General features: G+C 43.2%; 2 non-coding genes and 1 pseudogene across 2 annotated transcripts; 2 read left to right on the top strand and 1 right to left on the bottom strand.

Moving 5' to 3' along the window:
- The first annotated feature begins 18,315 nt into the window (after positions 1-18,315).
- Positions 18,316-18,433, top strand: LOC126238434 (5S ribosomal RNA; annotated as a pseudogene).
- Positions 18,434-63,108: 44,675 nt separating this feature from the next.
- Trnas-cga (transfer RNA serine (anticodon CGA)) lies at positions 63,109-63,182 on the bottom strand. Its single transcript has one exon. It is a non-coding gene; the product is annotated as a tRNA-Ser (tRNA).
- A 68-nt stretch (positions 63,183-63,250) lies between these two features.
- Positions 63,251-63,324, top strand: Trnas-cga (transfer RNA serine (anticodon CGA)). Its single transcript has one exon. It is a non-coding gene; the product is annotated as a tRNA-Ser (tRNA).
- The last annotated feature ends 8,765 nt before the right edge of the window (positions 63,325-72,089 follow it).

Below are 72,089 nucleotides of genomic sequence, written 5' to 3'. Positions count from 1 at the left end.
TGTGAAGTGTGAAATACAAGAAGATAGAAAAAGTCCGTAGCACTTGAAACACGTATTAGCCGTATCACTGGTTAGAGTTTGGTTTTGGTCACTATTTTCTTTGTTCTTTTCAGTTCATTTCAAATACCAATGTCATTTAAATACAAAACCCACTAAATTTGTGCTAATTAACACACATCTAATTCTCATTTTTGAAGAAAATGCACATCTCATTATTTATTATTAGCTGTTGCACACAAAAATCCAATTTTGACTGCAAACACAGGTTCTTAATTACGATCTTTTATTGTTTTCAAAGACTGTTTATACTCAAAAAACAACACATGAGAATTTGTCTTCGAACTTAATGTATTTTACGCTGCAAGAAAATACTTGCCGAACAGGCACTATTTTTATGAAAATTGGCATCGAACTGGAATGATAGCCAACTTAGCAGTTGAGCATTCAACCACACAGCCACAAAGGCTGTATATATATTGTGGCTCAATCGTATCAGTAAGACCAAAGAAACAGGAAGACATTCACTATTTCTTTCGTTTCAGCACAGCTACGCTATATTCATTCTTACTATGGCACTCATACCACACTGAGCATGCCAAATAAAGCATAAATTATTAAAACACTTTCATCTATGTAAGTTATACGTAGTGGTAAAAAATATGAGTATACCGTAATGGCACTGTAAAAGTGGCCATATGCAGTTCACACATACACTTGCATTTAACTTTCAACCAGTAACTATATGTTCGGACTGCGAGTAATTAATGTATTGCAATAGATCACTATCAGCAATGGCTCATGATTTTAGCTTAGGACAGGAACAGATTTTAGTGTGGGATAGAATTACACATTCTCATAAGAATCAGAGCTAAAGTTAATATAAAGAACTATATTCTCAAGTGTAATATGTATGAAGTTGCTGAGTAGTCAACACACTGTACTTACTGAAGCATACTGGCACGTGGCTGTTCTTTTAGTGGCATGGGGATATCCTACACACAGGTAATCCTTTTGATATTATTTACTTACAGACGCTCAGCTTTCCACTAGACGCCCGCTCATAGATATAGTCCTTGCTACTGTAGTGTGCCTGTCTCGCAACCGACAGTTGTTTGAGAGGCGCTGCAATGGCCTATTGAGCACTTGCAAAATAAGTGTTGGTTTCAAAGCTTTTATAATAAAAAACGTTTAACTGATGTACTTCCATGACAAATAATTTCAGATGTATAAATATTAAACAAAATTTTAATATGATAATTTACGAATAATTAAACTTACATCTTTACATAAACGCCCAATCGTTGATTCCACTCAGTCGTCGAGTAGAGCATGTGCATCTACATCCAACTGCATACACCGTAGCCACCTTACGGTGTGTGGCGGAGGATACTTTGTGTATGAGTGTCACTTCCCCCTTTTCCTGTTTCAGTAGCGTAAGGCTCGGGGGAAAAATTATTGTTGGTAAGACTCCGTGTCAGTTCGAATCTCTCTATTTTCGTCTTGATGGACTTTCTGCGAGATATGCGTAGGATGAAGGTTGGCTCTTCTAGCAACGTACTCTCTCGGAACTTTAACAGTAGAACATACCGTGATGGAGAACGCTCCTTTTGCAGAATCTGCCGCAGGAGTTGGTTGAGCTTCCACGATTACTAACGAACCTGTAACGAAACATCCTGCTCCCCCATGGCTCTTCTTTGTTTCCTCTACCAGTCCTGTACGGTACAGATCCCATACTGATGAACAATGTTCAAGTATTCTTCGAATGAATGTTTCATAAACTATTTCCTTTGATGATTAACTATGTCTTCTTCCAATGAGTCTCAATCCGACGTGTGCCTTACTCGCCATTAATTTTGTGTGTTCGTTCCACTTCAAATGTCTGTGTACGCATATTCGTACGTCGTTTATGGAAGTAAGTGCTTCAACAGATTGTTCTGCAATTGTGCACTCATAGAATAAATGGTCCTCGTGTCTATGTATTCTCAACACGTCACTTTCTTTTTTATAGTGAGTGTCAGCAGCCGATGCTCTGCGGTCTTCCTGCAGTTCGCTACAATTTTCTAGCGTTGCGTCTTCCCTGGATACCACAGCACCATCCGCGAAAAGTCTCATGGAACGTCGGACGTCATCTACTAGGTCATTTGCATATGGTCAGTCAAGTTGATACAGAAAAAAATATATTGGAAAAAATAAGACCCACCTGTATAGCTTCAGCTTACGTGTTTAACTTCAGCATTACTAAGTCTCCGGATGTGAAACGTATGCGGTATGTAAGGGTTGGCTTTGGGGAGAGGTTTTGGCTGCTAATTAGGCACCACTAAAGATTTTTCGAAACATCTAAACACCACTTTCTTTGGAATGGAAATGACAAGTAATATTCCAGAATCACAACGTGGCTCCGAAGAGCAGGATGAGCAAAAAGAACCTTTTTGTTATGATGACGACGAACGAGTCGTCGCCAATATTAACTGGTGGGCAGTGCCAAGTAGAAACATATAAATCACAGCAGGTTTGTCAGCAACGTCGATAAATGCTGGCTGCATGGTCTGGATCTGCAACGACTAAAATAATTAGAAGTCGTTGGTAAAAAATAATATATAATGTACTTAACTGGTTGTTTAGGATTCTTCTTGGCTGCATACATATAATTATAAACAGATAGCTATTGAGGCCTCACTTAGGCCATACGTTACTAAGCTCCTTGGTAGAGGTTGCCTCCTATCAGCTGAAGGCTATGCTACTTTGGTACTTGACGTCTCGAGCAAGAGTGGACGAGCTAATCACAGGCATGACAGAAGAACACTTTTTACGTCAGATATCACCCCTTTCTTGACAGCTCGTCGTCTTATCGTGTTTGGCGGAGATTTTAACTGTGTGGTAGCCGATGCTGATCAGGTCCCAACGCCTATGAGGTGTGAAGCACTCGCTTCACTCCTTCAGGCGGCTGACCTTAATGATACGTTGCGCCACTTTCATCCCGCCTACACACAATTTACTCACATCTACCCCACTGGAGCAAGCCGTATTGACCGTGTTTATGTCTCTGCTGATTTGCTTCGTGCCCTTTGTGCCGTCCAAGTCATTCCTGTGGCCTTTAGTGACCACTGTGCGTACTCTTGCTCCTTGCATATCACGGGCCCAACCCCTGTTCCTCGGGGCACCTATTGGAAGATGAATACACTACATCTCCCAACGCCCGAACTACGCACTCATGTCACGAAAACGTGGCGGGATTGCATCGCTACTGCATCGAAGTACCCTACCACTGTAGTTTGGTGGCTCCGCTGTGCGAAGCCGCGGCTGCGACGTGTTACCCAGCAACATAGTCACGAAGTCGCACACTGGAAGCGTAGCACATTAGACTTCTATCAACAATGTCTAAACGATGCACTAACCCTTCCTGCTGACAGGTATGACCAGCTACGCATGCGCCTCAACAAAATTAAAGCGACAATCCTTCGCTTCTCTCGGGAGAAGGCCGAGGGGATGGTGGTGCGGTGCCGCTCCACATCCCTGATTGAGGGCGAGAGGCCATCCAGCTATCACCCTGCCTCTGAAAGGAATCAGGCATAGAAGAACACCATTCTACGCCTTAAAACAGACGATGGTACGCGCCTCACAGACCATCGTGAAGTTCTCAAACACCTAAGAGACCATTATACGCACCTCTTCCAGGATGTTGCGGTAGACGTCGCCGCCCAACGAGCACTAATCGGTGGGGTCCCAACTTCATTGGATCGTCGAGACCGCGACTGTTTAACCGAGCCACTCACACTCGCTGACCTCACATCTGTCCTCCGTGCCTGTCCGGGACAAAAATCACCTGGCCCCGACGGTCTCCCTTATGAATTCTACCAACAATTCTGGGACCTGTTAGGAGACCGCTTCTGCAAAATATGCGAGGAGATTTTTTCTGGTTGCGAACTACTCGCCGAATTTCTAACTGGACGTATTGCCCTTATTCCAAAGGTCACAGGTCACTGTCGAGCTAAAGACCTGCGTCCTATCACCGTTCTTAACACTGATTATAAGTTGGTGGCACGAAGCGTGGCCTCTCGTCTTAAACAGGTAATGAATAAGGTACTTTGCCCCACTCAATCATGTGGCGTTTCGAATCGAACCATCTTCACCGCCGCTTCTATATACCGTGATGCTGTCTTACTCACCGCCGACACTCGAACCCCGGCTGCAATTCTTTCCCTAGATTTCGCCGGTGCCTTTGACAGGGTCTCCCACCCTTACTTGCTGGCCGTTATGTCGCGGATGGGTTTTTGGGAGCGCTTCATAAGAATCATCCGGCACTTCTTGGATGGAGCAAATTCCACAATCGTTGTGAACGGCTGCCGATCACGACCAATTCCCATCAGACGATCAGTTCGACAAGGGTGTCCCTGGTCAATGTATTTGTTCGCTTTAGCGCTGGACCCCATGCTGCGTGACATCGGACGGATGGTCGATGGTGTCGCTCTCCCAGGCGTCACCTTCCGCAGTGCGGCATACGCGGATGATGTCGGTGTGTTCGTCGCAAACGCTAGGGACATCGATTCAGTTCGCCGAGTTCTCAACGTTTATGAACGAGCATCCGGTGCCATGTTAAATTCCAACAAAACGGTGCTGATCCCGCTAGGACCACGATCATTGACCATCGAACGCCCATGGTACCGAGTTGTGGGGGAACAACGTATCTTGGGCCTTGAGGTGACTGCCTGTCCGCAGCGCATGTTAACACTCACGTGGAGGCGGCTTCTCACGCGCATCAGAGGACTTTGCATGAGTCACGCTGATCGACGACTCGACCTCCATCAACGAATCCAACTGATTAATACTTACATCCTATCACGGGCATGGTATGTAGCACAACTCCTTACGCTACCGAAACAAACCGGCAGAGCCATCTCACAAACAGTATATTGGCTCTTGTGGCGGCATGCACTGTTCAAAGTTGATGCGCAGACTTGTACACTGCCAAAGGTCGATGGTGGCCTTGGACTCATTGACTTTCCCCGCAAATGTGCGGCCCTCCTGATTCACCGTATCGCCACCTTGCGTGAAACTGACCCAGATGGGACAACAGCGGTTCTTTTCGACCGTTATCGCCCACGATCGGCGCGTGCACCAGTATGTTTGACACATATTCCGTTCCGGATGACGACAGTCAAGGACTATTACCTCAATCAAAGTTACGTCCTGACAGTGGCCATTGACAAGGCACGCACGTCGAAGCGCCTTTACCAGGCCCTTCGAGGCCAGCCCACACCACATAAATTAGAGGACAGACGACCGTCGGTCATCTGGCACCAAGCTTGGGCTAATATCAACAACCCAGCCCTTCCCACGGAAGTTTCGTAAACAATTTAATACCCACTAATCATCGCCCGGCGGCCATCCGCCTACGGCCCTCGGCTGCTTGCGGCCGATGTGGTGACGTAGACACCAGAGAGCACCGTCTCTTATGCCCTCACGTCACAGAAGTGTGGGACCTTGCACGTGTGCTATTAGCGCTGATCGGTGGGACGACACCAGACAATGTGTCAATCGACTGGTTCCTTACCCCTCATATTCAGACCAACCCCCGAACGCGACTTAACGCAATGGTGTGGCTCTTGGGCCACACCATTTTCACGATCTATGACCTTTCCCTCACCGATGCTGTCTCTTTCATGGACTACCTGTGGAGCCAGCATCGCCTGGCGGAATCTGACCGGAAATATGCCACTACATTTGCAAGATTTCTGAAAGTTGCAATGGTTCATGGTTATCAAAAGGTGTTCCGGGTTGACTAAGGCACCTCGTCCAGGAATTGCCTGAGTTTACCCCTGGAGCTATGTCACTCGGACTTTCAAACTACCCTTGACTTGCCTATACCCAAGATTTGACATTGGCCTTCTGGGCATCACTAGACTAGACTATTCTATGATACTAATGATATGACAATTGGTAACATGGGAATTGTGTGAACTTTGCATGGAAAATTATTGAGAAATTAGAAAACACGTAATCTATCTTAGAGGATTATTACTTCGTTAATTCTATGGGCGATGGGATTATCCAGCCGGCCGAAGTGGCCGTGCGGTTAAAGGCGCTGCAGTCTGGAACCGCAAGACCGCTACGGTCGCAGGTTCGAATCCTGCCTCGGGCATGGATGTTTGTGATGTCCTTAGGTTAGTTAGGTTTAACTAGTTCTAAGTTCTAGGGGACTAATGACCTCCGCAGTTGAGTCCCATAGTGCTCAGAGCCATTTGATGGGATTATCTCGCCAGTTTCGTTTTCATTTGTATGTGCTGCCGTCCCTGTTTTTTTATTTTGCCTTCATTTCTGTCTTTATTTCTTTCTCCCTTTTTAGTTTCTAAACTCATCACTTGCTTCACACCTGCAGAGAGAGGTGTATTTCTGAGTAGTGTGTCGTCCCCCCCCCCCCCCTGAGGCATAGCAGAGTATGCCTCTGCCTTTATTTTTGGGTTATGGCAATAAGTCTTGCTACTAACAGCACCATGCACCATGCTTTACGTGCTGCGTCAACACTAGAGGATGGCGGCAATTTTGGAGAGGAAAAGGTAGGGCTATAGGGGAGGAAGGAGGCCTATTAAAAAAAAAAAAAAAAAAGGTGCGCCAGAAACTTGATACAAGCCGCGGAGCGGCGCTAGTGGCGCTGGTCGCTACTCGAGGGCCCAACGATACTACTACGGACCACGGTTGATATCTGCAAATGCTAACAAGTGTGGTATCGAACATTGATACGACACTTTTCGTGACTTCAGAAATAAGTCTCAAGGTACTGAGCTTGAGACTGAAACGATGTTTGTTGAAAATGCTAGATTAGCTTATAAAGTTTTTATGAATATACTTCCACAGCCGGCCGGTGTGGCAGTGCGGTTCTAGGCGCTTCAGTCTGGAACCACGTGACCGCTACGGTCGCAGGTTCGAATCCTGCCTCGGGCATGGATGTGTGTGATGTCCTTAGGTTAGTTAGGTTTAAGTAGTTCTAAGTTCTAGGGGACTAATGACCACAGATGTTAAGTCCCATAGTGCTCAGAGCCATTTGAACCACTAAACACTTCCACAGGTTATATTCCATTAGGAATCGTTGTGCTCGACAATTGTGAAAATGTTGTAATCTTGGATATTAATATGTATTTTATAGGAGTTCTAGCTACATTCCAGCACTTTCTGCTTCTTATTCGTTTTATCACTGATGACGGCATTACTATAACTGAGATCTAGCTAGAATTGCAATAAAACACAGGTTTATAGGCGACTGATAGCCGCGTTTCCCACTAATTGTAACTTCCAAATGTGCGCCGTCTGTGTTCCTTAGAATGTCTATCAATTTCTCGTCACGTCTGTGCCAGCATCTCTTCCGTCATTGGCCCTACAACATCTCATATTCGTGCACTAAGAGTTTCCACTTTAGGAACGGGCGAACTAAACACTTTTCTTAACCTTAAGCTCACAAAAAGAGACAAGAGGAGCTATGCTTGCTGAAAGTAGTGCCTGATGTTTGCTATGATGCCGATCTATTTGTCCTGGCTAGCTTCACCCCAGAACTAGCGAACAGATAATCCACAGTGTGGGATGCTACATCTTGCTGAAATACTATCCGCAGTTGAAATTCCTTTAACCGAGTACTCATTCCTTATATATTTGTTTCATTTCATTTATTTATTTAACATAGCCTGATTAGGGCCACTAGGCCCTCTCTTACATCGGGCAACTATATCACACGTATAATACCTTCCTTACGTTATAGTCACCTAATGAGTAACAACTTTAATGTGACAACTAGTATCAAAATTATCTGAGTGTCTGAAGTGGCACTGTAACTAAATCATACCAACTATAAACAAATAAAGTTAATAGTAGCAGCGGACGTGCTACTGCAGTTGCGGCCACTAATAATGATAACAGTAATAATAAAAATATTGAAGATCATAGTGAGAGTTATAACGATAACGATATTGGCGGATATAAGAAGAACTTGCACATGTAGAAAATACGAACTTTTTTATATAGCGATTTCAGTGGAAAAGAAACTTAAGGATACTACATCGGCTGTGAATACTGTGAAATGAGTACGATTAGGCTGGAAAGAGGTACGTACAAGGGTAAGGAGTTCGCACAGGGACAATGGTATTCCTTAGTGTTGCTTTAGTAGGTAATTAACAGTCTTCTTCAGCTGGAGAAGTTATCCAGTTTTATAATACACTCCTGGAAACTGAAATAAGAACACCGTGAATTCATTGTCCCAGGAAGGGGAAACTTTATTGACACATTCCTGGGGTCAGATACATCACATGATCACATTGACAGAACCACAGGCACATAGACACAGGCAACAGAGCATGCACAATGTCGGCACTAGTACAGTGTATATCCACCTTTCGCAGCAATGCAGGCTGCTATTCTCCCATGGAGACGATCGTAGAGATGCTGGATGTAGTCCTGTGGAACGGCTTGCCATGCCATTTCCACCTGGCGCCTCAGTTGGACCAGCGTTCGTGCTGGACGTGCAGACCGCGTGAGACGACGCTTCATCCAGTCCCAAACATGCTCAATGGGGGACAGATCCGGAGATCTTGCTGGCCAGGGTAGTTGACGTACACCTTCTAGAGCACGTTGGGTGGCACGGGATACATGCGGACGTGCATTGTCCTGTTGGAACAGCAAGTTCCCTTGCCGGTCTAGGAATGGTAGAACGATGGGTTCGATGACGGTTTGGATGTACCGTGCACTATTCAGTGTCCCCTCGACGATCACCAGTGGTGTACGGCCAGTGTAGGAGATCGCTCCCCACACCATGATGCCGGGTGTTGGCCCTGTGTGCCTCGGTCGTATGCAGTCCTGATTGTGGCGCTCACCTGCACGGCGCCAAACGCGCATACGACCATCATTGGCACCAAGGCAGAAGCGACTCTCATCGCTGAAGACGACACGTCTCCATTCGTCCCTCCATTCACGCCTGTCGCGACACCACTGGAGGCGGGCTGCACGATGTTGGGGCGTGAGCGGAAGACGGCCTAACGGTGTGCGGGACCGTAGCCCAGCTTCATGGAGACGGTTGCGAATGGTCCTCGCCGATACCCCAGGAGCAACAGTGTCCCTAATTTGCTGGGAAGTGGCGGTGCGGTCCCCTACGGCACTGCGTAGGATCCTACGGTCTTGGCGTGCATCCGTGCGTCGCTGCGGTCCGGTCCCAGGTCGACGGGCACGTGCACCTTCCGCCGACCACTGGCGACAACATCGATGTACTGTGGAGACCTCACGCCCCACGTGTTGAGCAATTCGGCGGTACGTCCACCCGGCCTCCCGCATGCCCACTATACGCCCTCGCTCAAAGTCCGTCAACTGCACATACGGTTCACGTCCACGCTGTCGCGGCATGCTACCAGTGTTAAAGACTGCGATGGAGCTCCGTATGCCACGGCAAACTGGCTGACACTGACGGCGGCGGTGCACAAATGCTGCGCAGCTAGCGCCATTCGACGGCCAACACCGCGGTTCCTGGTGTGTCCGCTGTGCCGTGCGTGTGATCATTGCTTGTACAGCCCTCTCGCAGTGTCCGGAGCAAGTATGGTGGGTCTGATACACCGGTGTCAATGTGTTCTTTTTTCCATTTCCAGGAGTGTATAATGCCTTAGATCATTCCAGAACCGGCTTCTTGCCACTGAGAAGGACTTCGAGAAAGTGGCTGAACGTTGGATTGTGACAGAAAGAATGTTTCTGTAATGGGAGAGGGAGCTTCTATCATGTTGTTCGAAAAGATCGTTAAGGTTGAGGGGAGGTACGATGGACAATATTCACTGATAAGACAGCGGACAAGTTAGAACTTAAGGAAATCTCTGCTGTTGTCTGCACGGAGTCAGGATAGCTGTGCCTACGATAGTGCCATATGATAAAATAGACGATCATCACAAATATAACGGACACAGGCGTTCAAAAGCAGTTTCATGCACCGTGAATTATACTGAGCAAGACTTTGCAGGATTACAAGAACGTAGATTACGTTCCTAGTACCTAATTTATGAGGTCGCGTAGAAATGCTAAGCATTTGCATATCCAAGTATATAGCACATTTCTTGTCAGTTCCATGTTTGTCACAGGCCGCTTTCATGGAGTTGAAATTTTGAAAGCCAGGAAACACAGTACCACGATGATATGGGAGAATGCAGTATTCCACAAATCGAAAATACTGTGAGATCCTGTCTTGAATTGATACTAATTTTAATAACAACAACCTCAGGTGAACTGAGATACGTTTACTATGTCAAGACCGGTTTTGTTCCGCGAACAGTATCACATGACCCGCAGTTACGAAAAAAAAAGTTAAAGCTACAGGAACTTACACACAGAGGCGACAACAGTCATGGGACACTTCTTAATATCGTGTCGGAATTCTGTTTGCCCGGCGTAGTGCAGCAACTCGACGTGGCATGGACCAACAAATCGTCGGAAGTCACATGCATAACTATTAAGAGCAATGCTGCGTTACAGCCGTCCATAATGGCGAAAGTGTTGCCGGTACAGGATTTTGTTCTTGAACTGACCTCCGGATTATGTCCCACATACTGGGGATAGGATTCGTGTCAGGCGAACTAGATGGCCAAATTAATCTTTCGAACTGTACAGGATATTCTTCGAATCAATCGCGAACAGCTGTGGCCCGGTGACGTGATGCATTGACACCCGTGAAAATTCCTGCGACGCTTGGGGGAAGAACTCCAAGAAAAGCTCCAAATGACCTCCAAGTAGCCGAACACAGCTGTTTTCAGGCAATGATCTGTTCAGCTGGACCAAAGGACCCAGTCCATTACATGTAAACACAGCCCACACTCTGATGGAGCTACCACCTGCTTGCACTGTGCCTTTCGACAACTTGGGTCCATCGCTTCTTGGGGTCTCCTCCTCACTCGAACCCTACCGTACCTCTCACCAGCTGAAATCGGGACTCAAATGACCAGGCCACGGTTTTATAGTCGTCTAGTATCCAACCGGTATGGTCATGTCTCCACGAGAGGCACTGCGGGCGATGTTGTAGTATTAGAAAAGATACTCACGTCGGTCATCTGCTGCCATTGCCCAATAACGCCAAATTTCGCCGCAATACCCAAACGGATACGTTCGTCGTACATCCCTCATTGATTTCTGCGGTTGTTTCTCGCAGTGTTGCTTATCTATGAGCACGGACAACTTGCCGCAAACGCCGCTGCTCTTGATCGTTAAGTGAAGACCTTCATCCACTGTGTTGTGCTTGGGGAGAGGTAATAACTGAAATCTGGTATTCTCGGCAAACTCTTGACACTCGCACTGGGGCGTATCGCTTCCAGTCGGGTGTGCAGCGGCAGTCCTCACTCGGGGAAGTGACGCGTCTCTCATAGCCTCTCCTTCCCAAGTGGCTCTTTCCGCCTTCCCGTGGTGCCAGATGCTAAGCTCGGCATTCTGCCTTGCGACAAAAGGGAGAGCTGCGACCCACCCCGATGCGAAAGCGAAGGGTGCGTGGCACAGGGGGAGCTGTGTCAAGGGACCGAACACCAGTCCCTCTCTGCTCGCAGGGTACAGACCATCAGGTGCTCTGCATGCCGGAGACCTCGTTTGTCGGCGTGGGATCGCGGAGCGACTCGGCAAGGGTGCTTCGCCGCGCCCCTGGGTAACCGGGGCGTGTTCTGCCAAACCCAGGAGGTGGTGGCATCGCCTGGGCTAGGTTAGATGGGTCCAGACCGCTGAACGACTGGGTGACCGACCCACCACCTGGGTAGGAGTGGGTCCTTGGCCGAGAGGTGGAAGCTCGGGCTAGTAAGCGGCGAAGGGCGAGAGGTGCATCCGCCTCTCCGGAGTGCGGGGTGCCCTTGCCGAGAAGCGTCGGGTGAAATCGATGATGACGGAGCCACCGAAGGGGACCAGTGCGCTGGCAGCGGCGCGCTGAACCCTGAAGTTCGAAGAGTGCCCTTGGTCTTGGGGCGAGGCCGGTGGGCGAGCTGCAACACTCCCCCCCCCCCAATGCCAGAGGAGCCGGTCCGGGGCAAGAGACGGGCTCCCAATCCTTTTTTCGCTTGTCGACAATATGGCTGAGACAGAGACAAGCGATTCATGTGCGCCTTCGAGGGCTTCTTTGCTTACTGTTCCCTCCCCATCAGGGGGCACGGGGCAGACCGAGGAAAGCATTAGTGAGAGGCATACCAGGATTTCACAATACCTGGAAGCCAATGTGAAAAACGGCAAGATAAGCCAAGCTGCGATCTTGACTTTGAAAAATGAACTTGTCTCCTGGGCTATTGCTCATGCGAAGCTCGAGGGGCGGGTCGAAGAACTACAGAAGGAGAATGAAAGGCTGCGCAAGCAGCCAACAAAATCATGGGCTAATGTAGTCGCTCAAACTGCACCCAAGAGCCAAACTACAAGGGATACCATTGTTAAGGTGTCACAAAGACCGGACACTGCTGTCTTTTTGAGGCCATTGCCCGGTCAAGACACTAAAAAAATACAAGAAATCTTCACAACAATGATTAATCCTGCTATAGACAAAATAAAAGTAAACAAAGTGAAAGCCACAAAGAACGTAGTAATAGTCGATGTGGCAACAGAAGATGACAGGAATAAAGTATTGAATAATCAGAAACTGTGCAAAGCTGTAAAATGTGAACCCCCAAAAAAGATAAATCCACTTGTAATTATGTATGACATACCAGTCACTTTTGATAATAACGAACTACATGAAACAATCCGAAACCAGAACTTTGACGATGTAAGTGTAGACGATTTCAAGAATGAATTCAAACTTAAATTCAAAACGGGGCCAAGAGACAAAGACGTTGTGCAACATGTGGCGGAAGTCTCTGGCCAGATGTGGAAGAAACTTACCTCAATGGGTAAGATCTACATTGGCTTCCACACCATTAATGTGCGGGACTTTTTGGTGGTACCTCGCTGCCATAATTGCGGAGATCTTGATCACGTACATAAATACTGTGAAAGGAAGTCGGCTTGCTCCAGGTGTGGAGACGAAAATCACATCCGAAAAAAACTGTACAAGGTCTGCAATATGCATCCCTTGCACAAGGAGAGGCAAAAAGACCTGCAATGCCTCTGGTCGCAACTGCCCAACGTACAGGATGCACGAACAGAGGTTAATATCAAGAACTGACTATCGCTGACTCTACTACGGCACCCAGGATGCCTAAAAGAAAATCCCCATGCAAGAGGAGAAGGGACGCGGCAAGGGCAGCTCAGTTCAAACAGTTCCTTGCAACACTTGCAGAAGGAAGAGATGGCAGGAGGGGAATGAAAGATGCGTGTGTCCAAACGGACCCACAAGAACAAGCGGCAGCCCCCTCTCCCTATTGCTGGGGATCGCGAACGTCAGGAAATCAGGCAACTCGAGACGGGCGTCCTGTAGCGGTGGGCCGACCAGCATTCGTTCAAGGGAGCCCTGTACTGGAACCGCCGGTGCAGGTCAATACAATTACGAGCTCTAATACAGCATCAACAAATAACACCAATGTCAGAACTGACTCGAGACAACCAACAGTTGTGAGAACAGTGGTTGATCCGGTCAGAATATACCCCAATCTCGAACATTCTCTACAATTATCCCGCCTGGAGGAGCCGGGTGTCCTGACCACCGCACTGCGACATCTAGTGCGGGTAGGACATAGGTACGGGTGTAAAGTCACCTTCTCGGCCATGGAGGCTGTTGACAGGGTACAACTAAAGACCATGAATCTTCCCACCGACTTCGGCGCCCTGCGTGACCTAGTAAAAAAGGTGTTTGAGAAAAGAAATGAAACCTTCAACTTAAACGAAATATACAATCAGTCTGTCCTATCCAATGGGAGAATAGCTTGCGACTGGACAAAAACCTTCCCAGAATCATATGTACACACATATTTCCCATGACTACAGAAATACAGATAGGACAGCTAAACACTCATAACAGTAGGCTGGTCATGTAGGAGCTTCGGAGGGTGGTGGAGGAGAGGAGCCTTGATGTGCTCTGTTTGCAGGAGCCATACTCTCTTGCGGGGAATGTAGCCTTCACTGCCATGAGTTGGCAAGTAGTAAGTTTCGGGGACGACCCGAAAGCCACCATCATAACAACTAACAAGGCACTACGGGTAACAGTGCTCTCGCATCTTTCGGACGACCATTGCAATGTCATTGAACTTCAGTCACCAATTGGCGTCATATACCTAATAAATATGTTCTTTCAGTACGGTACAGATATTGACGTGTACCTCGACCAACTCACGCAGGTGGTGAGGGGCAGAAAGGCAGTTGTGTTGGCGGACGTGAACGCCAAATCCTCCTGTGGCACAGTGGCACTCGAGATGAAAGAGGAGGCAAGCTGGAAGAGACTACCATGTCTCTACAACTTCTCATTGCCAATAGACCAGGAAACCCCCCCCCCCCCACACCTACACAGGAGGGGGAGGAGATGGAACCAACATCGACATCACGATGATGACAGCCAACATCGCTGCCAATGTACAAAATTGGATCGTTACTGACGGAGACACAACCAGCGGTCACAATTTGATCACATTTACAATCTCAGAACGAGAGTGCCACTGGGACATAGGGTGGGAAGTACAACTAAACTCTAATAGGACCAACTGGGAGCGCCTTGCAAGAGAGTTTGACCCTCCGACATGGCCAGATGATGACGATGATATCAATAAACACGCCGAAGATCTGGTGGGCGCTCTTACCAGGGCGGTAAAGGCCGCTGTACCAACCAGGAGGAGAGCCGTGGCGGCTTCTCCATCACCATGGTCTGTGGAGCTAGGGCAGATGCGTCAGTCTGAGGGCGACGAGGTACTACCAGCGAAGTGTCGTCTGGGAAGAAAAACAAAGATGGCTACAAACATACAGGGAAGCCAAAGAGCAGTTTCAGAAGGAACTGCGAGCAGTCAGGTTGGAAAGTTGGAAAAAACACGTACACAGCCAATTGGCTATGGATCCCTGGGGCACTCCTTACAAAATAGTAAGGGAAAAAATCAGGTCGCCAATGGTGCTCTCCACTATCAGGGACGGAAACTGGATGACTGGGTCTTGGCAGGAAACTGCTGAGGTCCTCCTCCACTCACTCCTCCCTGATGATAATGTGGAAGAGGACACCGAAGAACAACGCCTAATTAGGCAAGCTATGCAGGCAGACTACCAGAATAACATCATGGTGTACCCTTTCTCAGAAGAGGAAGTGGCAGCACACATTAAATCACTAAAGAAAGGAAAGGCCCCGGGACCAGACGGCATAATCGCGGAGGTGGTGCAATACCTCGCTCCTCAACTGGTGACACCTTTAGCAAGAATTTAAAATGAGGCCCTGCGCCTCAGAACATTCCCCACAATCTGGAAACAGGCCAACGTCGTCATTATCAAAAAAGGGCAGGACGAAGACCCTACAGAAGCAATGTCCTATAGACCTATCTGTCTGTTTGACCTGTTAGGCAAATTGCTGGAGAGGTTACTAGCTGATAGACTGACAACACACCGAGTGCTGTGCGGGATGAGTGACAGACAATTCGGTTTTCGGCAGGGGCGATCTGCGTGTGACGCAATTGCCCTCGCGTCCGAGGTCTGTGGGTCATCAAGGCTCTGTCCTGGGGCCACTCTTTTGGGATATAAACATGGAGCCTCTCCTGGAGAGCTTGGCGAACAGCGTGGATGTGCTAGAGGCGATAGCTTACGCTGACGACCTCCTTCTGCTGGTTGGCGGCCGAAGTCGCGAAGATCTCGAACCCAAAATCGAAAGAGCATTAGCAATTCTCACACAGTGGTGCCAAAAACACGAGAATGACTATTGCGCCTAACAAGTCGACATATCTATTACTGAAAGGCCAATTGGCCAGGAATCCAACGGTGAGAATCGAGGGCTCACCGGTGATTCGGCGTCGTGAGGCCTGGTATCTAGGAGTAATAATTGATGAAAGGTGGAACTTTGCCAAACATATTGAAACAGCCACACAAAAATCACTAGAAGCCCTAAATAGTTTAATCATGATAGGACACAGCAGATTTCATCTTCCGCCAGAACTCATAAAGCTGTACCATAACACCATTCTTGTCTCCATTGTGGGTTACGGATCCGGAGTGTGGGCACGCAGGCTCACGAGGGTCGTGCCTGCCGTGTCTGTGAGGTGGGTGCAACGCAACATGCTTCTACGCTCCACTGGAGCATACAGAACATCTCCGGGAGGGGCACTACTAACACTCATGGGGGTTTGTCCCCTGGACATTAAAATCCGGGAACAAGCAGCTTGGTATTGGGTGAAAAGGGGAGATGTAGAAAGGACTGAGAGCATCTTGGGAGTGCGGGTGGGAGACAAGTTTGCAATCAAGAGAAGAGGAGAAGAGCTATGGCAAGAACTCTGGGACGCAGAGGCAACAGGCCGAAGGACTTACCAGCTGATCCCAAACATCAAAGAACGCCTCCAACTTTCGCACTTCCAACCGAGTAAGGGGCTGTTGCACTTCCTCACAGGTCATGGACCGTATCCGGCATATCTTTGCCGTATCGGGAAAAGGGCTACCCCCTCGTGTGACTGTGGAGCCGAACGGGGTACTCCGAACCACGTGATCTATGAGTGCCCTGTCTTCGATGATCTAGCCGGTGATCTAAGAAACCAGCTACGTAACAACAACACATATGAACTAATCAGAGACCCTACGACATTCAATATAATAAACCGCCTTGCCAGCGAGGTATCAGCAAAGGTCCTGCGGGAATATCTAAGGGAAAATGTATGAACTATCAGACATGACAAGACTTAAGGCGACCCATCCCATTCCGCCGGGGCGTGGACTGGCCAATCGCCGTGATGGTAGGAATCCGCCACGCTCTGGAACAGGGGGAGGGAGCGCTAACACCCAAATATGACAATTGCGCACAGATAGTGACTTAGTAGTTACCTAACCTTTACGTAGGTAGTAGAAAGAATACCTCAAACAGAACCTGCAGCGATCTTCTAAAAGGCCAGCCCAGTGCCAGGGGCGTACTCACTGGGATTAGCTCAGTGGGCAGGGCCATATAGTAGGTTTATATGCAATAACTGGCACGCCTGTAACGCTGCAGGAAGTAGCCCCTAGATTAGTTAATTAAGTCTAGACACCAGATCTTACCCATTAAGTAACTAACTTATCATTTCCTGTAGCAAGTAAGCTTACTAATACTAGAAATAGAAGTAAAAATGCTGCTAATACTAACAAAATGTAATGTAGATTGAAGACCCACTAATGTATAAGGTGGTGGGTTGTGATGTATGAAATAATTGGATAGAATAAAGAAATTTAATTTTAAAGAAAAAAAAACTCTTGACACTGTGGATCTCCGAATATTGATTTCACTAACAATATCCGAAATGAAATATCCCATGGGTCTATCTATAACTATTATTCCGTGTTACGCCGGCCGTGATGGCCGAGCGGTTCTAGGAGCTTCAGTCCGGCACCGCGCTGCTGCTACAGTCGCAGGTTCGAATCCTGCCTCGGGCATAGATATGTGTGATGTCCTTACGTTAGTTAGGTTTAAGTAGTTTCTAAGTCTAGGGAACTGATGACCTCAGATGTTTAGTCCCATAGAGCTTAGAGCCATTTGAACCATTTATTCCGTGTTAAAAATCTGCCAATGCCCGTCGTGTGGCCATAACCAAGTCGGAAGTCTTTTCACGTGCGTCACCTGCTCCGCCAATGATCTGCCTTTTATACCTCGTGTACGTGGTACTACCGCCATCTGTATATGTGCACATCGCTATCCCATGACTTCGGTTACCTTAGTGTACGTGATGATTGATTTGAAACCCACGCTGGGAACACTGTTCGTAACAAATTCTTTCACCGACGTCATGGCCCAAGAAGTGTAATAGTCTCAACGTTATGGTGAAGACACTTAATGAAACATGACACACACACACACACACACACACCGAACGAGCGTCAGTTAGGAGCACAGCCAGCAGTGACTACTGGGACATGAGATGACGTGCTGCTCAAAAATCCAAGGAGTGAAACCATCAGCAATGTTAACTACTTTTCTTTCTCGAGTGCGATGCTTACGAACAAATGTCAGAGTGGCAAACCTGGCTCGGCCGTGATGTTAGGAATTTAAATGTTTCGAATGTTTCTACGATCAATATAACCTAGAAGATACAGTGTATCTTCCTGAAGAATAAACATAAGAATAAAACATAACAATTTATATAAAAGTTCATACATAAATGACACACAGGAAAATGAAAATTTAAAATACATAATAGAATAAATGTGTGACAGTATGAAATCCAGCTGTAATTTTAGAATTAATATATCGCCCTTGTATCCCCTAGTGGCAACGGCCTTGCCGCAGTGGATACACCGGTTCCCGTCAGATCACCAAAGTTAAGCGCTGTCGGGCGTGGCCGGCACTTGGATGGGTCACCATCCGGGCCGCCATGTGCTGTTGCCATTTTTCGGGGTGCACTCAGCCTCGTGATGCTAATTGAGGAGCTACTCGACCGAATAGTAGCGGCTGCGGTCAAAGAAAACCATCGTAACGACCGGGAGTGCGGTGTGCTGACCACACGCCCCTCCTATCCGCATTCTCAACTGAGGATGACACGGCGGTCGGATGGTCCCGATGGGCCACTTGTGGCCTGATGACGGAGTGCTGAGTGAGTGCCTTGTATCCCCTAACTTGAGAAAAAAACGCTCGTGTAGTAACCTTCTACGCCCATGGGTAAATTAATGAAAATATAAAATAAATAAATAAAAGCGCAAGACGGCATCTAAACTACGCCTGAGAAAATGTTGAGTATCTATGGCGCCAGCCACTGTGTCACCATTTCTGCTGAACTTATAGAGCGCTAGAAGGCATATAAGTTACTCGAAGACTTTGATCATAGTTTTCTCAGAACCGGTCCAGTGTCTACGGGCAAGCCGTGAAACGTGTTCGCTTATTTCGATTCCCCTTCCACTGAGTGAAGGCTCACGGAAATTAGATTATGGCACTTGCCATATTCTCCTCGTTAGCCTAGTGAGTGTTGTTGAACAAGGCAAAAATCAAAGAATTTGCATCTCTGTGCAGGATGAGTACGTACGCAATCGACGCCGCCGTCGTCACAAGGCCCTCGAGCGCAATCTTCGGTACTTCTCGCAAACGGCACCGCCGTGGCGCCAGTTCGCGAAGTATCAGCTGCCCGAGATTCCATTGTCAATGCTGCCGTGTACGGAGACCGCCACCACTGTCGCCGTCTACAGTTTGAAGTCCTTGGCGACGATGTTGGAGGACGACGATAGCAAGTCCCTTCGGGATACTCCAGATCCAGAGGAGTCGCCAGTCATCAGCTCCAAGTTCACCTCTGCTACAACATCGTGGTATTCATTATCGTCTGCGGAGGAAAAGCCACAGTAATATATCTCACTGACACTTTTAGCCGGGATTACTGTTGTAAAGGAAGAAATATTTCAAACCATGTATCGGCTGAAAAATCTATAAAATCTGAATATTACTGATTTTATACTTACTAATTCTGTTTTACTTTACGTTTGTAGCTGACACAGGTTTCTCTCTAGACCAGTTTTTCTCGAACTTTTTTAATTCATGGCGCTCTTTGCAACGAAAGTCAGCAACAATACTCGATTCTCTGTCTAGCACGCACACAGGTTCTCTTCACCAGTGAGTTGATTATATGCTCGCAGTCCTTTCGTAGTCCGTGTTTTGGCACATTTTGAGGTTGATTTTCAGCTACTCACCTGTATGCATTGTCCGGTTAATGTGTTAATTTTTCAGTACCGGTATCGGTAAGTTTATGATTAAAAGGAAAAGTGTTGAAAATGACTCTGTGACACAAACAAATAATAGTAACAAAAGTGAGAACGAACCGTTTCCAAACGTAATTCTCGTGAAAGCAGTGCACTGTACCGTAAAATTTCGTAAATACCAAGAGCATTATTTAAACTTTGGATTTACGTTCAGTGCACTTGATACTGTACGTTACCAGAATGAGACGTCCGCGGAGAGAAAGTAAGCAATGAATCCATGGTCTCTGGAACCTTGACCATACATCTGAATAGCAAACATGTTCACTTACTTGGGAACGATTAGAACTATGATAGTCGATCAATTTCATCAGCAGAAAAGCAAGCCAAAGCGGATAGCAACAGTTTAAAAAATGACGGAAATAAAGTTGGCGAAATATTAGCGAAAAACTACATCCACACTCTGCTGCACATGACAGAACTTCCCTTGTACCTAAGGAAATAGTGAAATCGATATTAGGTGATGACGCTGAGAAGGAATTATCTTTGGTTCCATTGCCGAACGATGCTATTTCCCTTCCAATTGACGACATGTCTACAGGTATGCAAGGTAATGTCCATGAAAAACTAAGCGACGGTTGTGTATCTTCACCGCAGCTCGACGAGTCAACTGATATAAGTAGCAAATTCAAATTACTGAGTAACACAAAATTTTTTCATGAGGATTCGTTTGTTGAACAATTTCTATCATGTACTGAATAGCCCTCAACGTCAAATGGTCCAGGTGTCAATATCTCTGCATCCAGCATCTTGGAACAAAGCAGGCTGTTCTGGAAATGTTGTCTTTCTGTTTGCACTAACAACGAACCAATAATGACTGTAAGATTCAATCCATTTGTAGCAAGTTTTAAACAAGATCTCCTGGCCGTAGGTTCAACAAATTGCTTCATACGTCGTGAGGCTCTGGTGGGGTAGACTGTTTCTACCAAACCTAAAATTATTTTGGATTTAGTCATTAAGATGCTAGGACTCATAAGACGAGACTCCTCAAACGATTGTGCTACGTCGAAAAATGTTAGCACATCAGAAAGGGGTAAAGAAAGTGTTGGTATAATAAATGGTTCAAATGGCTCTGAGCACTATGCGACTTATCTTCAGAGGTCATCAGTCCCCTAGAACTTAGAATTACTTAAACCTAACTAAACTAAGGACATCACGCACATCCATGCCCGAGGCAGGATTCGAACCTGCGACCGTAGCGGTCACGCGGTTCCAGACTGAAGCGCCTAGAACCGCACGGCCACACCGGCCGGCGTTGGTATAATAATCAATACGAAAACTGGAATGTAGTCAACATTATATTGAAAGCATAGTCAAAGCTTTATCGCAATGTGTGCTGCGAATAAACTAGCCATAGGTTCTGTTGAAGTTGTCGTACTTCCCACTTGAATATAAATTCTATGCGAACGTCAGCTGAATCAGTTTTTCAACAACTTGGGTGTACAGTCTGAATTCATTGTGTGTTGACTGTAAAGAACACAAGAGATTAATCATGAGCATGTGTCTTTAGACTGACATTCAGTTCAGACTCTGGCGTTCAACCAACTTAACAAAAGGAAGGAAGAAGGAATGAATATTAGGGTTTAATGTCCCGTCGACATCGAGATCATTAGAGATGGAGCACAAGCTCGGATTGTGTCAGGGAGCGGTAAGGAAATTGGACCTGCATTTCAAAGTATCCATCCTAGCATTTGCCTGGAGCGGTTTAGGGAAATCACGGAAAATCTATATCTGGATAACCGAACCTGCGTTTGAACCGTCGTCCTTCTGAATGCGAGTTCAGGGCGCTAACAACTGCGCCACCTCGCTCTATACCAACTACACAAAATGCTGTTTCAAAAAGATTGAAATTATTGCAGGATATCATGTTCGAGTTGTTGATGTTCCTGAGAGTCGTCTACGGTGCATAAGTCTCTTTGCTGTACTTGGTGACGTCAAACGCAGCTCTATCAACGAAAAAGGCTCATAAGCTTCATGGAATACCTCAGACAAATAAATAGAACAACCAAAATTCAACGTGCTTCGTAAAAAATCTTCATAGTCTACATAAAAAAATAGTTCTAAACCTTTCTACTCCACTTCATCTAAACACAGAGCTATGTACGTGTGTTAATTTATACATCAAAATAGTGCATTGTCTTCCTTTTAATCAAATGTTATTTTATCGAAATACTTGCCAATAAAATAGTGGAAAATCTCGAACCCTCTTAGTAACCAAGACAGATACTATCACAGCCAACACTGATCTTAATAGAGATAATTAACATACCTGTAGTTTCCCCAGATGATACAGAGATTTAACATTTAATGATGAGATGAAAAAACTCATACATATAGTTAATGGAGATAAAATTGAAGTGTGATGGTACACTTGAATTCGATAGCAGGTAACTAAAGAAAAGGAAAAGTAGTAGAGGAACACGGACTGGGGGAAAGGAATGTGTGTGTGTGTGTGTGTGTGTGTGTGTGTGTGCGTGCGTGCGTGCGTGCGTGTGTGTGTGTGTGTGTGTGTGTGTGTGTGTGTGTGTGTGTGTGTGTGTGTTTGACGACTCTAGTGGGCAGGACATGTTGCTGGAATGCAGGACAACCGATGGCGGAAAACAGTACTCAACACCAAGCCAACCGACAGAAGGCCCTTAGGAAGACCTAGAACTCGGTGGAGCGACAGCGTATCCAAAGACCTTCAGAGAGTGGCATTGCTGGAAGGATGGCAGAAAGGAGCTAAAGACAGGCAGAAGTTGAGGCAATCTCTCAGCCAGTCGCTGTGGCCCAGCGGTTCTAGGCGCTTCAGTCCAGAACCGCGCTGCTGCTACGGTCGCAGGTTCGAATCCGGCCTCGGGCATGGATGTGTGTCGTGTCCTTAGGTTGGTTAGGGTTCAGTAGTTCTAAGTCTAGGGGACTGATGACCTCAGATGTTGAGTCCCATAGTGCTTGGAGCCATTTGAACCATGTCCGAAAACGTACCGTTTCCGTTCTACGACAGTTTCAATGCAGATGATTATCTCATCCACACCCCCGTGAGGAATGTACTTAGGCGTGACCCAGTACAATTGTTGCAATCCATTTGAAAAGAATACTGACTCGTTCCGTTATTACTCACGCATTTGCATTGCACCTTATACCTTATGGTTTACATCAGTCGACAACAACAAGAAACCAGCATCTACGGCACCAGCCGCAAGGTACCGATGCATTACGACAGTGGCTCAATGTGGGGACTAAAAACATTGTTACACACACTGTAGCCCCGAAGCATGTTCTGGTACACTCTCTCCATCCCACCTGGTGTCTCTTCAATGTCTTGTGCAGCGGCCAGAACTCGTGCCAGCAGATCTTCCTCTGTCTCTACTGGTGTCTCATAAATTAGTCCCTTCATACGACCCCACAAGAAGTAGTCCTTAGGGGTTAAACCCGGCGATCGTGGCGGCCACGCAGTTGGACCACCACTGCCTATCCATCTTTCACCATACCGTCTGTTGAGATATCTCCGGACAGCCAGTGAAAAGTGGGGTGCTCAATCACGCTGAAACCACATTTCCTGACGCACATTCAATGGCACAGCTTCCAAGAACGGATCCAGTACGTGTCGTAGGAAGACTAAGTATGAGGGACCCGTGAGCTTGGACGGAAGGAGGTATGGTCCAGTCACATGACCGCCCAGAATACCTGCCCACACGTTAATTCCAAACCTGTCTTGAAATGCCTGAACATGAGTGGCCTGCGTGTTTTCGTCCGCCCATACATGGCTATTTCGAGCATTCAGAACACAATCCCTTGTGAACCGACATCCATCTGTGAAGAGAACTCGACGTGAAAAAGGGGCCCGTCGATGCAGCGGTGCAGGAACCATGTGCAGAAGGCGACGCGTTGTGGAAAGTCTGTCGGACCCACAGCGTGTACCCTTTGTAAGTGGAACGGATGTAATTGTTGCTCACGCAGGTCGTCCAAGACGGTACTGTGACTAAAAGCCGGTGCACGCGCAATTGTTCGCGAACTCGTTGACGGCCTATCTTCAATGCGATGCACTACACCTGCTTCAAATTCGGGAGTGCGTCGTCGCCGTGGAGCGCCACAGTCCTGCCTCCTCACGGTGAAGGTACCCGATTCTCGTAGCCGTTGTGTAACTTGGGCAAACAGTTTGTGCTATGGAGTGTGACGGTGTGAAAAACGTTCGTGATACAGCCGACTAGCAGCTCTTCCTTTTCCTCCAGCCTTGCCATACACAAGAAGCATGTCTGTGTATTCCGCAATATGTTTCCTCTATCGGTGATGCACAGGTATTGTCTCGGTCTCACAGCAAAGCGGACAATAAGTGACATCTGGGGATCATTTGACGTAGTGCATGTCATCGTGACTACCCTACTGCGTACCAGGACAGGGAACTCTGAGACGTTGCTCTTGCCCTAAGCAGTCGTTGACGAGGTACACATCTCAACTAAAAAAGGCGTAGAACGGAAACGATACGATTCCGGATATGAGTTCCTATTCCAATCGTTTTGTACTCACTACCCTCTACATGTTCTAGAAGTCTGTAACGGGAATTTACGACCAACCTGTACTTAAAGTACCGCAAGCAGTAGCCGAGAACGACAGTAAATGTTGCGTATTGTGGCCAATATTTTGTTAAAGATATCTCGACCTGAGAACGTGTAGCAATGATGTCTATCAAGCAGTTTAGATGTTACTAAGTTCATTCACAAAAGTAATAATTTATAACCAGCAAATAAGCTAACTGTATGATACGTAATCTGAACTAAACAAGAGTAAAGATTTTTAGTAATTTCAGTGCTGTTATTTAAAAGACTCTTTGCTAGTTGCAGATTGTTTATCGATTTTAACGCTGCTGTTGTTCGAGGTGACACTTTTCTTCAAGCAAAATGAACAGTTTCCTCACACAATACCATACCTGAACAACACTAATGTGTTTTCCTGTCAAAATATTTCATAAACGTTGTTACGAAACAACCAGATTTCATACATCATCAAATAAGAATTAATATGTAACATGATGTTTGCACTCATAGAAGTTCATGCATTCACAGTCTAAACGGAATTTATTGCCTCAGAGTGGGTCCTCGGCTACCAATACACAATTATTATCGCAATTATGACCAACAACATATATGTGTATATAGAAAATCAATTTAAAACTGCCGCTGTAATATTTCACTAACATGGCGGCTAACTATACAGGGTGGTCCATTGATAGTGACCGGGCCAAATATCTCACGAAAAAACTAAAAAGAACGAAACTCGTCTAGCTTGAAGGGGAAAAGCAGATCGCGCTATGGTTGGCCCGCTAGATGGCGCTGCCATAGGTCAAACGGATATCAAATGCTTTTTTTAAATAGGAACCCCCATTTTTTATTACATATTCGTGTAGTACGTAAAGAAATATGAATGTTTTAGTTGGACTACTTTTTTCGCTTTGTGATAGATGGCGCTGTAGTCGTCACAAAAGTATAAGTACGTGGTATCACGTAACATTCCGCCAGTGCGGACGGTTTTTGCTTCGCGATACATTACCCGTGTTAAAATGGACCGTCTACCAATTGCGGGAAAGGTCGATATCGTATCGATGTATGGCTATTGTGATCAAAATGCCCAACGGGCGTGTGCTATGTATGCTGCTCGGTGTCCTGGGCGACATCATCCAAGCGTCTGGACCGTTCGCCGGATAGTAACGTTATTTAAGGAAACAGGAAGTGTTGAGCCACATGTGAAACGTTAACCACGACCTGCAACAAATGATGATGCCCAAGTAGGTATTTTAGCCGCTGTCGCGGCTAATCCGCACATTAGTAGCAGACAAATTGCGCGAGAATCGGGAATCTCAAAAACGTCGGTGTTGATAATGCTACATCAACATCGATTGCACCCATACCATATTCCTATGCACCAGGAATTGTGTGGCGACGACTTTGAACGTCGTGTACAGTTCTGCCACTGGGCACTAGAGAAATTACGGGACGGTGACAGATTTTTTGCACGCGTTGTAATTAGCGACGAAGTGTCATTCACCAACAGCGGTAACGTAAACCGGCATAATATGCACTATTGGGTAACGGAAAATCCACGAGGGCTGCGACAAGTGGAACAACAGCGACCTTGGCGCATTAATGTATGGTGCGGCATTATGGAAGGATGGATAATTGGCCCCCATTTTATCGATAGCCATCTAAATGGTGCAATGTATGCTGATTTCCTACGTAACGTCCTACCGATGTTACTACAAGATGTTACTACAAGATGTTTCACTGCATGACAGAATGGCGATGAACTTCCAACATGATGGATGCCAGACACATAGCTCGCTTGTGGTTGAAGCGGTATTGAATAGCATATTTCATGACAGTTGGATTGTTCGTCGAAGCACCATAACATGGCCCGCACGTTCACCGGATCTGACGTCCCCGGATTTCTTTCTGGGGGAAAGTTGAAAGATATTTGCTATCGTGATCCACCGACAACGCCTGACAACATGCGCCAGTGCATTGTCAATGCATGTGCGGACATTACGGAAGGCGAACTACTCGCTGTTGAGAGGAATGTCATTACACGTATTGCCAAATGCAATGAGATTGACGGACATCAATTTGAACATTTATTGTATTAATGTGGTATTTATAGGTAATCACGCTGTAACAGCTAGCGTTCTCAGAAATGATAAGTTCACAAAGGTACATGTATCACACTGGAACAACCGAGATAAAATGTTCAAACGCGCCTACGTTCTGGATTTTAAGTTAAAAAAACCTACCTGTTACCATATGTTCGTCTATAATTGTGAGCCATGGGTTTGTGACTATTACAGCGCCATCTATCACAGAGCGAAAAAGGTGGTCCAACTAAAACATTCATATTTACGTACTACACGAATATGTAATAAAAAATGGGAGTTCCTATTTAAAAAACGCAGCTGATATCCTTTTGACCTATAGCAGCGCCATCTAGCGGGCCAACCATAGCGCCATCTGGTTTCGCCCTTCAAGCTAGACAAGTTTCGTTCTGTGTAGTTATTTCTCTTGACGCTTATTTCCTGAGATCTTTTGCCCGGTCACGATCAATGGACCACCCTGTATATTGAAACTGTTTCAAGCGAGCGAGAAACAGAATTTGTAGAGAGATGTTAAACACAAAACACCATGCCGTGCATGAGGTAAGTACTCAGTTCTCACCTTATTATGAAGAAACACTTCGTAATCAGAATTATCAGTTGTTGCGCTACGAAAGCACAGTGAACAGTATAAGTAATCTCAGTTTTTTTTAGCTGAGTTGTGTTTTATTTTTGTGGACAATACAAGCCAGAAATTCCCCTTCATGTCAGGCAACTTTCATAGTGTACTTCAGAATTGAGCTTCAGTTAAAATTTTTTCGCTGCGTACACGATTAGTTATATTAGGCAATTAATTACATTAGTCTCCATTGTTTAAAATTCAGTGTTTCACTGATTTTCAGTATTTTTTTTTCACGCCACTGTTCACATGTGCAAGACAGGACCAACCAACAGTCAGTATTGCTCAGCAGTTTAATACATACCTAAAGTACACGTTACACGCTGAGGAAGTTTTTAAAAAACGAATATTCACTATTGTCATTTGTAGAGGAGTTTTACAGAAAGCTTAGAAGAGTAGCACAGAGACATGGCGATCATTGACAGTAATGGTGGTGGACCATAACTCCGAAGGTCTGAGGTTTATGACCAATGTTTTAGGAACTTCTTGTCTTCCCTTGTTGCATACTGCATCCTCTGTAAATATTGGAATCTTAAATATATAGTGTGTTCCTGTGTGCGTCAATGTATGCGTGCATGTTTGTAAGTGAATGTGGGGGACGGGGGAGTGGTGGGGTTGGTGTAACTTCAGTTTCTAAAGAACTGCAATGAAAAGGTTTGTATCTCAAACCGTGTATTTGCAGTATCTTTGACTGTCGATAATTCAGCTACAGCTATTCTATAAGGATGGAAATATTTGAACACCAATTACCTACTTTTCTCACAGTACCTTAAAATCGAGCTTTTGCTGTGTACCAGGTTGTTAATATGCCTTTTGTGATTAGAACATCAACGTATAAAAATTATTAATAACAATGAGTGAACAAAGACATGGGAGCAGTCTAATTTTACGTCCTGCTGGTACAAAGACTCGGGTCAGAAAAAAAGAATATTGGATGTGAAAAGTATCGTATTGATAAAAGGGAGATGTTAGGTGTTAGATTCGCATCAGCGGTATATTAATTACGGTATTTGTTTCGGATCATCTGCTATCAGTTATTTAGCAAAAATACATTCACTCAAATTAAAAAATAGTAATGGATCCTATAATGCCCCTAATGACGACTGAATCATACAAAGTGTTATTATAGGAGTCTTCAAATAGTCCACTGATCTTTTTATTAGAGAATGAGTCGCAATTTTTATACAGTCGTACGAATATTGACAAGAATCGTAGTAATATTTATGGGTTTTTTATTGTTCCAAATGCGTCAAAGTATTTGAGAAAGGTTCGAAAAATACAGTAAATTCAAATCTAATCAAATACACGCTTAATAGTTATATTCATTTCACATCATATATTCTGCAGGCAAACCTACTAATTTACGCAAATAAATAAACCATTATGTGGCAAGTGCGTATTCACATAGTGTACCTAGCTGAATAACTAAATGACAGAATATTCAGTCACATTTGTTCAGTCACAACATACTTGTAATATTACCATAAATATAATCATACGGTGGGGCTAATGCGCTTTGATACAAGAATCTTATTCAGATTTGCGATCTGTGTACTGAGGTACCATTACATCACTCCGAGAATAGCTTCAAATTTTTGTTTTAAAATTTTTTATATTTGCTTAGGCGACATGGTGACAACATTCAAATTCTCTAATTTGGCAATCGTCGGATTGGTTGACTAATGTGTATTTGTGCTGGACTGTCCCACATCCTGACATTCGTCCACGTCCCAGGAAACCAGCAATACAGTGGACAGGACGCCTCAGTCCGGACACTAGCCGTTTTTCCATTATTATTGCATGTGTCTGAGGATGGAGGAAGCTGATCAAGCGATCGATCGTGAACATCAAGTTTTTCGTCAGCTGAGTGATGGGTAGTGACACTGTGGCACTGAAACGGTACAGTAGTTTCCACTCTAAAAGCAGCAGGTTTCGCTGCTCGCTCGCACCGGGAAATACAAACGGAGGCGGCGCCGCCGCCAATTTTATTGCACGGCGCGGCCGGCCGCGGGTGCAACAGAACCCATGTGGACGGGTAGAAAGAAATGTGTCAGGCTTCATAATATGTATTTGTATGTGTCGTGTATTATGCATTTCTTGTACGTGAATGTGAAACTGCACATAAACTTTCCTAATCCTCCTCACACCTTTCCCTAAAGCGTGGCCAAATCTTAGTTGGGAAGTATTTCTGTAGCATAGTAGTGCCAACCTTACTCCTGGGTAGGGGATCGGAGAGACAGCACAGGCAGGGCAAAGTGAAAGACGTTCCAGTGTCACCAGGTTTGGGGTGGAGAGGTTGGTCACGGCAAAGTGGTTCGACCATCCCCTCCACTGGGGCCCAGTAAGACCTCTGCGTGCCCGCCATATTCGGGGACTGTTACAGAAGACGGGTAAGTGAGCAGACGTGCCCTCAGTGCGTCTGTCTCAATGTTCAAGCATGAATATTTGTACTAATTCTTTTATTTCCAGCTTTGGATTGTGTAAGGAAATGAATGTTCTCGTTTAATTTCGGAAATTTGGCCCCCTGTGTTAATGTATCTGGTCCCCAGTTTGCCCGTTATCCTCCTCACATAGTGGATGTCCCATGTAAAATATTGGGAGACTTTGGTGGTATACATTTGGCCAACTAAATTCCATCTTTCCCGTAGAAATGTGAGTGCAGATTAGTATATAATATACCCGAGCTATAGGTTGTGAAATTGTAATATCTGTAAACTGGAACAATTGCTGCAATCACTGTAAAGTCGAGTGATAATGTTTAAAATAAATAGGTAATCAATTGTCACTAATCTTTAACATACCTTAAAAATCACAAATGAGTTAAAGGAATTCATTTAAAATAAAGGATACAGAATGCAGGGACCCACACATCAGCGTGTGAGCCCTCCAGCCCCTTGCCTTGTATCGTACAGAAAGGACACGCTCTCTAGCTGGCGCTCTCAAGTTCCCCTCCCCAGTTATCCGTTGCGCAATTTTCATTCAGGTCTTGACGACATCAATTTTCATCAGGGGTCCCTAGGCAAGGAGGTTTGACGGTAATCTTTCAGCACAACTTCTAGGAGGTAAATCCGCAAAGTAATATACGTGAGGTATACGAGATAGTACATCCATTTTTAGACTTATAGAACATGCCGTTCTTTCTGTAAAAAGGTTTGTCATTAGTTCATGGTTTCGTATGAGCGGGGGTACGTGAAAGAAAAATAATATGTGGATCCCCATCAATACGATTTAATTCTCTTGATATTCAGCGAAAAGAATATGCTAAATGCTGAAAGTGGGTTCTATTTAGTTTTATTTAACAACTGTCGTTTAAGACGTAGGAAAGGACCATGTAGGAACAGAAACTTTCTCGTACCTGTCTCAGTTTACTACACTCAAAAGTTGGCGGTATGTGGCCTGTTTTATGACAGCACCATCTGCTATTTACATTCAACATTACTAGCCCACGTAGCATCCGCTTCGCAATACGGTGCCAGCACTCTACCTAATTCGAATTCGGCAACGAAATCCGGGTTATGCATTTTATCCAGCCTTCTTCGTAAAGTGGAACATTGGAACTTGGTGAGTATGTCAAATGTTCCAGACTTCGAGAGATAGAGATTGAGTGCCTTGAATATCTGAAGCAGTTGAAGCACTGGTACTCACTGTCTACACGTCCCTATTGTAACGTGTTACCACATACAGAGTCAAAATAGCTCTAGCTTTGTACTCGGTGGTTGTAATTAAAGTGCAACAACTTACGGAGGTCCAGTTTGGGTAGTAATTATCGCACGGCTGCGAAACTCGGTAGGTATATTAGTGCAGCACTGTGGATCTGATTTTTGCTGTAAAAAAGTTAGTTCCAATTTTGGTCACCAGGCGCAAACTTGAAATTTTGCCTCCATCACTTGTTTGACCTCTCCTCTCCACACACTGGACTAGCATTCGGGAGGACGACGGTTCAATCCCGTCTCCGGCCATCCTGATTTAGGTTTTCCGTGATTTCCCTAAATCGCTTCAGGCAAATGCCGGGATGGTTCCTTTGAAAGCGCACGGCCGATTTCCTTCCTCATCCTTCCCTCACCCGAGCTTGCGCTCCGTCTCTAATGACCTCGTTGTCGACGGGACGTTAAACACTAATCTCCTCCTCCTCCTCCTCCTCCTCTCCTCTCCACATACCGTCCTTTTGACCTTTCCTCCCCACATCCCTTCCTAAGAGATCTCATCCTTGACAACAAAATGTTAGAAACATTCTTCTCGTAGAGTCTGTAACACCTCACAGGTTCTCTACCTTCCACAGACGATCATATAATGATCCATATGTAATTTATATAGGAAGGTTGGATAGAAACATAGGCCTCCTGCATCCTGTGGCTGTAGGGAAAATTTTGCAAGTTTTCTTACCTGAACTCAAAAAGGCTATAATTCTGTCTGGAAAACCAAAGTGAAGGTTGCATTTAAAACTCCATAAAAGGGCTGTTTCTTGGTAAACAGCGAAGTATTAAAATCTGAAAATACAGAAGCTTGCAGTCGTTCTTTCATTGTTTACAAACAGGAAGGAACAAGGAGAGTCGACAGAAAGCTCGAAGAAGCAGAGATTTTCGAAGTCGGGCAACTTATAGAGGCTTTAGAAAGTTTACTAAGCAATGTGTAGTGGTTGGTAAATAACAAATTGTGAAACTGCAGAAGTGCTTGTTGTATGCAACTTGTAGATTGTACCTGGCACAGTGTCTATTCACGGAACTAGTTCTCTTTTATATCCTCACGTGCCAGCTTTCAGATAGTGCTTTAAAAGCCTCCTACAAGGGCACATCAGCAAACAATGTGGGTCTCAGATGAGATGCAACAAATGTATTGAGCGTCATTCTACAGAAACCTGCATCTCACCTGTTTCTATTTGCGGTAAACACCCGTCCACGGATCGATCGTGTCCTGATATCATAGACGGCGAGGAGCTCACGAACTAGCTACGTTTAATAACGTAGTCTTCTGGGATAGGCTGAACATTACTCGTATGCCAACCTTCGATTCCGTCACGGGGAGACAACAACTTTTGTTTCCTGGCCTTACGGTTTCCTTTCATACAAAGAACAGCGCGCCAGATCTCCAAAACAAAGAACTTTCCTTTCGTGTGGACGAGCCTCTTCAGACAAACGGCCCCCCGACCTCACCGGAAAAAATCGGAAGTACACGAACGCCCTAATGTACATGAATGGTCTCAGCACCGAAACCTGCTACACGTCACGCAATACACAATCACTCCTAAAAGTAAGGAAGGAAGGAAGAAAGGAAGATTGGGTTCAACGTCCAGTCGGTCGCTCCTAAATGTCCGAATGTCTATGTGCCTGGTGCTAAAAACCTCGCAAGCACCGAAACTACGACAGCCTCTATTTCACAATGAACTAATCGATGAGCTAGTAAATGTTATAGACATTGTCATTCAAAGTAAGCGACGAAACAGTGCTATTAACGGTAGCGATATCAGGCTTCGCGCTTCTGATATCTTTGATTCTCTCCAAGCCTAAATTATGAAGCCTAGAAAAGTATTGCAGTGGAATGCAAGATCAACTAACTTCAATAGAGAAAGATTACAAACAGAATTATTCACCATTCAGACTGATATAGTCCTGATACGCGAAACATGGTTCAAGTTTCAACAACTATTCGATTTGAAAATTATTTCTTAATAAGGGTTGAACCTCTCGTTAGGAATGGTGGGGTCGATATATTATAAAAACTAGGGTGCCAAATCTCGTCCATGTGCAAGAAACAATGAAACTGCTGTGCTAATACAATCTGCTCATAAAGCCTTTACAGTAGTCTCTTTGTACAAGACCCGCCCCTACAGAATCGTGGAGGAAGACTTGAGGCTTCTAATAAGCCAGCTTCGGCCTCCATTTATAATAGGTGGGACCTGAGTTCCCATCACGTTGTATAGGGAGGAGACATGAGTGACAGGAATGGCAGGTCTTTGTTGAGTGCTGTTGATGTCAGTCACCTAGTGATGTGATCGCCGTAAGCATAGTGACAACAGTGCATCCCAATTCAAGTTATACAATATAGCACTGAAGATGGTCACTCAGTGACAGAAAATCGATTTTGCAATAGTATAAAAAAAAAATACGACCAATGCTGTCTCTTTTTTCAAGTACACCTAGTGATAGTTAAAATGGAACTCCCACTATTCCTTTCTGGAAAGTTCTGCAATAGATATGACGCTTTGTACCCCTTGTTGTACCGAACTTCCTAACTGCAACGTTAACACTGGCTCACTGGGATCATATCATCTCTCAGCTGAATTCTTCATTAACATAAAAGTTGATACTAAACAAAAAATTTTATGCTAATAATAAGTGGTAAATGACAGATGCGAACTGGGATACATATAGAGACACGGTTCGAAGAAACCTCGAAACTGTAGAGAGCAGCCTACAGGAAAACGAAGAATATCAAATTTTATTAAAAGTTATAGAACCCGCCACGGATATCAGTATTCCTAAGAAAAAAGCGTTTACTATTATGGAGCAACATTCCCCCCCCTTGGTGGAATCCCGTATGCTCTAGAGAAGTTGTAAAAAGCCGACTTACTCTGAAAACCTGTCGCAAGAATCCTAACTTTGGTAACTACTTGGCAATGGGAAAAGGAAATGCGCTTGTAGAAATATTCATGAAAGAAACAAAAAAAGGAAAACATGATTAAATTTTGTGTTTCACTCAATAAAGCAACCACTATGTCTAATATTTGCTATAAAACAAAGGGCCCTAGAAACAGTCTCCTGCGATCCTCTCTTCCTACTACAGATTTAGCGATACTCTTGCTCCTCCAACGGTCCCATTCCCACATTATACAACTCCAGCCGAAGGTGACTGTCATCGTGTTTTGCTTCGTTCTTCTCTAAAGAAGAACTAAACGATGCTATTGAAAGGTCATGTGACAGCTGTCCCGTTACTTAATTCATACATTTTTCTACGCTTGAGAATCTGCCCATGGAAGCAAAAGACTTGCTATTGTTCATTTTTAATCAGTATTTAATGAAACAATGCCTACTGGAAATTAGGAAGACACAGGTTATAATTCCAGTTCTCAGAAATGGGGAACATCCAAGTATCTCCTCTAACTATGCACCTAACGCGTTTTCATCTTGTGTAGCAAAAACGCTGGCAAAAATGTCAAAACGTGGTTCCAATTGCGGATTGAAAACTGTAATTTAATGCCTCTGAGTTAATACGGGTTTAGAAAAGGCAAAGGGACTCTACACAACCTGTATCCACTAGCAATGGACATCATGTCAGCCTTTCATACGAAAAAGAAAAACTCTTGATGTCAGGGGAGCCTATGATCATGTGCAGAGACCGAGTCTCTTGAACAAGCTGACGTATCTTGATATTCCTTCGAGGATGATATATGGCATCAGTAGTTTAGGCGCTCACAGAACACTCTATATCATATGTAAAGGAAACATGCTTCGTCCATTTGTTGTTTCTCAGGGCCTGGCCCAGGGTATACGTATAAGCCCCGTCTTGTATGCCCTGTGTACTTACGATTTAGTGAGAAAAATCACTCTCCCGAAAAAAATTCTGCAATACGTAGACGATTTTTGTATTTGTTCAACTGCAAGCAACTGCATTCTGGTTTAAAGGGATTTCCTCACTGCTATAGAAGACATCAATGAATGACTGTCTGTAGACTGGTTAGATATTTCTACCGAAAAATCGGTAGTGGTACCTTTTTATATACTGAATGGCCAAATAAACTGGTATAAGCATGCGTATTCAAATACAGAGATATGTAGACAGGCAAAATATGGCACTGCGGTGGGCAAAGCCCATATCAAACAACAAGTGTCTGGCGCAGTTGTTAGACCGGTTACTGCTGCTACAGTAGCAGGTTACCAAGATTTAAGTGAGTTTGAACGTCGTGTTACAGACTGCGCACGAGGGTTGCGACACAGCATCTCCGAGACAGCGATGAAGCGGAGATTTTCCAGCACTATCATTTGACTAGAGTACCGTGAATATCAGGAATCCGATAGAACATTAAATGTCCGAAATCGGTCCGGCCGGAGAAAGATCCTGCAAGAACGAGACCAACGACGACTGAAGAGTATCCTTCAAGGTGACAGAAGTGCTACCCCTCCGGAATCTGTTGCTGGTTTCGTTGTTGGGCCAACAACAAGTGTCAGCATGCGAACCATTCATCAAACATTTTCGATATTGGCACTCGGGGCCGAAGGCCCACTCGTGTAACCTTGATTACTGGACTACATAATGCTTAACGACTCGCCTGGACCCGTCAACATCGACAGTGGACTGTTGACAACTGGAAACATGTTGCCTGGTCGGACGAGTCTCGTTTCAAATTGTATCGAGCAGATGTACAGTCGTGCTCAAAAGTATTCGAACCACCTGAATTGCATTTCGCCTGTTCCCATGCAACCCACATTACACAGCTGTCTAGCAGGTCATCTAAACGCTCCTTGGTACAGTCGTTTGACTACTGAAAATGGTTCCAACAAGTCACCACTATAAAACACTGCTCTGTATCCGAGTAACTCAAGATGTAAAGTAATAACACGATACTAGAAATATCAGGTAACACCGTATCACAGATAAGACTGTTCTTAAGGCTTGCAAGCTCTAATTTATTGCAATAAATGACATACCTGAAATATTACCACTCTCATTATTACGTCAGATAGGTAATACGCGTAGTAATTTCGTCGTATTCATGATTTCCTCTTCAAAGTAACATACCGTACTTTATATTGAACACGAAATGACATTAAAAATTTAAGTTATTCACGAGCAGCTAGTTAAAGGTATGCATGAACTTCAAATGAGACGACGAATCGTCTCGTTCTGCATATGGATACAAACCCAGGTCATGTAGACTAAGATTTCATGACTGACGGAAACTAACAGTCATTTCTCACTAGGCATACAGACAGTGATATACCTCGATTTTAGACAGTATCAGTTAGCAAATATCAACTTTAAATTACATAACGTAAACATTTTTTACGGACGCGAATTCCTACCCAGCATCTATTGTCCCTGTTAACGAACTACGAGAGATGTAAAATATTGCTTCTTCACAAGTAACTTACTTGAAATGCCGTAAGTTAAAGCTTTGTGTTGGACAAGGATTCGAACCAAGAACCTAATCGCATTGTTATCGAAGCACAATCAACTGTGACATATCGGATTTACTCGGCAGTAGCTAGATGTTTTAACTGTAATGACGAGACGAGACATTAAGTTTTACCCTTCCCAGGACTCCAACCCGGCACCTATCGCTGTTATATTCTAGAGGAAACGAACGTTAAATATGGGTTTGTTACACCAGCAGCGACATGTAAGCGTGTTTGAACTAGAAATAATATGACGAAGAGTTCAGTGCTGACTGGGAATCGAACCCCACATATATCATTGTTGACTACACACAAACAGACGTCAGCTACAGAATTTTTGTCCACCAGCAGCTCGGAATAACATCCTTCTACTTACAGTGATCTCGCAAATAGTTATATGTTTCACTGGGAGTCAAATAGTCAGATACCATTAGTGCTGACAACGAATTAAAATGCATTAAAAATCCAAATTATTATCCACTAGCAGGTAGGTGTTCTCATGCTAGAGCTTGATAATTCATAATGAAAACCTTAGTGCTGGGCCAGGATTCCAACCCATTCCGCGCAATATGTGGAGATGTTGAGGAATCTGCAGTTCTGAACAAACAACAAACTGTAGTCGAGCTGTATTGTCTCGAAGGGATCAAATTCTGCGTTAAGGGCGGTCTAAGTTGCATTCCCAGTTCAGAACCAGTTTTATTGGCATATAGAAGCTCAAATAAAAGATGGAATAAGTGTCCTGTGACCCTACATAGCGTTTGTTTCGTCACTAGAAATAAATAACTAGTATAAGAAAGGATACTGGTGATAGAGTTTCCACATGTCGTCACTCCTGACTTTATTGTTGTTCAACCTAACGTCTACTTGGTAGAAAAGAAATATCAGGTTTAATGTGTATTTCAGACCACAATGCTATTATACCTTCTTCACTTGGCGTAGCCAGAAATGAATAGAATCTGTCTCTCCCTATCAAAAAGCATTTTAAGTGTATCATTGCGTAATTCCCATTATTGACAGTCTATTCGTGAGCTTGCTCGTATTCAGTGAGGTGAAACCTGTCACAGAAACAAGCAAAACACAAATATTTCTTGCACCATGCCCAGCACACAAACCAAAGAGAAGACGTCAATTGGATGCCGGTGATGCAGGCAATAATACCCAACTATTTCTACCGGCTTAACACCATGACGACAGACAAATTGGCGTCTCATTGTATTTTGATTATAATTCGATAGCCTTCTTGCGACCTCGTTCTATTACCTCGTGGGAGCAGGCATAACATTTTGCTTTATGAACACCGAACAATAACACATAAATATAGTAGATGAAAGGATACAAAAAAACAATCAGACTCATGGGTGTGGATCCAGTTCATCATTAGAAGACTAAACAAGATGGAAACATTACGAAAGCAATGAATACGCTGGTTAGTATACATTATTTGTATAGATCTGAAGATGAAAAAGCGCAAATCTGCACAGTGCCCGCATCTGCACTTTAGTTTCTGTCTTCTGAATTTTGAAATGAATTGATTATTAGGTGGTACAGAATAGTTAGTTAACTGTGTTCCTTACAGCTTCCATTCGCACGAACATTTGTCTACAATCTCGTGCAATTTATGAAATTCTACTTGTATGATCACAAGACTGCACATAGATGCAACCGATTTCGAGGTGCAAAGTGTTTGTTATCATAATTTTCGTGACAGGTGGGCAAAGTTGATTTCCAATGACTTTTTATTGTACTGAAATAATCTTTTGTCACAAAGTAACAAGGTAAGTGTTCTTTCGTATATATTTTGTGGAAACTGTAATCGTGGTGGCAGATTACACACCTGAATGTTTGACTCAACTGGTAGGAGAAAACGCCGCATATAAACCAAACCCCGCGCCTCCTCTCCGTATCCTCCTATGACACGAGCACGGGTCTCTCCGCCTATAACACTACAGAGCTGTTGCTAGCACAGCTGAGAATTGGCAACATCGTCACTAACATTCGGCAACACTGTGACAGTGCAATCACTTCCGCATATGATACTCAATTGACTCGCTAAATTCACTTGATATTCCCTTTCCATTTGAATGACTCGTGCTATATAATCCTCATGTAAACTAAGACACTGAGACAGATAATTCAATTTTTTGGATAAAGAAATGCTATTCTTCACATAAGTGACAACTTTTATTATCTTTCACGATGCGTTATGAGGCTGAGCGACCAATACTATGACGAGAGTGGCGTGCCGGCAACAGTGTGTCAGTATCCCGGTGGTATTGCACGTGTCTACTGTTGCAACGGTTCAAGCAGTGGTCAGTTCTAAGCATGGTAGGGGCCAGCGTGTGCGAGCTTCTTTTTTTTTATTTTATTTTATGGAGCTGTCAGTTTCCAGAAAAAATTCTGTAACGAAATCAGAAGAAAACCTTCACACATCAAATCGTCTTGGCAACACGACTCAGTAAGTTGTGTTAATGGTCATAGATCTCGGCTTTCTGACTGCCAAGCTGCTTCACAATGCAAGCGTCTCTGAAGAAATTCGAATCGACCGTCAACGATACGAAATTCAATATTGTTCTTCACTTAAGACGCACATGCCAGGGTGATAAGTATGAAGCAAATGAATTGATAAGCAAAACGCAAGAAAATGCTTTCAGCTCATAGTGCAATGGTGAAAAACTTACAACACTGCACAACGGGAAACGCCTCTTTCCGCTGCTGACAAGCAAATTTTGTGTTTCTAGGAATACATAACTTTATTAATGAAATTCCACCTTTGCATACCTGTTGAGCATGACACAGCATACCAATTAAACACAGACCCAATCGAAATCTGAGTGAGCAGTATTTTACTACTTCGTGCCGATAGAGGCACGCTTGTGTACAGATACTCAGTTTAATTAAGACAGACTTTCGTCGTAAGGTTATAGTGGGTAGTTTTATTTCATTTCTTATAATACAGTGCACAATTTTCTTAAGGTTTCTATTAGTGTTGTTAAAAGAATACTAACTAACTTCTTCAAACAGGGTTTGAAGAAGAATAAAATGCCACTACCGGGCAACAGATAATGTAGAAAATACTTTTCTGACTATTTTGGCACGATGAGCTCTGCCCATACATAATACAAAAGCTTCGAGATGCATCTGCTGCCCGGCCATCTATTAAACCTGGAAAGAAGTTAGCCCTTTTTCCTCATGCGACTATTTTGGGTTGGGAAGTGAAGGGTATTATGTTCAAAGTTCCATTAAATTGATAACTTCAGCAGACATCATAATTGCGTTTTGAAAAATATAGCAGCGAATGTAATAGAACTCGTGACGCGTATCTACAAAGCGCGACGCTTACCGTTACACTACTAGCTAGCAGCTCAAGAAGTTAACAACAGTTGCTCCAGAACTTCGGCATTCCTCAGTGGTGTGATATACTGCATATGGCTGGATATAGACTTCTGAGAGACAGACAGTTACAGCTTTTCTTTTGCACTGCATGACGGTTTCAACGAACAGATAGTGCAATAGAGTAGCACAAGTGGAAAGGAACACTTCCTATATAAATTTCTGCATCCTACACTGTTGGCAGTTGTGTAGGTGGCAGTTACGTTATTTTATTTCGGTGATTACAAAATTGAGTCGAATGTATGCACTGGATACCCGAGGTAGCTAGTTCATGTCGATTCGGTGAACCAAGTAAATGAATGTACTGAACAAGCTGCAAGCCACTACAGGGAGCCTGTGTGTCAGAATTCTCATCGAGTGTGTCGCAACGGTGTTATGATAGAAAAATGAGTCACAGAGAAGAGGATTTGGTGGTCTGTTGGATTGATGATAGGTTCTTATACTGACGGTCTAGGTTCGATTCCAACTTCTGCCGATGCTTTTTGATAGGGAGAGATAGATTCTATTCGCTTCTGGCTACGCCATTGTGGTCTGAAATTCACATTGAACATGATATTCCTTTTCTACCAAGTAGACGTTAGGTTGAACCACTATCAAGTCAGGAGTGGCGACATGTGGAAACTCTGTCACCAGTATCCTTTCTTATACTAGTTATTTATTTCTAGTAACGAAACAAACGCAATGTAGGGTCACAGGACACTTATTCCATCTTTTATTTGAGCTTCTATATGCCGATAAAAACGGTTCTGAACTGGGAATGCAACTTAGACTGCCCTTAACTCCGAATTTGATCCCTTAGTTACAATACAGCTCAACTACAATTTGTTGTTTGTTCAAAACTGCAGATTCCTCAACATCTCCACATATTGCGCGGAATGGGTTCGAATCCTGGCCCAGCACTAAGGTTTCCAGCATGAATTATCAAGCTCAACCATGAGAACACCTACCTGCTGGTGGATAATAATTTTTATTTTTAATGCATTTTCATTCGTTGTCAAAACTAATGGTATCTGACTATTTGACTCCCAGTGAGATCACTGTAAGTAGAAAGATGTTATTCCGAGCTGCTGGTGGACAAAAATTCTGTAGCTGACGTCTGTTTGTGTGTAGTCAACAACGATATGTGTGGGGTTCGATTCCCAGTCAGAACTGAATTCTTCGTCATATTATTTCTAGTTCAAACATACTTACATGCCGCGGCTGGTGTAACAAACCCATATTTAACGTTCGTTTCCTCTAGAATATAACAGCGATAGGTGCCGGGTTGGAGTCCTGGGAAGGAAAAACTTAATGTTTCGTCTCGTCTTTTCAGTTAAAACATCTAGCTACTGCCGAGAAAATCCGATATGTCACAGTTGATTGTGCTTCGATAACAATGCGATTAGGTTCTTGGTTCGAATCCTTGTCCAACACAAAGCTTTAACTCACGGCATTTCAAGTAAGTTACTTGTGAAGAAGCAATATTTTACATCTCTCGTAGTTCGTTAACAGGGACAATAGATGCTGGTAGGAATTCGCGTCCACTAAAAACGTTTACGTTATGTAATTTAAAGTTGATATTTGCTAACTTATACTGTCTGAAATCGAGGTATATCACTCTCTGTATGCCTAGTCAGGAATGACTGTTAGTTTCCGTCAGTCACGAAATCTTAGTCTGCATGGCCTGGGTTTGAATCCATATGCAGAACGAGACGATTCGTCGTGTCATTTGAAGTTCATACATATTCTCAACTAGCGGCTCGTGAAAATCTTAAATTTTTAATGTCATTTTCTGTTGAATAACAAGTTCGCTATGTTACTTTGAAGAGGAAATCATGAATACGACGAAATTACTACGCGTATTACCTATCTGACGTAATAATGAGAGTGGAAACATTTCAGGTATGTCATTTATTGCTATAAATGCGTCCTTACAAGCCTTAGGAACAGTCGTATCTGTGATACGCTGTTTCCTGATATTTCTGGTATCGTGGTACTACTTTACATCTTGAGTTATTGCGATAGAGAGCAGTGTTTTTTAGTGATGACTTGTTGGAACCATTTTCAATAGTCAAACGACTGTACCAGGAAGCGGTTATAGGACCTTCTAGACAGCTGCGTTACGTGGGTTGCATGCGAAGCAGGCGTAATGCAATTCAGGTTGTTCGGATACTTTTGAGCATGACTGTACGTGTAGGGTTTGGAGACAACCTCATGAATCCATGGGCCCTGCATATCAGCAGGGGACTGTTGAAACTGGTGGCGGGTCTGTAATGGTGTGGGGCGTGAGTAGTTGGGGTGATGTGAGACTTCTGGTACGTCTAGATATGACTCTGACAGGTGACACATACGTATGCATCCTATCTGATCACCTGCATCCATTCATGTCCATTCTGCAATTCGACGTACTTGGGCAATTCCAGCAGGACAATGAGATGCCCGACACATCCAAAATTATTACAGAGTGTCTCCAGGGACACTCTTCTGAATTTAAATACTTCCTCTGGCCACCAAACTCCCCAGACGTGAGCATTGTTGAGTATATCAGGGATGCCTTACTACGGCTGTTCAGAAGAGAACTCCACCCATCGTACTCCTACTAATTTATGGACAGCCCTGCAGGCTTCATGGTGTCAGTTCCCTCCTGCACTAATTGAGACGTTTGTCAAGACCATGCCACATGGTGTTGCAGCACTTCTGTGTGCTCACGAGGGCCCTACTCGATGTTAGGCAGGTGTAGCAGCTTCTTCGGCTCTTCAAATGGTTCAAATGGCTCTGAGCACTATGGGACTCAACTGCTAAGGTCATTAGTCCCCTAGAACTTAGAACTAGTTAAACCTAACTAACCTAAGGACATCACAAACATCCATGCCCGAGGCAGGATTCGAACCTGCGACCGTAGCGGTCTCGCGGTTCCAGACTGCAGCGCCTTTAACCGCACGGCCACTTCGGCCGGCTCGGCTCTTCAGTGTAAATCGTACACCGCTCACGTTATTGATCACGCAACATGGGGAAAGTTTACTTCCCCAGATAAAATCTCATGTTCGATTCCTCGGTATGATATTTGACTCCTGGACCAGCTTCACGCCTCATATGCAATATATTGTCGATAAAAGCGAGATCGGATTAAATGTAATATGCTCTCTCACTCGTGTATGGTGGGATTTGTGCCAAAGGATTCTACTCACGATATACCGAGGGATTATTCGACTTAGACCGGACTATCGTTTTATACTGTATCACAATGCGCCTAAGATTTACCTTTCCACGTTAGATACTCTTCAGTTCAGAGGCATTTGTTCCTGACTTGGAGCCATGCGTTCGACACCTACAAATGCTCTTTTGGTGTAGACAGAAGAGATGCCCTTTAGGTTCAGACGTCAAATGCTATCAGGTACATTTTTCATTCAAGGACTGGCTTTCATGTAAGGTCCTGTCTATAAGAGTAGAGACTGCATTTAGCAGATACAAATGCATCCAACAAAAGACCTAAAATTCCGGCAGTCTGTGCAGGCTCTGACTCTTGGTATCCTTTCTTACATTCTACGCGAAGCTCTTAACATTTGCCTTTATTTGAAAATGATCTTGACCCACTAATCTGCCGTATTACATTCTATTACTATAATATGACAGACTCACAGAGTGTGAAAGTAAACTGCAGATCTAATTGTCTGACTAGAACTGAGTGGACTGTTATATCTGTACTAGCTATACCTGGCGAACTTCGTTCCGCCTCTGAAAATCCTTATATGTTATAGCTGATCAGGAAAACGTTATTTTGCCATATAAATTATCTGTAGTCTATAAGAATAATGTATACCTGTAACACAATGTATACCCGGCAAACTTCGATGTATACGTGTAACACAATAGCCGTTGTTGGCGGGAGCTCGTGACCCAAACAATAATAATGGCCGAAAACTGTGTACGGCGTGAGAAAAGGCTTAGGGGGAAGTCCGGCAGTATCGGCTACTATTAGTTCTAGCGTTTCTACGGTAGATAGCGCGGATTTAACAATTGCAGCCGATACACGGCACGTCCATGAGCATACAAACATGGAGGAAATTTCTTGTCGAAACGTGTTCGCCAGCATTATGAATAAGGCCAAGCGGACATGCATCGATTTTTATCGTAAGTAAAAATATTGTAAGGTTAAATTCTTTTAGATGAATAAAGGAGAGCATAGGAATTTCTTTATTCCACTAAAAGAATTTGATTGAGCGATTTATTTCTGTTCGAAAAAAATCGATGTATGTGCGCTAGGCCTAAATGTCGGTTTGGCGAATGACGCGTGCTACCTAGTTAAACTTCACTGTCCAGTTATGTCGATTGAAAGAGGGATATTCGAGTCGTTGCTTTTGGTACACTTTCTTCAGTCACCTATCTATCGAATAGTGAAAGACTATCACCGGTAGACACCTGGCGGGGATAACTGATCAAGTGATAATTGATCAGCTATCGACCGGAGTTGAAAATTATTAAATTACTAAAATCGCTATTAAGAAATAGAGGTCGTGGAAGAGAGAAAATTTAGGGTTGCGTGTATTTTATAAAGCCACATCATAAAAAAATAAAAATAAAAAGTTCTGTCCAGAAAATAACAAAAAATTTTTTGGGGTGGACCACCCTTATCACTTTGGGGTATTAAAAATGGATTACGACCGATTCTCAAACGTACCGATCATACATGTAAAATCTCATCAGAATCGATCGAGCCGTTTCGGTGGAGTGTGGCAACTAACACTGTGCCACGAGAATTTTATATATAAAGATATTGTATACTGATGGATCCAAAATTCCGCAAGAGGAATACATTACATGTGCTATTCTATGCCCTGAGATCCATATTAGTAAGACCTACGAACTGCCGACAGGGGCTTCAATTTTTGCTGAGGAGACTGCGGCAGTTTTGGAAGCAATTACGTTTGTATCTTCAATATCTTACAGATATTAATCGTGTCCGACTCCCAGAGTGTTCTTAAAAGTATTCAACTTCGAAGGTCGCGTAAAACTACCAACAACCATATCCTCGATTTGATACTAGAATATATTCGGTGTAAACAGAGCGGGTAGTCAACCATTCTGCTGTGGGTCCCACGCTGGATTCCGCTACAATGGCCGCGCGGAGTGGCCGCACGGTTAGAGGCGCCATATTACGAATCGGGCGGCCACTCCCGCCGGAGGTTCGAGTGCTTCCTCGGACATGGGTGTGTCTGTTGTCTTTAGCGTAAGTTAGTTTAAGTAGTGTGGAAGTCTAGGGACCGATGACCTCAGCAGTTTGGTCCCATACTAATTCACACACGTCGGAACATTTTCCGCTATAATGGGGAAGTTGACGTCTTAGCGAAACAAGCTGCGTCCACAGGAAATGGTTCAAATGGCTCTGAGCACTACGGGAATAACTTCTGAGGTCATTAGTCCCATACAACTTAAAACTACTTAAACCTAACTAACCTAAGGACATCACACAATCCATGCCCGAGGCAAGATTCGAACCTGCGACCGTAGCGGTCGCGCGGTTCCAGACTGTACCACAGGAACTGTTCTCGATGTGAAATTGCCGTTAAGTCAAGAGCCACGGAAAACATCGATGGAAAGAGATGTGGAATGTGTCCCAGCAAACGGAAGATGTATATTACGCGGCACTCTAACCTCAAATTACTACTAAAAAGCCATGGCTTACGATAACGTTTTTGGACCGATCTACGATTTCCGCCATTTTCGACTCCGTTTTAACTATGCTTCGCTTCCTCTGAGTCTGTATAAAATCAGCATCTACCATTCCCCTGCACGTGAGTGTAATTCAGAGTCAAAAGGTGATGTAAACCACCTCTTGTTTTCGTATTCCAAATTTGATAATGAACGATCGAAGTTTTTGAGGACTTCAATGAGTAAGGCTTAACTGCACCCTCAATCAGTGCCTTCTCTGTTGGCTTCTAAAGACATTCGCCTGTACAAAGTGATTATCAGTTTTCTCAAGAGTATAGGGAAAAATTTCTTCTACTAATATTTTAATTTTTCCGTATTAGTTATTAATAATTTTAGGAAGTAGTGCGAACTGGTTACGTAGATGTGCCTAGTTTACTTATCATTCTATTTGTTAAACATCTCCTGTGGTAAAAGTTGACTGCTTGGCCTTTCAGTTCTGTGAATATGCATATTTGAGTTCGTGTTCCAAATTTTCAAAAATACTCTATACCTTCAGGTCCAGTCATCCCCCTCCCCTCCCGCTCACTATAAACTATCGTACGGGTGCCATTCTGTGGCCTTATTGTTGATGCTGACATTGTAAGGTAGGCAACTTTAGGAGGAGGTACAAAAAGAAGAAGAAAATGTCTAGTAAAATCGGCTCTAAAATGCGTATCTCAAAAGGTATGAGCAGTTTTTAATCTTCGCTGCTGTGAAACACATCTCGTCTACTGAACAAGTGCCCATAGCTCTTGAGGTACCCATTTTAGATTCCTTATTTATTGAATATTTCGTCCATGTTGCCTCCTTCAAGCATGCAGTAGAAGAGGTGTATTGCGCACTACCGAAAATTAACCAAGTGCTCTTGGCTATTAAGGTATGCATTTTAGTGCTCATGTTTACTAGATATATTTTGTTGTTGTTGTCAACACTATCACCTCTGAACTTTATCTACCATACTGTTCTACCAACAATATTACCGGTATAAGTATCAACTGACAGGATAATCAGAAAGGTGTTCGGTTATAACATTAGAATCAGTCGCTTCTATGGTAGGGTCTGTTACAATTTCCATTCACCAAAACCTCTAGCAGTTTATAACATCATCACAGAATCACCCTATACAGGACTGTCAAAATACCTATGATCAGGTAGTGAATTTAAATTCTAAAATTTTCTATTAATACCCCGTCTAACCGGCTCTTATTTCACCCAAGGTCTACCTGAACAAGAAATTCAGCACCATTTCAGTGCTTGTTGCAATTTGTACGCTCGTGCCTGTTAAGGAAGATCTTCCTCGTGTCGTTGTTGCTCTTGGGCGAATTATTGCTCTCGCCTCTGCAGTGAGTTTCAAATCCTTTGAAACCTAACTTGACTGTACAATCTGGTGGATCAGTTCTTCACCCTTATCAAGCAGAGCGCTATACATTTTACTTTTGAGATGAAAAAAATCGAGAGTACTGAGCTTGGGTGATCGTTGAGTGCAAGATGCAGGCCGTGTTCGATCTACCAATCTTGTACTACATTGGCGTATTAGATGTCGCCATGCATCTGTAGCAAAATTTGTCGATCTCCCCTTATATAGACCATGGGTGAAATTAGAGCCCAATTAATGAAACAATATATGTTTCAGATACATATGTATGAACCAGGACAATATTTCATACAAAAAACTCGTAATCGCACATTTGCAGTTATCTCACAAACGTATTGTTTGTGGAGCTATATGTGCTGAAACGTTTTTGCTTCGGTTATTGCTATTACGCCGCAATTGGCCAGTTACATTATCTGCAACGAAAGAACATACAGAAAAAGAATTAAACAGTCAATACGATTGGGACGCAAGAAAAAAGGAATAGTATTACACTGTTTGGTATTGGCAGATGATATTATGATACCGTCCGCATTATTATAAGAAGTGGCTAATCAAACTGTGCAACTACACATACGAGCTTTTGAAGAAGGTTTACAGATCTTTTCTGTGGAGAAGATACAGTCTACGACGAAATCGGCAGCGTCTAGATAATTGATTTTCCGCGGCCACTACTCCTGAACTAGATCCTACGTCATTCACTACCCGCTACTAAGTTTGAGATACATTAGATAAGAGAAAATTAACACACATATTTTTAAAGCGACAAATGATTAATGATGCTTTGTTAAGGTTCATGTGAATGAAACTCACATGTTTTCAATGTTTTCACTAAAAAATAATGAGCCATGAGCCAAGTGCATTTAGTTCCTCACTTTTGCATTCATTTCTATCATATTCGAACGTCTGCCTTCAAACATTAAGTTGTAGAAAATGGAATCGATATTCTCTTGAGTTCTTCCAGAACTAGGCCCTACTAAATACCAAATTTCGTTAAAATAATGTCTGTGCTCTTTCTTGAAAATGCGTTGAGTAGTTTGTTACCTTTCGAAGTCCAAGAAATTGTACTTTCACTATCTGAAAATATTCCTTCGTTTAGAGAAACTGGTCTTACACCCCAGGTATTGACTTCTCAATTTTACAAATCAGAAAAATAGTTGCTATTAGAATTTATTTCTGGTGTTGTGTGATAGCAATAAGCACTAGATGAACAACAAAAGAAAAGTAAAAATGGCGTTGAGTGCTCTTGGTAAAGTAAATAAAAATTCAAAGTAATCCTTTTACTGTGTGCGAAACTGAGAATTTACAAACAGTTCTCATAACCAGCTTTTGCTCACGGCAGTGATACTTCGTCTTTTAAAACGAGGACCATTCAAACCAGAAGATGGCACAGCAATGAATGCATAGATGTCTTTAGCAAATTACTGGGAGAGATAGGAATCCAAGTTAGTGGAGAGGGGAACAAGCTAGAACGGATGATGTAGCCATAATAGTGATAGAATGAAGCAGAGGTGAGCTGGACAGTAGTCAAAAATATGGGTGGCAGATGGACCAAGGAAATTTTTTCCTGGATTCCAAAATATAACAGAAGACTAAGGAGACGAAGTTATGGAGAATAGACTGACAACATTGGAAGAAATGCACGAGCTACAAGAATTCGTATCGCTGAAGATCGCATTGCATGTGAATAACTGGAGGAGGCTTTTATGCAGGAGTGGATGTCAAATGACAGGTGATGATCTATTCTACATTAGAGTGTACAGTGGTAGTAATAATAATATTGATTATTTAAAAAAAGAATTTTGAGTGGTTACTAAATTATCACTGAAGCCATTTTGTTTTTATCCCGTAGGTAGTTTCATATTACCCCTCATGTTTAATCACCCCCAGGTTGGGAATCACTGTCTTAGATGCATGAAAACAGAATTTAAGAAGGTGAAGAAAATTAAATAGGAACGAACGATTCTCAGCATGATATTGGTACCTCGAATAACAGGAAAGAGACTTGCCTTGTATTCGGTAGTATGAAAACTCCAACCTTCATCCGACCATCATAATGTAAACTTCCTGTGGTTTCCATAAATTACGTCAAGCAAATGCCGGGATTGTTCCTGCTACAAGGCCACGGACGACTACCTGACCCATCTCGTAAAATCAGACCCGTAAGTATGTAAATGCCTGTGTATACGAATTACGTTACTTTTGTTCTTCTCAAATTGTAAAACCAGGACATGTCCAGTATCACTGTAAACACGTCCATCTACGGATGAATAACTTGCATAGCTATAATTACAGACAGAAGGTGAGCGAAGCAAGATGGAAATAATCTCTAATTGAAGCTGGAGAGGAAGTAGATGAAACTTCGTGGGAGATTAAAACTGTGTGGCAGACCGAGACTCCTACTCGAGACCTTTACCTTTCACGGGCAAGTGCTCTACAGTCTGAGCTACCCAAGCACGACTCTCGTCGCGCCCTCACAGCTTTGCTTCTGCCAGGACCTCCTCTCCTAACTTCCAAACTTCACAGAAGCCCTCCTGCGCAGGCTCGCAGGAAACAGGAAACAGAGATCAGCAACACGGTGACTATCAAATCGAAAAAATAAAGGCTATCATAGAATTACATGACGGAATTAGACCCTGAGCAAAATGATTAGGGACTGAAGCGCGAAGCTTGCGTTTATCATGGATCTTTCGCTCAGCGTAAAGTCCCAGCCGACTAGAAAAAGCGCAAGTGATTCCTCTTTATAACAAAGCTAAAAGAACATACCTGCTAAATTACAGACCAATTCACTAACATCGATTTGCCGCCGAATCCTGGGTCATGTTCTCAGTTCCAATGTAACACATTTTCTTATGACCGAGAAGCTTATGGGCACGAATCAGCACGGATTATAAAGCATCGGTCGTGCGAAACTCAGTATTGTCTTTCTTCACATCATATATTACCAACTATGGGTGAAGGGCAACAGGCCGGTACATATTTCTAAATTTCCGGAAAATATTTGACGCAGTACCCCAGTGAAGACTGTTAATGAAGATAAGAGCATATGGAATAGTTTTCCAGACGTGTGTGTGGCTGGAAGTAACAGAACCCAGTATGTTTTCCTCCACGGCGAGTGGTCACCAGAGATAATGGTATCGTCAGGAGTGCCCAGGAAAGTGCGATGTGACCGCTATTATTTTCCATATACAAAAAAGATATGGCGGACAGAGTGGCAAGCAATCTGCAGTTGTTTGCTCATGCTGCTGTGGTGTACGGAAAGATGTCGTCGAAGTTAGGTGACTGTAGGAGGATGAAAGATCACTTAGGCAAAATTTCTAGTTGCTGGTATGAGTGACAGGTACCTCTAAACGGAAAAAAAAAAAAAACATAAATTAATGAGCATGAGTAGGAAAAACAAACTCGCAATGTTCGGATGCCTCATTAGTAGTGTCCTGATTGAAAAAGCAACGTTTTTTGAATATCTCGGCGCAGCGTTGCAAAGCGGTATGAACAGGACCGATATTGAGGGACTTGTGATATGGAAGGCGAATGGCCGACTTCAGTTTATTGGGAAAGTTTTCCTGTGGTTCATCCGTAGCGGAGACCGCAGATAGGACGGTAGTGTGAACTTTTCTTCATTACTATTCTTCTGTTCGAATGTTTGCGATCTATACTTCCGTATCCCGCCTGGGAGGCGGCGTGTGGGTAGGAACGGGAAAAAGGTAATACAAGTCGGTACTGCAAGAACGTGGTTTACTCGTGCAAAGACAAGGTGATTAACGATTACATATCTTTGTACGTAGGTGTGATGCTGAAGCGAAGTGTCCTGGCTGGCTGCACCAGATCAAATCGGCTGAAGCAGTCGCGGAGCTCGTAGACCTCGACAGCACCAGCTAGAGTGCGCTCTCGTCTGTGTCTCTCGTAGTGCCAACTTGAGAAACTATTACGTGGTATCGTTGCTATCGATACCACACATACCGTTCGGAGTGAAGGAAGATATCGAAGCAGTCCTGAGGTGGGCTGCTAGATTTGTTACCAGTAGATCTGAGCAACACGGAAATGACACGGAGATGCTTCGGGGATCAAATGGGAATCCGTGGAGGAAAGGCTAAATTCTTTTAGAGGAAAGCTATTGCAAAATTTTAGCGAACCGGCATTTGAGGCTGAACTATTCTACAGCCGCCAAAATATACGAGAATGTACGGCTCATATGGAGGCATATAGAAAATCGTTTTCCCCTCGCTCTGTTTGCAGGTGGAATGGGGAAGTAAATACCAATAATGGTACATGGTACCATCTGCCACGCATCGTATGGTGGCTTTCGGTGTATGTATGTAGATATAGAGGAGGGTTGCTAATTATAAAAATAGGTAATGATAAATGCCAGAAGTCAAGAAATTCACCCGAATTAAGGTAGTCTCTGTAAGGCAAAACATAAATAAGAAAAAAAGAAAAAATTGGCGACGGGCATATATTTACTTTAATCTTTAATAAATTCACAGCGGCGATACTCTTTATCAAGACAAGAAATATTTCAGTAACAATGACACCATCTACGTTGTGTGTAACGTTATTTTCCTATATGATCAGCATTGAAAGAATATTTCCTGGTATACGTCCCTTTGTTCCATAAACAGTTTTGCACCAGTTTCCAATTTTCAGTGAAAAATTTAATTTTGGCAAGCCCTTATTCTCCCTGAGAGCTCCCGTAACAGGCGGTCTGTTGCGAGGAGTTGTGATAGCCTCTCTTCATCCGGACAAAAGACGGAGCCCGCTGGTGGATTCCGTCTCTTCCTTCAGGCGAATCGGTTCGACAAGGACGTATGATCGCCTCGCCAATAGCGCAGCGCCGTCCCACTTTGCAGAGCAGCGGCAGTTTGCGACCGATTTACTTTATTGGCGCAGAATTTCATTTCGGTACCGTGATTTGTCGAGAAGTTCCACTTCGCTAGAGTTACATTCACCGAACTGAGTGGCACCTAGCATGTAATAGTGACGGAGGGTGTCTCCGTTTTATCTGCCAACGTTTATTGTTTTCTGCCCATAATTCAAATATCAAGGCCAAAATTAAGTTGTCGTGCAACGCACTGTCTAATTTTAAAACATTGTAACACCTTAGCTAAAGCAGTTAACTAGGGCACGATATTTAATCACATATATTCCAGACATTTCACACACAGTAGGCAGGTACAGGACGACAAAAATTGAAATATATTAAATAAAATCGTTATGACTCCTGAAAAGTTTGCGTTACGACTTTCAAACTGCACAGTTTGCCACGAGGCATGATGGGAATTAGTATGGTTTGGTTTAGTGACGAACCCATTTTCATTTGGATAAGTTTGTCAAAAAGCAAAACTGGCGCATTTGAAGGACTGAGGATCCATATTTCGCGATCGAAAAGTCTCTTCACCCTCAACGGGTAACTATGTGGTGTGCACCGCCCAGTCACGGATCTATCGGTGTGATATTCGTTGATAGAACGATGACTACTGAACGGTACGTGAAGTTTTTGGAAGATGATTTCATTCCAATTATCCAAAGTGACCTTGATTTCGACAAGATGTGGCTAATGTAAGACGGAGATCGAAATATGAGACTGTTTGTTATTCCTCGAAGAGCAATATGGGGACCGAATTTTGGCTCTGGAATACACAGAGGCCACTGGCATGGGCCTCGATTGGCCACCATATTCTCCGGATCTGAACATACGCGACTCCCTTTTGTGGGGCTATATCAAAGACAAGGTTTAAAGCAGTAACCCCAAAACCACTGCTGAGCTGGAAACAGCCTTTCAGGAGGTCATCCACAGCATCGATATTCCCACACTTCATGGTCATGCAGAATTTCACTTTTCGTCTGCGCCACATCATCGCCAATGATGGCAAGCATATGGAACATGTCATAACCTAAATCCGAATATCTGTAATGACGTTTTCATCTTGAATTAAGTGTACACGCCATAGTTTGTAACTAATTTACTTTTTTTCATATTATCCAATAATTTTCATCGTGTCCTACTGACATCTACATTTCGTTTTCAGTCAATGGGTAACACACCATGTCGTTTTCAATCACATCCATAACGTAATTTCAATAAGATCAACTGAGTTCAACTGAGAATCACGCTTAATATAATATATGGGGCCAACAATCAGTGACATACATTATTATATATATGAATATCATCATAATGCTATAGTCATCATAATCATCATCATCAGCGAATCGAAACTCACTACCGGTAAATGGTCCCTCAAGACCTGTCCATTTATTTACAGCTTCGTAACCACACATCTACGTAACTTGTGTACGTTTTCTTATACCATCTACACTACTTTCACTTGATCTACGTTGGTCTCTGGTACCCTCATGGAATATAGAAATAACTTTGTTAGTGGATATACCATAATTTCCTCTGACTATCGGTCCTGCGTATCTGCGCGTCGTTTTCATTACAGTAATAATCTTGAATATCTTAGTTTCACGATTAAGAGTCATAATAAGTAATATTTATTAAATCAGCATTCTGCATGCAAAAAGATAGGATGATACTGAACTCTGCGGCGAAGTCATTCTAGGAAGAAATAATATAAGGTTCAGGTAGTAAAAGGAAAACATTTTGGTAAGTCAGTAAACAGGAAACATGGAGAGACAAACCCTGTTCTCAGGGCTATGTTTTGTTTGGATTAACTGAGTTATGTAAATGTTTGCAAAAACGACTAGGATACTTCACTCCATGTTAATGTAATACTGTAGGTATCAGCAATCCTTCTCACATGTTGTAATACAAGTTTCTCCTAATATATGTTATACTTTATTCTTGACTCATGTATCTTACCTTGAATATAAATCATGATGTTCATTGTCCCCAGGCCGTCTTCTGAAGAAGATAGATTTATATCTATTGAAACCTAGGTAAAGATTACTTTATCCTTTGCAACTGGTCGGCTGTTTTTTTTTTTTTTTTTTTTAATCTTTTGACGTGGAACCGTTGCTGTAGCGCAGCTATGTTTAAAATACTGAAACAAAAGTGTAATAACATTCCTATAAGGGAAGGTGTTCAGGACATAAATGATGCATACCAAGAAACAAACTATATGAACTATCATTTTCAAAATATTGTAGCACTATAACGAAAATCCCGAAACGAAATATAACACCTAATCTTGTACCACGTACCACGATCTAATTGTCAACTACAGAGCGTGAAGTCAGTAAAACTGCGCAATACTAAATGATAATAAGTTAGCTGACTTAGGTAAGGTACAAATCTTTGTGCTGTAACAATGCATGCAGAGTATACAATTTTCCTTAATAGACATTGTAAATGAGACATTGGTATCAGGAAACTATACAGACTATTTGAAACATGTAAACGTTGTTCCTCAGCTGAAAGATGGTACTGTAGAAGACATGCTGTGTCCCTGCTATCATCTTTCTAAAAAATTATAGAAGTGATTATGAAAGACATGTTAATGAATTATTTAAACGACTACAACATTCTAAGTGTATCACAACCTGCGATCCAAAGTCTTAGAAATACAGAATCAACCGTAGTAGCATTCAAACAAATATGTACTTGGTGCTTTGAGTGTGTCACAGGTGTATTACTAGATATTTCTAGCGCTTTTGATATCGTTGACAATAAGAGTCCGCTACATAAGCCAAAATCATTAGTAGTAACATTTGTAGTTATTGGTGGATCCTTTGATACATTTCAGATAAACTACAAAGTATAAAGGTAAAACCGACATCAAATACGACTAAAATCTCAGTGAAACACTTATCAGAACCAAAATACATTACTACGGGAGTTTCTCACAGTAGTACATTTTGATCAGTTATGTAACCGATATTTATAAATGACGCTGTGAATAGTTTTAGTCATGGGCAATTTTATAATCACTGAGAAAACAAGAGGCCGCCTTGTAGAGAGACTAAGTGGAACCCATAATGAAATTTACGATTTCTCAATACACAATAAGGCAATACTGGAAGTAAAGAAAAAGAATGCCATGATTTTTAGTTTGTGAAGGGAAAATAACATTGATAAATTAAATGCAGATGGTACATCTATATACAGCGTAAAAAGACAAAATTTATTAAAATGAATATTGATTCTCAGACGAAGTTATGTGAATACACCAAGATGCAAACAGGATTTCAGTACCATGCGTACGCTTAGAGTTCTGTCATCACTGTGTAAAAGCCAGTGACCTGTAGTTTCATACATTTCATACAAAAAATAACATGAGAGATTCGAATTAGTCCATTCTCGTCCTGAGCATTATTCCGAAGAGTAACCGTCTTATTTGACCGTCGCCAACCATTCTGCTCTCTTCGAAATTTCTTGTTCCTGTCTCCTATATAGCACTGCTCTATTCGTGCAGCAGGGAAAGTTTTATAAGAAGGCGACTATGATTATATGCAATCCGATTAAACTCTTGATAAAAGAGGCGAATGAAGAAGCATAGATATAATCAAAAAGTATGTTTCAGAAGCTTCTATGAACCGGTATATATTACAGTCACTCAATAAAGAGAAAGCAGGGGTCGAAAGCGTAACTGCAAGTAGTTCCCAAGGCCTCACTATAGTACAATGGCTGTACCAGTAAGAGAACAGTATACATTGTTGCCATATTTCCAGCGATATCATCGGTTATCTTACCTGATAATTGTGCTATCCGCAAAATGACGGGAAATTAAAAATTCCGAGAAGATGCGCCTATCTCAACAGTGCTAATCAAAAATCCAAGATGTCGGACATAGGCCACTTGCCGTTCTGAGCTTTCCCCAGCCCTGTGACATTAGAATCCAAGATGATAGGAGTGTGGAATCTAATACAGTATACCTTAGGACATGCTCTATAACATAGCAGGCTATTTGGAAATCCAGAATTGTGAACTTCAGCACAGCTTTCATAATTGCTAGGTAATTTTTCCTAAGTATAGAATTCAAAAGCTTACATTACAATTGTGGGATATCCACTACAGTACCAACTATTTCCCCCACTGCAGTTCTTAGCTCATGTGTGCTGTTTAAACAGTGGCCTCCCTAAATTTAGAAACCCGAGAGGTGACACTCCATAAGTTCAAAAATGTGTAACTCAATTTATGATGTAGTTGTTGGAGGATAAGGACAATTGTATCTTTATTTAAACAAACTCAGGACGCAACTGGGAGGATCTCCGGACTGCCTCAGCCATGCCCCCACACTACCGTAGATTGCCGGCACGAAGTCCTAAGTTTAGTACCCAAGACCCCACTTGCCCTAATTAATAAATTGTGACTTAATAAAAATCGAATTCCATGTCATTTGTGATATCTTTTCAGTCACTCTTACGACTCCTCTGACCTGACAACCCACTTTTTAAACTGCCGGAAAAATTTCAAAATATAAGCGGCACAGCTTTGCTTGAGCCCATATAGTGAAATGGTGTGAAATTCGAAATCTCCATTAGTCAAAATGTCGTCAGTTGGACAAAGACCGATGCATACATCAATAGGACCGTGTTTTTGCAAGTGTCATGGGGGGAACTGTAAAAATCCTAATTGTACTCTCATTCTCTTGGAAGATCTTGTATTATGGCATCTCAGTCGGCAGGTATAGTTACCAAGTTTTCGAAATTCACCACAAAAACTAATGCTTTGTACGGATGTTGTTGTTAAACAAGCACTTCCCGGTCTCATCAATAATCGGGAATGCAGATACAACAAAACATATCAAACTTAAATGCAACCGTCAAGTACTGCTTGAATTGGAGAACGAAAGAAACTTGTAGGACATGACAGGTTGATTCGTACCATCATAAATGGTACAAATGCACATGACGAAAAAGAACTATGTGGTACAGGAGTAGCAGCAGTCAACAACTGAGCTGTGCAATCTGTTCAGGGATGAAACACTTTGTCATGATCAGCAGCATAGCACAACACTCGCTAGCAGATGGAAGCTGCAAGCTGAAACTACAAGAGGTTCAACTTAAACTCGCTATCGATTTTATAGTCTAAAACACATGCTAAGACTCTTGTTGTGATAAGATAGCTTGTTAATGTTACACGGAATGAAAGTTCAGGGGCAAAGGTGGAATGATCAAGTAATGCGAAAGCCCAGACAACAACCGATACATCTCTTGCCATGTAAATACAACACGAAGTATGGTGTGTTAGATAAGGAGGTCGATCGTAGATTGGTCGTGAGTAGCCCTGTAAAGCGCCGGGCGCTAATGAAACATCATTCGGTTAGCGGTCATTTATTTGCTTGAATCTTACAAACGCTCCACCATCTAGGGGCTCCGTAAACTTTCCTGAAGTAATAGTTGGTTGTGTTCATGTCGGGTCTCCAACCGGACCATATTGTCATCTTGTGACGAAGCAAGCTGGGATAATTTTAATTCCCCCCCTATTTTCCCATCTGCATTCTTAAATTCATTGTTTCATGTTTAACTAATTACCATTAACATACGTGAGTATAATCTGCATTCTCGTGAAAGAAGAAGGTTGGTTTTCAGTTTTAAAGAATATAACACCTGATCAAATATTGCGCTTAGTTTTTTGTAGGTAATTGATTTTGTAATTTATTTTGACTATTCCTAGTCGGTATGTTTCATTATAGGGAGAAATCAGCAATTGTTTCGTAACTTAAACTCTATTGTTGACGTATAAACAAATATAGATTCTGTACTAATTATAAGACGAAATACTACTAATCTTAAAGTATCTGTTTGGCTCTATTCGAAAACATGTTAGCAAAGCCAACCCTAACTTAATTCCAAAGTAATTAACAGTTTTGTCGAAGTATTGTTTGTGTACTTACGTAGCCGGCCGCGGTGGCCGTGCAGTTCTGGCGCTGCAGTCCGGAACCACGGGACTGCTACGGTCGCAGGTTCGAATCCTGCCTTGGGCACGGCTGTGTGTGATGTCCTTAGGTTATTTAGGTTTAAGTAGTTCTAAGTTCTAGGGGACTTACGACCTACGACGTTGAGTCCCATAGTGCTCAGAGCCATTTGAACCATTTGTACTTACGTTGGTTAATTTCATGATTTAAAAAAATAATTCAGCTTAACTCTTGTACTAGAAGAAACTGTTAGAAAGAATCAATTTTTCGATGTATTCAGTTAATTTAAGTAGTTAAGTTTTAATTGTAATTTTTGTAAATTTACCTTCGACCAATGTGTAGTTTCAGCACCTATTATTGTGAGGATATAGAAGGGCCCGATATTTGGTCACGAGTCAGCCAGTCTACGGTCGAGTTTCAGATGAGGAACCTGTGTTGCTTAGAACGACAACAATGGATCAACTTAACAATGAAATAAGTGTTACAGCAATAGGCCGTATGTTAAAGCAATGACGTTGACTGTTCTATTTATTTGAAGGACTGTGAAACTTGTGGTTATGTTTTCACTGCTTGTAGATGTTCAACAGTAAACTATTGTTGCAGTATGTGGATGGTTCGCTTGCTAACTATTAATGAGGCTTATGGAAAGTTTAAGCAATAGTGCACTGGTCATCTAAATGTGTATTATTGGGGGTTTGTGAACAGTGAAATTAAAGAACTACGTAACGCAACTGTGCATCTGCCGCCTACATCGTTTACTGTAGTCAGTGCCCAAATTACAGACCCCATTTTTCAGCCAGTGTAGCAACGCAGTACGACGACACTGAGGACAATCCACGAAGAGATAAAGTAAGTGAACCGCTACAATCTGGACACAATATTTGGGCGGGCCACCTAATCGCCATCTTCAGGTGAGTAGGCCGTCGCACTGTCGCACTGTCTCACCGGAACTGAAATCAAACGCGCCGCGGTGGCTCCTATATACACCGGCCGTATGTCCACAGCGCATACGCGAATATAACAGCCCTCTACCGACAGGCACAACAGCGCACCGACGGTGAAAGCTCGCGGAACACAATTGACAGTTTTTGATGGCCGAGATAGGGCCGATGTCTCTTACTGACAATCTGGCCGAAGAGATTATACGGTTTGCCTAAGGTACACAAGCAAGGAGTTCCTCTTCGGCCTATTGTACCAATTTGGACGCCCCTACTTACAACTTAGCCAAGTGTTTAGCATCCATTCGCAGTCCCCATGCCGGACGCGAAATACGAACACCATATTTCAGATTCTCTGGTTTTTATTCAGCGTTTGAAGTTTTTGTGTCTGTCACATGTATTTGCTCATTAGTTTTGATGTCCTGTCTGTTTACCAGAGTGACTATTGAAGATTCTTCGTAGTTAACTGGTGAAAAATTAGACAAAGGAACAACTAAGCTTTGTCGCCATGTGTTGACGTCGACGTATTTTTTATTTAATGACAAATACTTTGAACAAATTGACGGAGTGGCTATGGGGAGTCCAAAAATGGTTCAAATGGCTCTGAGCACTATGGGACTCAACTGCTGTGGTCATAAGTCCCCTAGAACTTAGAACTACTTAAACCTAACTAACCTAAGGACAGCACACAACACCCAGCCATCACGAGGCAGAGAAAATCCCTGACCCCGCCGGGAATCGAACCCGGAAACCCGGGAGTGGGAAGCGAGAACGCTACCGCACGACCACGAGATGCGGGCGGGGAGTCCATTATCCCACATAGTCGCCAGTTTGTTTGTGGAATATTTTGAGGACATGGCACTGAAGACGGCGTTCTTCAAACCAACTTGTTTCTGGAGATACGTCGGCGATACGTCTATTGTATGGCCACATGGGAGGGATCGTTTCCTAGAGTATATTAATTGACTGCATCCCGCCATTAAGTTCACAATGGTAGTTGAAAAGGAAGGAAAACTTCCGTTTTTAGATGTCTTGGTGTACAGGAGGGATGATGTTAGATATCAGAACATAGTGTTTATCGAAATCTCATGCATAAAGACCCATGTCTTCATACATCAAGTTGTCATCCATCAAATGGTTCAAATGGCTCTGAGCACTATGGGACTTAACATCTATGGTAATCAGTCCCCTAGAACTTAGAACTACTTAAACCTAACTAACCTAAGGACATCACACAACACCCAGTCATCACGAGGCAGACAAAAATCCATGACCCCGCCGGGAATCGAACCCGGGAAGCCGGGCGCGGGAAGCGAGAACGCTACCGCACGACCACGAGCTGCGGACTGTCATCCATCCAACCAACGCAACGGGGTCCTACATACATTGGTAAAAAGAGCTTACGCCATCTCAGATGAAGACAGTTTGACGCAAGAACTGGATCACCTAAAAGATGTGTTAAAGCAGAATTGTTATTCTGACAATCAGATCCGTCGTGCTCTACCGATTAAACCTTCGCGGGAACCAATAGAAGATACAAGCAAGTCGGTGGTATTCTTAGCTTTTGCGGGGAGCATATCTTCGAAAATAGAAAAATTTTAAAGAATGAAGTTATGAAAAGCGTATTTCGTCTGCCAGCTAATATCAGAGCTCTGCTGAGCTCAGTGAAGGACAATATGGCTTTGAGAAAACCAGGGGCCTCTAAGGTTCCCTGCCATTGCGGGAAAGCCTTTTTTGGACAAACGATTCGTACCATCCATTATCGTTGCATGGAGCATCATCTCCACAAGCATTTATTTCAGGCAGATAAATCTGCAGAGGCAGCACATTGCTTACTGAAGGACATGAAATGTACGATGAGAAAATGTACGATGAGACAAGTGCTTGCCCCAGTGTCGCGGTATTGGGATTGTGCAGTGAAAGAATCCACTGCAATCCGGCTATCTGACAATATTATAAACGGAGATACGGGGTATCCTTTAAGCAAGAGTTGGAACCCTGTTCTATTTGACATTAAGAAACAACAGTCCCTGTTCCTGTCGTCAAAAACTGTCAATAGTCTTTGAAATCGATTTATCGTTTCCGCGATCTTTCATCACTGGTGCGCCGTTGTGCGTGTCCCTAGAGGGCAGTTATGTTCGCGTGCCGGCCGTTGTGGCCGAGCGGTTCTAGGCGCTTCAGTCTGGAACCGCGCGGCCCCTATGGTCGCAGGTTCGAATCCTGCCTCGGGCATGGATGTGTGTGATGTGTTTAGGTTAGTTAGGTTTAAGTTCTAGGGGACTGATGACCTCAGATTTTAAGTCCCATAGTGCTCAGAGCCATTTTTTAGTTATGTTCGCGCACTCGCATTGGACCCACGGTCGGTAACAAAGGAGCCGCCGCGGTGTGTTTGACTTCAATTATGGCGAGATAGTGCTATGGCCTACTCACCTGAAGATGGCGGCCTCGTGGACCGCCGAAATATTGCGTCCGTGACGACGTGCAGACCCAACTTCAATACGACACACAGCCATCTTCCCAGGGCTGTCTGTCAGCGACAGTGCTGAGTCTATGCTGCCTGAAAGTGTGAAAGTGTGAGGTGACACGTCAGTGCTCGACGAGGAACGTGCTGAGCCCATGTTCTGCGTTTTGGTCCGTGCTGTGGCCTCGTCGCAGGAGGCAGTGGTGGTCGTACGTCCCCACAGCCTGTCATGGTTGTGGACATGCGTAAAATCTTCAAGGCTTTCGATACGTACAGCTGTGCTTAGACCCTTCTTTAGAATTCCACTTGCCATGCTGTCGGTTGTCGAGATTGGCTGTAGGCGGAAGATCAAGCAGCAACACGTCCAGGCCAAGTTGTGGTCCCAGCATACAGCAGGTAAGGCGATAGTTGTTCTGCCCCGGTAGTGGTGACACAGGCCCACATTCCGTAAGTTGAACAGCTTACAGATCGGCGGATCGGTTGTTCTTCTACTGAAAATCAAGCCGGCCTCCATCCTGTCAGTCACCATTGTGACCGACAGAACTCCTCCTTCCAGGTCAGAATTCCTTTCCACGACAGGACGGCTGTGGATCTGCAGCAGTGGACTCCAAGTTGGCGGCAGCTTACCAGAGCATCCAGCAACTTAGTAGTACTGTGAAGCAGATCTAATGGTATGATTCTGGGAATGAGCTTGAGGAGGACGGAGTACTCTAGTTATCTTAGTCTTACTGCGCGCCTCCGGTATTTATCTTAAGAGTTTCTGTGCGATCCTTTTATGCGATGTTTGCTCCCTAAACAGTGTTCCTGTGATATTTCTAACTGAAGTTGTTACAAGTAGCCTCGTTGCAGTAGCACATTCCGTCCTTTCTGCATTGTTGTCGAAGTGCTGAATGAGCTGTTCTTGACTTCCCTCTCGCATAGACTGATGAAATGTGCTCATAGCTTATTTGTACTTCAGCCCCCCTGTGATGACATTCATTTACGACACTGTTACGGAGCCGGTAGACGTACCGCACGTAGCGGTATTCTTCCGTGCAACACATGTCTGAACTCAAAATGAACTTGGTGATGATTTAAAGCTGTCCTACAGCCGTTAGGTTTATATTTTAAGCTAAAATCAGCTGGGCAATGTTAAACAGGCCTACTGGATGAGCGTCTACAATTGTTGAAATCACAGCAGACTTCTCCTAACGGTATAGATGCAGCTACTTGGCAGGGAACATTTAATGTAGCTCAACATAAGAAGGGTATCGCCCTGTAGTGTAAAGCTTCGGACAACAGAACCTTTGAAATACAGAAGTGGCATTCGTGACTCCTGTCACTCGATTGTAAAACAGCGCTATTTCAGCGGTTTGAATCACTTTGTATCCAGTGCAAAGGTGCCTTGGATGAGTGTGGGTGTTCACTTACCTGGGATCACAGTCTGAAGTTTGGTAGAAGTAGCGCCAAACTCTTGTATCTACAGGTGCAGCAAATATTTCTAAACATGATAGAGTAGTTCTTTTGAGTGTCAGAAGTTTTGCTGCACAATGTGTGAAGGTGACCTCGTCAGGTGAACTAGCGTTTTGTCTCTGATGATCTTGATTTGCAAAATATGTTAACTAATAATCATCCATCTTACGAGGTGAATTTGATCTGCTATTCCATCATACCGATTAGCATTCCACTTTAAAATTATTTATAAGCCATTCAGAACGTAAATATGATGAATAACCCGTTGCACGTCCAAACTGGGAAATGATGTTCACATCTGCCCTTCGCTTCATCATTTGACAGACTCAAACGTCAGTAGGAAGTGCAACGTCAGTATACTATTTTTTCAGCTATAGACAGTAGCTACACGCTACATCTAACAGCAAGCAGTTAAATGCACTGGGTAACAAGAGTGCCATGACTGTATACAGAGTAGTCAGAAGTAGTCGGGAAAGCTGGTGAGGGTGTTGCAGCGCAGGTTGTGCTGAGAAATAATTGTTAGGGGAAAAAACTTCCAATTGACCATGGGAGTGTAGTAGGTATGAAGCATGAAGGAATGTAAATTTCACAATGGAAGAAAGGCCACTTGTAGAAGTGATTACAAGTTCTCAGAAAGAGACAGTCGTTCCCAGCACAATACATACATACAGCTAATTTTAGTCTTTTTTCCGGTGTAACTGCAGTGGTATTGAGCCGGCCGAAGTGGCCGTGCGGTTAAAGGCGCTGCAGTCTGGAACCGCAAGACCGCTACGGTCGCAGGTTCGAATCCTGCCTCGGGCATGGATGTTTGTGATGTCCTTAGGTTAGTTAGGTTTAACTAGTTCTAAGTTGAAACTTCCTGGCAGATTAAAACTGTGTGCGCCGACCGAGACTCGAACTCGGGACCTTTGCCTTTCGCGGGCAAGTGCTCTACCAACTGAGCCACCGAAGCACGACTCACGCCCGGCCCTCACAGCTTTACTTCTGCCAGTAAAGCTGTGAGGGCCGGGCGTGAGTCGTGCTTCGGTAGCTCAGTTGGTAGAGCACTTGCCCGCGAAAGGCAAAGGTCCCGAGTTCGAGTCTCGGTCGGCGCACACAGTTTTAATCTGCCAGGAAGTTTCATATCAGCGCACACTCCGCTGCAGAGTGAAAATCTCATTCTAGTTCTAAGTTCTCGGGGACTAATGACCTCAGCAGTTGAGTCCCATAGTGCTCAGAGCCATTTGAACCATTTGCAGTGGTATTGCATAGCTTTATCTAGGGAACTCTCAAAAACGGCTGTTATCAATAAACACGTCAGTGGCTGACGTTATGAAAGTGACATCATTTGCTGAAATACTCTTGTGCAGACAGTGGCGTTTGGGGTCTAAACAGTACGCTGCAGGTACTGTACTACCATCACCAACAAGAACAGAACACTTGCCCATCCTGTCTCTCGCAATAACCGTCAAGCAAGTGGCTCGTTAAAATTACATAAAGCGCTGTCGGAATCACACCATTTCCGCCACAGACTCAGAATCCCCAGTTATAAAGCTGAAAGTTTCACACATATATGTATATATAGGTTGGGTAAAGTAAGAAGTGATATGAACAGTACTTCTCCGGAGCATAGTTTCTGGTTGGCTGTTAGGCATAGACATGGTCCTACAGCAGCCAATAAATCTGTTACTGTTGTATTGATATTAATAACCTGTAATGTCAAAAAATGGTTCAAATGGCTCTGAGCACTATGGGACTCAACTGCTGTGGTCATAAGTCCCCTAGAACTTAGAACTACTTAAACCTAACTAACCTAAGGACAGCACACAACACCCAGCCATCACGAGGCAGAGAAAATCCCTGACCCCGCCGGGAATCGAACCCGGGAACCCGGGCATGGGAAGCGAGAACGCTACCGCACGACCACGAGATGCGGGCTGTAATGTCGGATTCAACAACTACTTCAGGATGGATACACAGTGACACAATATACTGGAAAACCACTGTGCGCAATCGAGCGACCAAAATAACAAACAACACATCTCCATTTAAATGGTTCCACTGCTTGAACCGTTATACGGCTGAGTGCAGAGACGCTTACATGGAGTTAAATTATGTGTTTCCTGTCAAATAGTTCATCTATATTGTTATGAAAGGTCCGGTGTCTTTGCAGCATTTAGAAGTACGTCTCCAGCAGACTGATGCAGTACTGTTTGGCTGATTTCATTTCAAAATACAGATCTAAGTACTGTAGGATAGCGTTAACTCATCACTACATTTGTGTTATGAGTTCTGACATGTGTTCAGTGGTGCTATCAAATGATCGTTTAGCTCACACACCGTGCTTCACGTTGTATTAATGTGGCTATAGATATATCAGTTGTGTTTTGTACTATCATCTTTCGTCATTTTTATGCACTTCTTCGTATCACTTCCATTTCCAAAAACATTAACAAGGTATCATACCACTGCAATCAGCCTAAAATGTTTTTCGGAGTATCAAATCATCAATGACTATCTACTTCCGTACAAGCTGTGATTTCTTCATTGTCCTTAGGTGAGTTCTAAGTTAGTGGCAGTCAACCGTTCTCCAGTCTATGGCAAATGTAGGTTCTCTAAACTTTGTCGGTAATTTTTCGCGAAAACATTGTCTTTGTACTGCTGTATTGCTTCGTCATCTTCCTTAAACGAAATGAATGATTGGTGTGCCTCACCAGCCTGATTCACAGCTGGTCCGACACTATTATCTGGAAGAGGGCACGCTTCCAGCCACGCAACAGCTCCCCCTCGCAATGACGCTTGCCCCTGCTATGTGTATATGAAGGGACTGCATGCTCTTACGTGGATTCAAGTTGGTTCATTCCCAGCTGCAGCCTACAGCTTCTGTTCATGGTGCTGTACAATGCCACTGATCAAGGCGTAGCGTTTCATGTAAAAATGAATCCTACAGCTAAGTTGTTGACCACTACTCTCATTTGCTAGCATTCTTTTTCTACATTTGTGTTTGTACTTTTTTAGATGGTCGTTAATCGACTTGTCAGTTGTATAAACATGTTTCACTCTCAAATTCAAAAGTTACATGCTGGCTGCGTATCAGGCTGATGTGCCCTGGTGGCCTGCTATTGGCGAGATCGAGAAGTTATTGTCACTCACCCCATGCATTTATCTTTTTAGTGAATTTTAACAATATAACAGCTGAACCTTACGACTAATGAGCCCCGCTACGTTTTCATACTAGATGATGAGTGGATTACCGACATTTTTCTAAATCCTTCTCTGACAACCGAAGAAATTTTGTGCTACAGGGCATATGTTTCAGCCACTGCACAACTGAAGCTTTTTTATAATACAGTTGTTAATTTCCTGCTGCTCTTTAGTATGTGCTAAGGCATAAGTGTACTTCTGTGATTTTCCAACTTCCTAGCATTTTCAACTTGTTGTGAAGTCGAAGGAGTGGTGGGGATGACTGCAGCACTGTCAGAAATAATATGCTAGTGGATATTGCATCTACTATCTTTGCATTTTCAAATTCCAATATTTTTTTTTTTTTATTTAGGACGAGCAGTCACTGGGAGTTTATTGGACAAATTGGAAAATTGTGGGATCAAACTGCTAGGGTCATCGGTCTCTGAGCTTACGCACTACTTAATCTAACTTAAACTAACTTACACTAAGGACAACACACACACCCATGCCCCAGGTACGACTGTAGCCTCGTACGGGAGGAGCCGCGAGGATTGTGACAAGGTGCCTTAGACCACGAGGCTACCACGCGTAGCTCGGAATTTATACTTGGGACTCGGTGTCTGCAGTCTGCAGCAACTTAGGAGTAGCTAGATATATACATGCGCGTTGAGGCAGCTGAGACGGCACAGTTGATGCCACATTTGTTCAAATAAAGTCGCAACTGTTCCTGTCCTACTACATGTACACCATAAACATTTATAAGCGCACCTTGTTAAAGGAGAAGTAAACTTAGGGCAAGTCAGTTTTTGAGAATCTAAATTTGTGGTGTAATAGTTCAGTCAGCACAAGTTGGTTGGCAAGTGGAACTTTTTTATAGTGCAAGTGAGTTTCTAAACTCCCTACCATTTTAAATTGAGCACTTGATTCCTATACTTAGTACAAGAGACTTGGCAACCTTGCAGATCGTCCACATGGTGCAGTAACTTGGATTTTACGAGTGGCCTGTTATGCCAAAGAGGCTGTTTTCTAAGGTCCACGATATCGGATTTCATACTTTCACCATCTTGGATTCCGATGTCAGAGAAATGGAGAAAACCCAGTGACACAAGTGACCTGTTTCCAGCATTTTCAGTTTTTTAATTTCCCATCATTTAACATATAGCAGAAATTCTCATATAGGGGATTTCCCAACTTTTTCGAATTTCTTGTTATTTTATACATAGGGCAGTTGGGATATATGCACTGTGACGACAGAGGGGTGGTGAAGGAATTCGTAGAAGACGGAAGGTAAATCTGTGACAAAGCATAACGTATAAGCTGATACAATCAATGATGTCATTGTAAATCTGCCAGATATTCTGACTGTCCTCACACTGGTACAGCTCTACTACTGTCTGCTTTGGGTAGACATGGAAAATATGTTAATTTCAGGTAATATAGCTCAACACGTTCTCTGGAGCCTGACACATACTTCCCATGTCCCTCTGTGCTTATTTTGATTTGACAGCATCAGAGTCAGTGACATTAAATATGCTCTATTTTCACCCCTTTCTTGTGTTAAAAGGTGCCTAGCTCTGGTAGCGTGTGGCTGGATTTGTGTTACTTTTGCCGGCTGGTGTGGCCGAGCGGTTCTAGGCGCTTCAGTCTGGAACCGCGCGACCGCTACGGTCGCAGGTTCGAGTCCTGCCTTGGGCATGGATGTGTGTGATGTCCTTGAGTTAGTTAGGCTTAAGCAGTTCTAAGTTTTAGGGGACTGATGACCTCAGATGTTAAGTCCCATAGTGCTCAGAGCCATTTGTGTTACTTTTGTTGATGCTTGATATAAGCCATTACTTCTTATTTTGTACTCTAGTAATGTCCTATTTACTTTCAGGATGAATAGTCATCGAATCGTTGCTTGTACTCATAATATGTTAATACTATGAATTACAGACGCACTAGATGTAGCTTAAATGGTACACGAGTTACACATATGTGCATAGGCTTTAATTGTCAAATCGTACATCACCCACCACACAGTGATCCCTGACAATGGAGGCTACAGCACTGTTATTGTCACCTCTCCTGCCACACCGACTGCGCGAATATGGACCAGATTGTTTGTGTGCACTCTACACTCAGCAATTACCTATGGGATTTTTTTCTGGAGGAAAAATACACAGTTGTCAAGTCACAGAAAAGAACCCTAAGAATAAAAACCAAATATTCTAACCCGGCTCAATGCAGATATTTGGTGTAAAAAGTTCTGTTATAACATCAAAATACTGAAACATAGTCATTCTCCTGCTCCCCCCCCCCCCTCCCCCAAAGCGCTCCCCGGTAGTTTCGACCATGTGTCATCCCTTTCTTCATTGAGCAATTTTCAGTTTTTCACACTAAAAATCAGTGTTCTTTGCCTTGATCGTAAAATGGAAACATTTAAGCTCAGTTCTGAATTCACTATTTAGTTTAGTAAAAGCATTTCATGCTATTTTTACTATTCTGCTTGTTTCTTTTGCTGTCCAAACAGTAGTTTCTTGCACGTACCCTAATTAGGAAAAATTCATCAACACGTTCTGTTTTAATAGTTATCTTACAAATTTTCCTTTCGTTCTGATTGTTGTGTATTATCTTCAGTCTAACAATGTCAATGATTCTGAGACTTATTTTCAAATTAGCTGTACTTTCATCTTCCATTTGTTGTTGAAATTTATTTCGCTCTACAACATAACGATACAATGTCATCCGCAAAAGGGATGTGCGGCGCCACATCTATTTCGTATGTTCATTCTTTGCGTTATGGGTTAAGAATTCCAAAATTTATCTCTACGAATGCTGAGAACAGTTTAGGTTATATCAATTCTACTTGTCACCATAGCAGTGCAGGAAACGAGAGTAGTTGATACAAAACATTATAGAATTAGTAAAGGGGACCCATAAGTAAGAAGAATGGAAAACATGCAAATGTTTCGACAGCATTTTATACAAAAGGAAATAGAAGATAGGTAAACAGAATTTACTTCAAAATCAGAAAGAATGTCCATATTAACAATGAAATGCAACAATAAAAGCTGTACCCTTATGATGATAACAGAAGAAATCTACAGAAAGTAAGATTTGGGATCTTATAGATTCTGAAACCTTCAACATACCAAAACACAAACTCAAAACACTTCTCACTGATTTCAATATGTAAGGTGGGAAGGAAATGGAAATTTAAGAATATTTTGGGCGAATACCCAGCAGATATAAGAACAAACAGGAGTGGGTGAAGACTGATTAATATGTGTGAAATGTTCCAGTTAAAACTGATGTTCACACATTTCTAAAACTACCAACAAAAGTCAAAACTTGGACTTCTTCGTATCCAAGCTTAGGCGAATTTCAAATGGATCGCATAACCATGCTCAAAAGGTATACCAAGGAATTTACGAGCGTTAAAGGAAGCAGAAGTGGGGATTTCAATTCAGACCATTATCTTTCTAAGATTAAAATACAGTTCCTCCCGTCTGAAACAAAAAATCATAATGAAGTATGTAATCATATACCACACCACTAGTACTAATATTACAAGAGAAAATAAAGCAACATTTAGAGAATAAACGGAGACAAAAAATAAAAACGTTATTTGCGTAGAGTCCAGGTACAAATTACTAAATCAGCAAAGGAAACTTTAAGGCTCACTGAAAATAAAGAGAAGACATGTCGGTGTCAAGAGTGTGGAGAAGCGATAAGAGCTGAATAATTTAGAACATGGAAATGTTCCAAATAAGAAAAATAATTAGATGAATTCAGAGAAGAAATGGATGAAACATCAAAAATAATCTGGAAAATCAAAATAACATTTGAAACGCCTCAGCTTAAAGAAATAAAATGAACTTTCATCAAAAAGAGTATCTGAAATTTTTATCAAACTTTTCAATATGCACTTAAAGGATATCAAGCATTAAGTATTTCATTGAAAGAAAATGGCAAAATAGGATTAAATAACTAAGAAAACTGTGAAATACCAGTAAAAGTTTCTTGGACTGCCCTGTTACAACAGTTAAATTTGAATTTCCAGCAATATCACAAAATCCGGAGGATGAAATGATAATTAAATAAAGACCCTAAGCTGACGACAGCCGTTGATATACATCAACTGGGACAGTTGAAAATGTGTGCCCCGACCTAACTTTGACAGGTAAAGGCTAGGTTAAAAGCTAGAATGAAAAAAAGTGACGGAGCCAGTACTAGATCACACATCATCTTGGTTTCCAGGAACATGCTCTACCACTTTTTTTTATTTACTACAAAAATGAAGGTTTGAGCGAAAGTCAAACGATCGCCTTATATACGTTCGCCACACGAACATCGGACCTAATCACATTTTTTTTTTATTTTGAACACGCAACTACAAGCCTAGACTGCACGACGATTACCACTATTTTTTTCTCCAAAGCACTTATTTAAAGCTATCAATTAAAATAAAAAAGGGTTAATTCATAACAACGTATATGAAGTAATATGGCATTAATTTTAACGTGCCGACACCTTTCTTTCTCCATCACTTCTACATCGTGTAACATTTAAGTCCAAACAAGAGTGTCCACAAAAAAGTGGCGATTTCAACTCATCCAACTCCTTGTCGATGAAAAACAAGATACAGCATAATAGCATCCTGAGCCAAGTCCAATGGGCTGTGACCATACATTGGGAAAAGGCACTCGGATCTGTGTCATATCCACTCACCTTCACGTAGTGGACATAATGTCCACAAGCCATATGATGGCATAGTTCTTCGATCGGGGAAAGAAGGTTGAATCGGGACGCATGAGAATCTCCCCCGAGATAGCCGCCTCCGAGGTCCTGAGGAGAAAAGTTTGTTGTCGGCGAAGCCATCTCCAATGGCCATGACCTCAGGAGATGAACCAATGATATAATGTATCAGTTTCATGGCCACGATTGGAGCGATCCGTCATATTTATGCCAATACGAAAAAGTCGCAAGCTGGTAGGTACAATATCATCAAGAACTTGATACCACGAGGGCGCCACTTCCATCGGGAAAATCGGAAGGCTCACGTTAGACCAAAGAATCATAAAAAAATGGTTCAAATGTCTCTGAGCACTATGGGACTTAACATCGGAGGTCATCAGTTCCCTAGAACTTAGAACTACTTAAACCTAACTAACCTAGACCCGTGGTCTAGGGGTAGCGTCTGTGATTCATAATCAAAACGTCTTCGGTCCCGGGTTCGATCCCCGCCACTGCCTAAATTTTGATAAATAATCAGCATTGGCGGCCGAAGACTTCCGGCATAAGAAGTCAGCCTCATTCTGCCAACGGCCTTGTCAAAGAGGGCGGAGGAGCGGATAGAGGTTCAGGGCACTCTCTTGTCCTAGGGGTGGGATATTGCCTCCTAAAGGCGGAAGAATCAGCAATGATCAACGACATGAGGATGCAGAAGGCAATGGAAACCACTGCCTTAAAGACACGTAACGTGTATCCACAGGACATGTGGCCTGTAATTGAAGAAGTATCATGATGATCTCTCCATTGGCAACAGATTCCGGAATAGTCCTCCATTCGGATCTCCGGGAGGGGAATGCCAAGGGGGAGGTTACCATCAGAAAAAGATTTAATAATCAACGAAAGGATAACGTTCTAAGAGTCGGGGCGTGGAATGTCAGAAGCTTGAACGTGGTAGGGAAACTAGAAAATCTTAAAAGGGAAATGCAAAGGCTCAGGGGTCAGTGAAGTGAAGTGGAAGGAGGACAAGGATTTCTGGTCAGATGAGTATCGGGTAATATCAACAGCAGCAGAAAATGGTATAACAGGTGTGGGATTCGTTATGAATAGGAAGGTAGGGCAGAGGGTGTGTTACTGTGAACAGTTCAGCGACCGGGTTGTTCTAATCAGAATCGACAGCAGACCAACACCGACAACGATAGTTCAGGTATACATGCCGACGTCGCAAGCTGAAGATGAACAGATAGAGAAAGTGTATGAGGATATTGAAAGGGTAATGCAGTATGTAAAGGGTGACGAAAATCTAATAGTCATGGGCGACTGGAATGCAGTTGTAGGGGAAGGAGTAGAAGAAAAGGTTACAGGAGAATATGGGCTTGGGGCAAGAAATGAAAGAGGAGAAAGGCTAATTGAGTTCTGTAACAAGTTTCAGCTAGTAATAGCGAATACCCTGTACAAGAATCACAAGAGGTGGAGGTATACTTGGAAAAGGCCGGGAGATACTGGAAGATTTCAATTAGATTACATCATGGTCAGACAGAGATTCCGAAATCAGATACTGGATTGTAAGGCGTACCCAGGAGCAGATATAGACTCGGATCACAATATGGTAGTGATGAAGAGTAGGCTGAAGTTCAAGACATCAGTCAGGAAGAATCAATACGCGAAGAAGTGGGATACGGAAGTACTAAGGAAAGACGAGATACGTTTGAAGTTCTCTAACGCTATAGATACAGCAATAAGGAATAGCGCAGTAGGCAGTACAGTTGAAGAGGAATGGACATCTCTAAAAAGGGCCATCTCAGAAGTTGGGAAGGAAAACATAGGTACAAAGAAGATAGCTGCGAAGAAACCATGGGTAACAGAAGAAATACTTCAGTTGATTGATGAAAGGAGGAAGTACAAACATGTTCCGGGAAAATCAGGAATACAGAAATACAAGTCGCTGAGAAATGAAATAAATAGGAAGTGCAGGGAAGCTAAC

This window comes from Schistocerca nitens, chromosome 2 (assembly GCF_023898315.1).
Source record: "Schistocerca nitens isolate TAMUIC-IGC-003100 chromosome 2, iqSchNite1.1, whole genome shotgun sequence".
NCBI classification, from domain to species: Eukaryota; Metazoa; Arthropoda; class Insecta; order Orthoptera; family Acrididae; genus Schistocerca; species Schistocerca nitens.
This window is presented reverse-complemented; position numbering and strand designations above follow the sequence as displayed.